Source organism: Elaeis guineensis, chromosome 4, assembly GCF_000442705.2.
Source record: "Elaeis guineensis isolate ETL-2024a chromosome 4, EG11, whole genome shotgun sequence".
Lineage (NCBI taxonomy): Eukaryota > Viridiplantae > Streptophyta > Magnoliopsida > Arecales > Arecaceae > Elaeis > Elaeis guineensis.
In genome coordinates this window covers 53,041,038-53,103,537 of record NC_025996.2, presented here as the reverse complement: position 1 = coordinate 53,103,537, position 62,500 = coordinate 53,041,038, and the positions used below count along the sequence as shown (strand labels likewise).

The following is a 62,500-nucleotide window of genomic DNA, read 5'->3' as shown; positions in this document are numbered from 1 at the left end:
ATCCAAATAATCAAGGATCAACCTTCTACTCTCACTCTCCTAATCCCTTTAACTATGGGCACGATCGGTTTGTGCCTGACCCTGAAAGAGATAAGATTCCTAACTATGTCCCACTGTCAGTTTGCACTGGCCTGAGGATCATGCACCAATCGTTGTTGGGTGGCCTTATCCACTCGACAACGAAGATCGGGCAAGGGTTCGAGATCTCCTATTTCGATCTTATTTTTTTTTTCAAATTTTACTAATAAAGTCGGTAGTAGATCTATCGACTTCGAAAAAGAAGGGCCCAAATGGACTGGATTTCACATTCTCCTCTTTTCTAAAAAATTTCATCTTTGAAATTTAAGAAATCTTGATCTTTCAAAATTAAAATTGAACATAAGATCATACTACTCAAATATTTGCAAAATAACTCTATCACTCAGATCAAGAAAACAATGCTCATATACATTTCTATACTACAGCACAGACTCATTTTAAGATTGCTTCACAACTTGAAACCTCTGCACCACTTAAGAATTTTGCCCCTTAAGTGAGATATAATTCAAGATCCTATGTCTCCTCAATGCGATAACTAGATTTGAATCAATTATTATAAGTTTTCTACCATATTTATGATTAAGATATAGGCTAACAAGATTATCACTAACTAAGTAATCGAGAGTCTGAGATCGAAATTATGCACATTCATTAGATTGGGATCAATTAAATGCAAAAACTTGACAGTAAGATAGATTATTAAAATTAATTGTATTTTGAAATAGAGCTTCAAAAAGATTCCACACAAACAATATAATGGAGTTTTGATCCCATAAAAGATAATGATTAATTTTGATTCGGGTCTAATTATTTGATGGCTAAGAAGGTGATCAAAATTCTATTATAAAGTATGCAAATGTTCAATATTAAATCATAAAACAAGTCTAAGAAAATAAGGTACTTGATGGCATGATTTCCATGTTGAAGTTGAGATTGCAAGGAGAGAATGAACAATGCATGATTGATTCGGATACTTAATAAATTAGATTAAATTAAATCAATAATCAAATAATCCTAGCATGAAATGCTCAAAGTCTCCTTAGTGCAGCCCACAATCATTGTACCTATCCATAAGAATAACATAGCCATATCACGATTAGCTTAAAAGTTATTTTTTTATTGAAAAAATGAATCTTCCATCATATATTATTTTCATCCACAATCAATATTTTTTATTAGATTTTTAATGACTCAAGCCACCACACTTCCGCAATGCACTCCGATCAATATTCTCTGAAATTTCTTAATAATCTTAGATCAAAAATTTTTATAAAATCTAAGTAAAGATTTTTTCTTTTTTCCTTTCTTTCCAAATACATTGGACCCTAATTGACCCTAAATGTAATTGCCATAAAAGTTATTATATTTCTGATCCAATCCTAGATTACCTCAATAATTCAATCAGACAATTCAAAATTACTCTATCTTTTCAGGAATACCATTTTTATACTTCAATAAATTACAGGATTTCAAATTAACTTCCTTATAAAGCATACTCTACCCACTAGAATCTTCTATTCTAGGTCAAACCTTTTAACCTTCTCTCCCTCCCTTCTTTTTTTTTTAAAAAAAATTCTACCAACATTTCAAAAATGGTGATGTAAAATCCACAATCAATTTATAAACCTAATTTTTTTATCTTCAAAAATAATTTACACAGAAACCTAGTAATCTAGTTCAAGCGTGCACTAAAAACTCCACCATGATATAGACTCTACAATTTCATAATGAAATCAATTCCAATTTCAAAATTATCTCACTTATGAGCATAATAAATTCTCTAGATTTTTTTTCTAGGTTAAACTCATTTAAGCTTCTCAAGTCTCTATACATATATTTTTAAAAGAATCAACATGAAATTCCACTAGCACTTCAATAATGGTTGTACAAGATCCATGATCATCTTATAAATCCTATTTTCAACTTCAAAATAATTCATCACAAAAATCTAGCAATCTAATTTTAAGATTTTGTAGAAACTCCAAGACATAAGCTCTCATGATTTCACCACAAGATCGATTTCACTAATGAGAAAAGAATACTTCTATTTGTAATATTGCAATCATATGATCTTGAAAATCTGCTAGAGTATCATAATTAGAGAGAATAGTCAACTTTAACTTGCAAGGTCCATTGAACACATCAAGTAAAGAAATTATTCAAGATAATTGTTTATGCTTTTAATTAACTTCATTCCATTTCAACTTTCTCAACAAGAGAAGTGAGTTCTTCCAATTCCCACCAATTTCCAAATCACATCCAAAATCTGCTATTTTCTTTTTAAGGTAATCAAATTCTAACACATTCCACCTTCATAACAATATTAGATTTCCAAAATAAATTAAATACTAACATAAAATAATATTACTTCAAATATATCTCTATATGTTAGTTGTTTAGCCCTTGATTACATTCCTCTTGAACTAGACTTTATGCAGTTAATTAGAATTTTATCAATGTAAACCCTCTATGCCTATCCTAAGCAAAGTCTTATATAAAATATAGACATTATGAGATAATTCATTGGACTTCTAGTATCAGTAATTATTTCAAGATATCAATCAGACGCTTAAGTTCTATCTCACTCTCATTACGAATCTAAAATCTAAGATCTTAAACCTAAGCTTTGATACCATTCTGTCATACTCCAAATCCAATATCCGAATCAGACACATGATGGCTGCACACTCCTTAGAGCAAAGTCCTAAAGAATGTACAAGGTCTACCTTTAAATCAATATATTAATCCAACTCAGGCAGTGGTTTATGCAAATCTACTAATTTTTATTCAAAATAAATTCTTCAAGGCTAATAAAATACAAAGATCCAACGAAGGTCCAAAATAATTTTTATTTAAAAATAGCTAAGCAAAAACACCTAAAATTCTATGCTCCTCATTGATTAGTCCTAAGTCACACAGAATCTTTTAGATCTAAAAAAATGGAAAAGAAAAAAAGGAGTGAGCTTTATAAGCACCTCTAATTCAAATAAGTATTTATCCAGAAAATACTTTTCAAATTTGTATGATCTTTCAATAAAAAGATTTCTATAAATATAGAAGCATGCCATATTAATCAACATGAAATTTAAAAAAATATACAACTATTCGAGGTAGATTACCTAAATAATCAAGGATCGACCTTCCACTCTCACTCTCTTAGTTCCTCTAACTATGGCCATGATCGACCCATGGCTAGTTCTGAAAGAGATTAGATTCCTGACTATAACATACCATCTATCGATCATGTACCAGTGATCACCCCACTGGAAGCTCGAAAGAAAATCTAGCTTTGATATCACATGGATAAATATGCTCTTATCAATAAGTGCCAACGATTCGTCCTGTCTAGCTAGGTCTGAAAAAAAAAACTAACTCTTGACTACAACACATCATCCATCGGTATGCGCCAATGATCGCCCCACTGGAGGTCCAAAAGGCGACTAGATTCTAAATTTGTGTGATCATAGTCAGATTAGAGAGTAGTAAAATCGATATACAATATATTTTAATGCAAATAAATACAATTCACTTTCTATTAAAACATACATATGTGATCAAATATTTCACAGTTCATTTTTATGTAGGACATATAAGATAATTAATTTGTGTGATCATAGTCAGATTAGAGAGTAGTAAAATCGATATACAATATATTTTAATGCAAATAAATACAATTCACTTTCTATTAAAACATACATATGTGATCAAATATTTCACAGTTCATTTTTATGTAGGACATATAAGATAATTAATTTAAACAGAATATCATAGCGATAGATAAATACAGGAATCAAATAAAATATATTAAGAGTAGAGGTAACTTACAGATCTTGTCTTATATCTTTGTGAAACTTCACCAATTTTGAAACCAAAATCTGATTGCAGAGAAATTGGATCATGACCACACTTCCTCAAGATTTGAATCTATGGTTCCATCGGATCAAAAAAAAAAATTAATTCAAATCTAATCATCAATTAAAGAAAATTTGGACTAATTAAAGTGATTAGGCTTGGTTCAGGTGAATCGATAGGGATAGAAAATAAAGAGCGAAAATCACTCAAGGTTAGTGTGGGCGCTTGACCTGTCAGCGATCATGATATTCAGAGAGAGATAAAACATTGAAAAATGGCCTTATTTTAATAATTAAATACTGGAGAAAATGGGAAAATAGAGGGAAAAGAAGGAAAGGGAGATCACTAGTAATCGTCAGGGATGGCGGGTCTTGAACCATGGCAATGGTTTTTCGATGCTTCAAGGGGCACAAAATTGGGTTAAAAATAGAGCAGAGAGAGAGAAGAGGCTTTCGGGTGGCCTTGCTCAAGCTAGGGGGATTCATCAACTGTCAAAGAGGAGAAGGGAGGAAAGAGGGGTTGGGGGCTACTCGATGATGTCAGAATTAAGCAGAGGAGAAGGGGGGTTTAAAAAGAAGAGGTCATGAAAGGATAAGGCCGGCCTAACGCCGATCATTCACCAATTATGTCGGCCCCCAATGGCCGCTGGCATTTCACACCATCCCGAAGATCACATGCCAGCTACTGTTAGGCATCCTTATCCACTTGACGATGGGGATCAAAATCCCTTGTATCGATCCTAATTTTTTTTTTTCAAATTTTACCAATGAAGTCGGCAATAGATCTGCCGACTTCGAAAAAGAAGGGCCACATGGGTTGGGTTTCGCAATAGGAATGCATGGTTAAGGATATTTAAACGTAAAATTCTTTTTGCACCGTAGGCGGTGTAGAAAATCTAACGTGGAGTGCACCATCTCGTCCGATTGATCCACGTAGTCATAATTTTTCAATATGTATTTAATGCCTGTAGGTTGATTTTTTTATTTAAAAATTTTACATGATGAAAATGTTCTTATCCTTTGAAAAAATTATGACATTCTATATCCATATTATGACATCCTACGTCCATAATATGCACAAGATGTCATAATTTTTTTTCTAAAGAATAAAGATATTTCCATCATTTAAGATTTTCAAACAAAAAAATCGATCTGCAGGCATTAAATGTGCATTGAAAAATGGTTGAACAAAAATATCTTTCTTATATTATGATATTCTAGGCCATATTATGACATCTTGGATTATATTATGTCATAAGATATTATATTTTTTTAAAAAAAATAGAGATATTTTTGTCATATAAAATTTTTAAACAAAAAAATTGATCTGCAGATATTAAATATGTATTGCAAAGTGATCACTGTATGGATCAATTGGATGAGACAGCATACTCTATGTCGGATTTTCTGCACCACCCATAGTGTACAAAGAATTTCTCTATTTAAAATTATAGTTTACATACAAAAGAGGCATTAATAGAATGTTTGCGGGAGAGGGGTGTTTTTCTAGAAAGCAGAGAAGATATCACTCATCAAGTGGATGACATGAAAGCTGTAGAGAGTTCTCGAAGTCCATCAAGTTCACATTATAACCGAAAAAAAGAGAGTACTATTGCATGTTTACAACGTGATAGAAGTAGGGGTGTAATTCGGTGCGGTTCAAACCGAACCACACTGAATTATACCAAATCAAAAAAAATTAAATAAAAAAATGACACTAAATCAAATCTGAAATAAATAAAAATCAAGCCACACCAAATTGACTTATTCGATTCGGTTTGGTGCAGTTTATTCGGTTTCACCATTCTCTCTTTTTGGGCCGCTCTCTCTTCTTCGTGCTTTCCGATCTAAGCTGGATTGTTCTCTCCCGACCACCTCTCTCCAAGACCGTCGACATCGAAGCATGTTTAGAGCTCGGGTGCCATCCTCCAATGCCGATCGAAGTTCGGCTGGAGTGTCTGGCGGGGAGAGGTGGCTAGCCACCCGTCTGAGAGGAGCTCGGAGTCGGGCTCCCGTAGGAGTCCGGATGAAGTCTTTTTGCAGCCGGAGTTGGGGATGAGACCCGGCTCCCGTAGGAGTCCGGATGGAGTCTACCTGCAATTGGGGTCGTGGGCGAAGTCCGGCTCCCGTAGGAGTCCGGATGAAGTCTACCTGCAATTGCAGTTGAGGGTGAAATCCGGCTCCCGTAGGAGTCCGGACGAAGTTTACTTGCAATTGGGATCGCGGGTGGAGTCCGGCTCCCGTAGGAGTCCGGACGGAGTCTGCCTGCAGTTGAAGCTGTGGGGATGAGGTCCGACTCCCGTAGGAGCCCGAGTGGAGTCTTCCTGCAATTAAAGTCAGGTGCGAAGTCCGGCTCCCGTAGGAGTCTGGACGGAGTCTACCTGCAATTGGGGTCGTGGGCGAAGTCCGGCTCCCGTAGGAGTCCGGACGGAGTCTTCCCGTAGTCGGAGCTGGGGACGGAGCCCGGCTCCCATGGGAGTCTGGGCGAAGCCTTCCAGCAGTTGAGGTCGAGGACGGAGCCCGGCTCCCATGGGAGTCCGGGTGAAGCCTTCCAGCAGTTAAGATTGGGGATGAAGTCCGGCTCCCGTAGGAGTCTGGACTAAGTCTGCCTGTAGCTGGAGTCGGAGACGAGATCTGGCTCCTATAGGAGTTCGGTCGAAGTCCACCTGCAATCAAGGTCAGGGATGAAGTCTGGCTCCTGTAGGAGCCCGGACGAAGTTTACCTGTAAGTGAAGTCATGGGCGGAGCTCGACTCCCATAGGAGTCCGGGCGAAGCCTTCCCGCAGTCGAGGTCGAGGACGGAGCCCGGCTCCCATGGGAGTTCGGGTGAAGCCTTTCAGCAGTTGAGGTTGGGGACGAAGTCTGGCTCCCGTAGGAGTCCAGACTAAGTCTGCCTATAGCTGGAGTCAGAGACGAGATCTGGTTCCCGTAGGAGTCTGGTCGAAGTCCACCAGCAATCAAGGTCAGGGACGAAGTCCGGCTCCCGTAGGAGTTCAGACGGAGTTTACCTGTAAGTGAAGTTGTGGGCGGAGCTCGACTCCCGTAGGAGTCCGGGCGAAGCCTTCCCACAGTCGAGGTCGAGGACGGAGCCCGACTCCCATGGGAGTCCGGGTGAAGCCTTCCAGCAGTTGAGGTTGGGGACGAAGTCTGGCTCCCGTAGGAGTCCGGACTAAGTCTGCCTGTAGCTGGAGTCGGAGATGAGATCTGGCTCCCGTAGGAGGCCGGTCGAAGTCCATCTGCAATCAAGGTCAGGGACGAAGTCCGGTTCCCGTAGGAGTCCGGACGGAGTTTACCTGTAAGTGAAGTCGTGGGCGGAGCTCGGCTCCCATAGGAGTCCGGGCGAAGCCTTCCTGCAGTCGAGGTCGAGGATGGAGCCCGACTCCCATGGGAGTCCGGGTGAAGCCTTCCAGCAGTTGAGGTTGGGGGCGAAGTCTGGCTCCCGTAGGAGTCTGGACTAAGTCTGCCTATAGCTGGAGTTAGAGACAAAATCTGGCTCCCGTAGGAGTCCGGTCGAAGTCCATTTGCAATCAAGGTCAGGGATGAAGTCTGGCTCCCGTAGGAGTCCGGACGGAGTTTACCTGTAAGTGAAGTCATAGGCGGAACTCGTTTCCCGTAGGAGTCCGGGCGAAGCCTTCCAGCAGTTGAGGTTGGGGAGGAAGTTCGGCTCCCGTAAGAGTCCGGATGAAGCCTTTCAGCAGTTGAGGTTGGGGACGAAGTCCAGCTCTCGTAGGAGTCTGGACTAAGTCCGCCTGTAACTGGAGTCGGAGACAAGATCTGGTTCCCGTAGGAGTCCGATCGATGTCCACCTGCAATCAAGGTCAGGGACGAAGTCCGGCTCCCGTAGGAGTCCGGATGGAGTTTACCTGTAAGTGAAGTTGTGGGCGGAGCTCGGCTCCCGTAGGAGTCCGGGCGAAGCCTTCCCGCAGTCGAGGTCGAGGACGGAGCCCGGCTCCCATGAGAGTCCGGGTGAAGCCTTCCAGCAGTTGAAGTTGGGGATGAAGTCTGGCTCCCGTAGGAGTCCGGACTAAGTCTGCCTGTAGCTGGATTCGGAGACGAGATCTGGCTCCCGTAGGATTCCGGTCGAAGTCCATCTGCAATCAAGGTCAGGGATAAAGTCCGACTCCCGTAGGAGTCCGGACGGAGTTTACCTGTAAGTGAAGTCATGGCCGGAGCTCGGCTCCCATAGGAGTCCGGGCGAAGCCTTCCCGCAGTCGAGGTCGAGGACGGAGCCCGGCTCCCATGGGAGTCTGGGCGAAGCCTTCCAGCAGTTGAGGTTGGGGGCGAAGTCCGGCTCCCATAGGAGTCCGGACTAAGTCTGCCTGTAGCTGGAGTCGGAGACGAAATCTGGCTCCCGTAGGAGTCCGATCGAACTCCATCTGCAATCAAGGTCAGGGACGAAGTCCGGCTCCCGTAGGAGTCCGAACGGAGTTTACCTGTAAGTGAAGTCGTGGGTGGAACTCGGCTCCCGTAGGAGTCCGGGCGAAGCCTTCCAGCAGTTGAGGTTCGGGATGAAGTCCGACTCCCGTAGGAGTCCGGATGAAGCCTTTCAGCAGTTGAGGTTGGAGACGAAGTCCGGCTCCCGTAGGAGTCCGGACTAAGTCTGCCTATAGTTGGAGTTGGAGACGAGATCTGGCTCCCGTAGGAGTCCGGTCGAAGCTTGTCAGCTGGATCCCCGGAGGGTCACCCCCGTGCCGAACTTCGGCTGGGGGGTATTTTATACCCAACACCCATCTTGATGAAATTTTTGGTTACTCAAAATATCATATTCTGAATATGATTTCTTGATCTTTCAAGTTGCGTTGAATTTCAAGTCAAAAGTTTACTTTTCTAAGTGGATCAAAAGTATTTTGATATTGTTATTAAATTAAAAAAATTTTATTTTATCAGAGTATGATATACAGGTTATGATGAAATCTTTAATAATTCATATTACTATCTTTGGATTAGATTTTTTTTTTAATTTTTTTTATGATTATTGAAGATGGTGAAGTATATTAATTATTCAAGTCAAAGTTTGGATTTTTTTTTTTAATTGAACTAAGACATCTTGCTAGTGTTAAATTTTGAATGACTTATACAAGGGACAAGATTTTGTATGGATTTATTGATTAATATTAAGGGTTGTGATGAAGGGAGCTCTATAAGAAATAATCAAGTTGATTCTACTTAAGAATGTTGGCTTGAGTTCTTCTAGTTTGTCAAGTTAGAATTAATTCTTTTAAAAAAGAAGTTGATTTAGAAATTATCTAAATAATTGTAAGGTAAATCTAAGATTAACTCCAATTGATTCTAGATATGTTGGATTCTTGAAGAGTGATGAAACTTATGCAATGATTTCAAACATAGGAAGTGGATCAAGATTTAATTTTTATATGCTATACCCAAAGGTAGTAAAGATAAAGAAACTTAAAATTTTGCCTTAAGTCTTATATGAAATTTGAAGGTTGGATCTATCCTGGATTGATCTAACATATAAGGATATTTTTATCTTTGATAGACTTATATAATTTGATAAATTAAGATCAGAATGCGCAGCAAAAGCATGGTGGATTAAATTGATTAGAAATATTAATCTTTTAAATCAAAAGATATTATGATGAAATACATTAGTTGCAAATAAGGAAGAATTTTATTAATAATGAAAGGATGCTATAAATTTTGATCTAATCTGATCATAGTTGGATAATTTTTGTCAGTAGGTTGCTTCGTTGTAGACAATACCAAGAAATTCTAGATATCTCAAGTTTATTAACAGCTTGATAGTTCTGATATTAGTTCAAACTTAGAATGTCCTGTCATAGATCTCATATTTTTTTAAAAAAATTTAATATTGTTACTTGGACTGATATAAAAGATTGAGGTTTTCTTAAGATGAGAGTCTACATATAAAATTTGTTGGAAGGTCAAGAGGAGAAAGAAATCGATGATTATAAACAGTGCCCGATGTTTGGCCTTTATTTATTTTTCTATCATAGGCAGTCTGAGATAATTATGAATTTCAAGTGGAATGTATTAGATAAATAATGGTGGTATATTAATACAAGTCCAAAATGTTACAGTTCTTCAAAAAGTTGAGAAATCAATAAGAGAAGATAAATTTAAAATTTCAAATAATTTTTGTTATAACAAGATCATGAGAAATTAATAATATATAAGATATTATCGTAAGCTTGAGAATGACATGAAGAATGGATACTTTGAAATATGTATCTCGAACAACATAACTTAATTTCGATGACGAAATTATTTGAAGGGGAGGAGAATGTAACACCCCGGCCCATTTGGGCCCTGGACCAAGCCCAAAAGCTCAAAGCCCATATATATAAAAAAAATGGAATGAAGAAGACTCCTGCTGGGAGTCTTCTTCCACCCAAATCATCGGAGGAGAAGTTGAATCTGAGGGGGATTCGACCTCCCCTCCACTCTATAAGACCTCTCTCTCTCCCTCCTAAACAAACCATGATGATCACCGGTCTCTCTCTCTCCTTTCTCCTTATTTTCTCCAATTGAAGTCAAGACCTCCCGTACTCGTGCTTGCCGAAAATTAGAGCCGACGATGCTGTTAAAGCTTGAGGTAAACTCTTTTCCTCCTTTCTCTCTTCCTTCCCCTCCTTTCCATGGCCTCGTGCACCCTCGTCGGCCTTCGGGATCGTCGGAAAATCCATAAAAAGGGTGAATCCTGTTTTGCTCTGTTTTGGCCGGATCCTTTTCTCTCTTTTTCGGCCACCGACACCGTCGGTTGTGGTGTCTCATTCCTAGGATAGGATCCTCATCCCTTTATCTCTCTTCTCTGAAGGTATTGGCCACCGGTGACCGGCCAATGATCGAAAAACAAAAAAAAAAGTGACAGTTCTCTGTTTTTCCGATCTCTTCTTGATTTCTCACCGGTCGAACCTTGCCGCCGGCCATCCCTTGCTCCACTGCCACCTTCACCTGCTGTCGGACCTCCGACGAAGCCGTCGCCCTCATCGGAGCCAAGCTGGAGCCCCTCGTCCGTCCCCTGTTTCGGCCCAAGGGAGGCCGTGGGAAGAAAAGGAAAAAGAAAGAAGAAGGAAAAGAAAAAGAAAAAGAAAAAGAAGAGAAAAATAAAAAGAGAAAGAGAAAAATAAAAAAAAATAAAAAAAATAAAAGAAGAAGAGAGAGAAATTTTTTCTCTCTCCTCTCCCTCCTTTCTCTCTCTTTCCTCTCCCCTCTCTCTATATTCTCTCTATATTTTCTCTCTCTAGATTCTCTCTCTAGACCTTTCTCTCTCTTTATGGATTTTATCTCTCGTATCTTTCTCTCTCTGATTTCATCACGAATCTTAAGATAAAATTGATATAAAAATATGATGATCTGAGATTGCTTCGAAATTCGTGTAGTAGATTAGATTCCGATCCGATCTTTATTCAAAATTGATAACATCAATCATGGTTAATCCATATTAAGTCACCATGATATGATCTTTGATGATCTCGATCATGATTGCCTCATCTGAAGGATACAAAAATTTTTTCTCTCTATTTTCTCTCTCCACTTTCTCTCTCCACTTTCTCTCTCTAGAATTTTCTCTCTCTTCATGAATTTTTTCTCTCTAGAAGTCTTATGGATCAGTGGAGGATCCAGATACTTAGACAAATCTTAATTTTGGTTAATCCTGAGAGAGGTCCTAGATTTGTGTTATTATGATTGATTATCGGATAATTTTTTTCATATATGATTTTTATATTTAATTAGGGTTATGAAGAGATGATTGTCTGCATATGATATCGAGTGGAATATTTTGTTAAAAAAATTCATAAATCAAAGAAGAACATAGATTTCTGTGCTTGGATCAGTCACCGGTAAAGGTAAGAATTCCTGTACATGATCGCCATTATATATGTTATTTTATCGTTGGTTTTATCTCATTGATTTTGCATCGTTGGATTTGAGATTGATGAATTTGTTATATCTGAGACACTGTTATTTATTTATGTGATTTTGAGCATGAGTATGTTATATCAATACATATGTATCAGCGATTGATGGCATGATTATATGAGTATGACATATTTATTACACTACAAATTTGAATTAATTAATGAAGTCAAATATTATAATTTTATGAAAATGAAAAGAAAAAAAAATATGGTTTGGATTGGTCTTATCATGTGGAATAGCCTGCCAGGAGCTTATGCCTGGGACAGCCCCCACAGGCTTATGTGTGGAAGAATCTGATCCGAGAAAGATCATGAATGATTTGATCTGAGAAAGATCATGGCCACTTTGATCCGAGAAAGATCATGAATATTTCGATCCGAGAAAGATCACAGAAATCGATCCGAATAAAAGATCGTCGTATGATCTTAGTAGTCCAAAGCCAAAGCCAAAAAGAAAAAGATTAAAGACGATGTGATAATAGAAGAAAATAGAAAGATAAGACATGAAACAATCGTTGAATAAAATTGTTTCACTTATTAACATATGATAATGCATCTCTTTTGATAAAATAGATAATCTATAAATGTTTGTAGTATTCTGGACAGTGAACATCAACTTTTATGTGTTATTACTTATCTTTATTTTCAGATTATATTATTATATTAGTGTGATATGGGAATTCTTACTGGACTGTAAAGCTCATACCCCTTTATCTTTCTTTTCTTCTCAGAGTTACAAGATGTCCATGGTTGGCTATGGTATGGATTTGTGAGTGAGCGAATGCATAGATAGAGTACCGTTGATACCTGATCAGAGGATTGAAGGAATGTTAATTATAATTATTCAAGTTTTATGAATTATTATTGAAATTAAATATTATGGTTGATAATGTTGTAATGATTTAACTTGGTCTTGCATATTCTTTAGGACTTGCTCTAAGGAGTGTGCGGCCATCACGTATCCGATCCGGATGTTGGGTTTGGAGCGTAACAAAATGGTATCAGAGCCTAGGTTATGATCATTTGGGAACTATAATACAAGTGATTAGGATATGACAAAGTGGTATCAGAGCTTAGGTTTAAGATCACCAGAGATTATGAAGAAATATTAAAAACTTTATGTAAGATCAATAGGATGTGACAAAGTAGTATCAGAGCTCAGGTTATGATCATTAAGGATAATAATATAAGTGATTTAAATATTACAGAGTAATAACAGAGTTTAGATTATGATCATTGGAGATTATGATATAAGTGATTAGGATTGATAAAATGATATAAGAGCTTAAGTTTAAGTCACTAGGGATTATGAAGTGATATCAAAACTTTATGCATGATCAATAGGATGTGACAGAGTGATATCAGAGAATATGATAGAACAGTACTAGAGCTCAGGTTTAAGGTCAATAGAGATTATCATATAAGTGATATCAAAACTTTGGGATTATAATCAATAGAGTATGATTGATAATATCAGAGTTTAAGATTATGATCATTAAAGGTATGATAGAATGATATTAGAGTTTAGGTTATGATCACTAGAAAATATGATTTAAGTGGTATTTGAGTTTAAGGTTATAGTTATTCAGAATTGTAATTTTAGTGATATCTGAACTTAGGTTATGATCATGAAGAACATGATTAATATAAAAGAGAAGATTCAATATTTAGATTTCGAATCAATAGATATTAAGATGAAATTTATGCATAAGTGGCATATGATATCTATAATAGAATTGATGAGTTATATCTTGGATTTCAATTAGTAGGGTGACCTGAATATAAGAAGAGTTGACCCTGGAAAGAAGCGGGAGGTATTGATATGTTATGTTGAGTATACTTGATGATTTTGGAATGCTAAACTTATATGGAAGAAAATAATGATAACTTTTCTGATTTTGATGTTAATTATCTGAGTATTATAAATTTTAAATTTACCAGAAGGAAGTTAGGATATGGTCTAAGAAGAAATTTCATCATATGAGAGAGAAATATTTTTGAGCATTGAATCTATAAGAGGATCATATATAAAACTCAATCTTAGATGAAAAATATACTTGAATTTTATTGTGAGAATATGAGATACACATCTTGGTGAAATTTTTGGTTACTCAAAATATCATATTCTGAATATGATTTTTTGATCTTTCAAGTTGCATTGAATTTCATGTCAAAAGTTTACTTTTCTAAGTGGATCAAAAGTATTTTGATATTGTTGTTAAATTAAAAAAAAAATTATTTTGTCAGAGTATGATATACAGGTTATGATGAAATCTTTAATAATTTGTATTACTATCTTTGGATTAGATTTTTTTTTTAATTTTTTTTGTGATTGTTGAAGATGGTGAAGTATATTAATTATTCAAGTCAAAGTTTGGATTTTTTTTTTTAATTGAACTAAAACATCTTGCTAGTGTTAAATTTTGAATGACTTATACAAGGGACCGGATTTTGTATGGATTTATTGATTAATATTAAGGGTTGTGATGAAGGGAGCTCTATAAGAAATAATCAAGTTGATTCTACTTAAGGATGTTGGCTTGAGTTCTTCTAGTTTGTCATGTTTTTCAAGAAAAAAAAATGGCATGTGGTTGCTTATCCTTTGTCAATCTTTCTAACTAATATTGGAAATTTGTCACTAATTGATGGAAATACTTCCATTTCCTTGTTAATCTGATAGATCAACTTTCTGTGCAACTTCTTCATTGCTGTCTCCTTGTAAATTAATATGAGGAAGATATGGGCCACGTGATTGAGTTATCTTGTCCTTACTATTTGTGGTCATGATCACTGAAGTAATAGTGGTTACCATTCTTCACATAATCAAGATCTAGTTCATGAGTTATTTTGATCGATTTTCTCTCCGGACTTTCATTTTCTTCATGCTTATTTCATCCAATAATGATCTTCTAACATTATTAATACTTTTCATGTTTTGGTATTGGATTTACATCATCATCATATTAGCACTATTATTATTATCATCATCATAATAATTATCATTATTATTTTTACTGTTATCATTATCATCATTATTATTGTTATGATCATTATCATTATTAGAATCTTAATTATCATCATCATCATCGTTATCATTATCATTGTAATTATCATAATGATGATCATTATCATGATTTTTTTTTTAAGGAAACATGATCATTATATCATCATCATTATCATCATCATGCTTGTTGCTCTTTCCGTTTGTTTGCTGTTGAGCCTGTTGCTGCGAGGCTCCGGAAGATAGATGTTGAGATCACTAATGAACCGAGTTGGAGAGCTGAGGGTTGAGCTAAGCCGATGTAGACTACAAACAAATCTATAAAAGAAGTCCCAAAATCATAAGATACCCTTCGGTTTAGGATCCTCCAATACTTAAGTCAGTCGGGACCTTAAGAACAGATAGTAAAAATGAAAAAGTAGAAAGCAAGAAATATAAATTTGAAAGTGAAATTAAGTTGAGAGAACTCTAATTTTCTTCAGTAAGAAATTTAGCAAAGTTTTGTCTCTATGAGTTCAGACTTACCCTCGGAGAGTACCCTATCCTTCTTATATAGAGGGAGCTCGCTGAAGCCTTAAGAAAAGTTTGTTAGGCTATTAGAGATCTGTTAGGCCGTTAGAAATCTATTAGGTCATTAGGTTGTTATAACAGAATGACCAGCTGTGTAGAGATCGTGGGGCAGTTGCCTACATGACGATGAACTGGAATATAGCTGAAAGACCGTTATTACTGAGCTGGATGACAGCTATCGAATAACATCTGTATCTCTAATGGCACGTCGGTAATAGACCGATGTGGAATAGCTAATATCGGTGACTATCTAAACTAGACATCATACCTTTAGTGTTAATAATCATGTCGGTTGAGTACCGAAGTAAGGTGATGCAGATTGGATACAAATCGAGATGAGCATTCTGCCTACCAGCAGTTTTGGATTAAGTCGACTAACAAATAGTACTGAAGAGGCAAATCGGTCATAAGCCGATGTAACCTTGAGAAAACTATTAACTCAGATAATCTACTACCACGTGTCCAGATAATGATAAGGTTGGATAATATATACCAACAGAGCCTTTTCAAGAGTCCACTTACATATGACCTCAATACAGAGTTCTTTTTGCTCAGTCTCTTATTTATCTATTTTATAAAATAATTTATGGGACCTTGAAAGTATTTCTGCAGTTCATCTGGATAACATGTAACATCTTACTGTTAATAAGCTGATTCCTTGCAATGTGTTGCACTCCCATGTATGGAGTTTTATCTTGATTCTTTTATTTTTGTATACCAATTTATTTCCAATGATTCATATATTATCGACATTTGCTGGAGTGTGCTTGTAACTTTTAGTAAAGAATGCTCTAAATGCTTCCAATTAGATGTGTCTAAAGAAAGGATTTCTGATGCTATAGAGAAAATGAAGTATGAATTCCATTGGTTGTTTAGGTTAGTTTTCTTTATTTCTATATCAAATCCTGGAGCAGAACACCATCTGCTTCTTCATATTTCTCTTGCATTTTAGCAAGAAATTTAAGTCAGCTATTTGATATTGCATTTCATCATTTTTCATTATTCTGCTTTTTTCTACCCGTAACTTACATCTTATGTTATTTAAAAAAAAAAAAAAAAAAAAACGAAAGAAAACTTACAACTTATGTTCAGACCTTTAATTTTACGCCCCCAAGTTATTTTAGCATTTGGTTGTGCATTTCTTGCCACGTTTTGTTAATTTCGTCTTCTTTGTTAGATAATAGCTTGTGCACTCTAATGCAAATGCCTAAATGCTTCTGGTTGAATTGTGAAAAGTTGGGCCATGGAATGCTTGAATTATTTAAGCACCCATTTTTAATTGCTTTCTGGGTATGGGAAAGCTAAAAAATGAGGCAGAAACAATACTAATACTTCACTGTTGTACGTTGAGCACTGGTTATGGTGATAAACCTGGAACTGACCTTCCTGTAACTCTGCCTCAGAAGAAAACGAGTTTTTATCTGCTCATGGAACTTGACTGAAATCTAAGAAGGTTAAACTATTAAAATTGGCTTTTGGTGCGTGTTTGCTAGTGCATTTGATCTAGGGTCGGAGATGAGTCTAAAGATATTTTTAGGTTATTATTTTCTGTGGCAATGTCTCTTTCAATCGTTTTCTGGTGGTGGTTTGTATGGTGTGGTGTATAATTTGTGTTGCGTGTGGCAGGAAAGAAGCATATTGCTTATCTAATAATATTCTTGCCAAGGACAGATAAAACCAAAGGATGTGAAAGTAGCAGAACCAAAATTATGTTAGTTGGATTCCGCAAGCACTAACTATTGTAGATTTGTTGTACAAATAGCATTATTAAATTCTGGCATAGATTCGTTGACAAAATGGTATTATTAATATTTGCTTCTTTTTTCCAGTGATCATTGCGCTTCTCTCCTCTTCAAGCATGACATCAGACGGGATGGAGCCATATTCAAATGAGATCGCTTTTTCATATAGTTCTATTATCTTATCTTGGTGGAATAAAATTATTCTGCAGCTTAGGGAGAACTGATCTCTCCTAATTACAATTTTGTCCCTATCCACTCTTTAAATTCATCAAAAAGTCGAACGGCAACTTCATTTTTGTATTAAAATTCGAATAATCACAAAAATCAATGAACTTACTTATTCTTCCGCTTATTTCTCCAACCAAAAAATAATTTATTTTACGGAATAAATTATCCTTTTATGGCAGAGGGATAGCTCTCCAAAAGTCACATCCCTCTACCAAATGCAACCTAAGATAGCTTTATCCAAGTGCTTGGCCTAGCCAGATGGTGTATGATATGAACTGGTCAATGTTAGGTGGCTTTTTTTTAGGCGAAATCCAACAGGTGTACAAATTACCACCCAAAGGCCAAAACCCATCCTGTCCGATGTCATGTGAAGTATGGAGCAGGAAAGGTAACCCCCACTCACTCCAAAAGGAAGAGATAAAGGGTGGAAAGCAATAATAAGGAAAAAAAAAACAACGGCCTTTCTAATCCCACGTGTCCAACGGTCAAATTTATTACCCGCCCCCTCTTATTCCAATTCTTGCTGCCGAATCTGGAGGATGCTGATCGCACCTGCTCCGAATGTAGCCGTTAGAAGATTCAAATACCCAAATTTTGAACACAAACTTAGATGATAAATTAATAATTTGACCAGGGCCCCACAGGAAGGTGGCCCTCAGATCAAAAGTAAGGAATTCTTTTTACGCCAGACATTCAACGGCTATCGTACGGTCCAAGGGGGGGGAGTTTGTGGTCCAAACGATCCCCTTCCCTTCGTTCTCGGACCACTACCAACTCTCTCTCCTCCGTAGCAGCAGTGGTGGATATATACTAAACGCTGGGAATCCATAGACATCCTTTCAGTCTTTCATCTTCTCTTCCTCCTCTCTCCCATCTCTCTTTCTCTCTCTTCCTCAGCAAATGGGTCTTTGTTTCAGCAGGAAGGAAAGCCCTTCCCCTCCTTCCGATCCCATTCCAAAATGTGTTCCAAATGAGAAGAATGTGAAGGAGGAGAAGGAGAAGCAAAGAGTAGCAGCAGCTCAGCCAGAAGCAGAAGTAGCCACTGAGAAGAAGCAGGTCTTCGTCATCACCCAAGCTGCAAAGAAAACTGCCGCTGTCACTGCCGAGGAGAAGGATAGGAAGAAAGCGGAGACGCCCACAAAGAAGAGCTACAAAAAAGAAGAGAGCAGTGGGAGCGGTGGCGACCGGAGTCCTCTAGACCCAGTGAGGACTTCGAGCTGCACAAAGGAGGAGGTGGATGCTATACTTATCCAGTGCGGCCGCCTCAGCCGCAGCTCATCAGGGAAGGCTGGGCATAGGAGGAGGTACTCGGGCTCGAAGCGGAGCTACGATTTTGATAATGAGAAGAAGAGGGATGAGGAGGAGGAGGAGGAGTGGGAGAAGCCAATCTCTAGGCCTTCTCCTCACCGGAGGACACCCGGCAGGGAGCGGTCTGGAAGCAGGGAAAGGAGCAGTGGCGGGGGAAGAAGGGCGAGCCGATCACCAGGGAGGAGATCGCCGGGGAGGAGATCGGAAGCTCCAACTTCATCCAGCTCTGCCGGTGAGAAATCGAAGCAACCTGCGAAGATGGTGTCGGTTCCAGCGAGGGAGAAGGGTGGTGGGTTGGTCACCGAGGCTGGAGGGGCGGGTACGACGAGGGTCTCCTCTGCTGCGGCTAGCAAGAGAGGCGGTGAGGTCAGGGGACTGAGGAGCGCATCCCCTCGGTCCCGGTCGCCGGCGAATACCACGAGGACAGCAAATGAGAATGCCGTTCATCACAATGCTCAGCCTCAGTCCCTCAGCCGGAGCTCGTCCAGGAAGGCGGAGCAATCGCCTTACAGAAGGAATCCGATGGCGGAGATCGATGAAAACTCCCTCAGGGGAAACCAGAATGGCAGCAGTAATTATAAGGCACAGAAGACCAAAGAAGGGGAGGAAGGGTTGAGGAAGCCAAGTCAATCACAGACTCAGGTGACAATCACTTGGCTCTTATTTTCGACTTTATGAAAGATCTTTGTTCTTCTATGGGTTGATTTTTATTTTTTTAGATTGATGTAATTTGATTTGTTTTATCACAGAAAGCGAGTGAAAACATTGCTAATTTGCGAAAATCCGAGAAGAGAAATGGAGGAGCAGTGGAGGTTTCGAATGGGGTTAAAAGCACCAATGTAATCACCAGCTCCCTTCGTGAGCAGCTAGTGAACTGCCAAGCCAAGGAGCAGCAAATGGAGCATGAGATAAGGGAGGGAGCTCTGCAGGTCAAAGGGGCTTCAAAGGATGGTGAGGCTCATTTGACAAGCAATGGAGTAGAAAGCCTCCATCCAATAACCATAACAAGAACTAGATCCTCGAGGAGATCTTCCAGAGATTTCGAGAATGCTCTGGATCTCAATCCAGATAATCACCTCAATCCGGCTTCCTATACCTCTTTGCTGCTCGAAGATATCCACAATTACCACCAGAAAAACACTGCCTTTTCTCTCCCTGCTTGTGTCTCCAAGGCCTGCTCCATCCTTGAGGCAGTGGCTGACCTCAACTCCTCCTGTTCTGAAAACAAGAGCTCTGAAGCAGACCGTTCTAACAACGATAATGACTCACTCAATGGGCGATTTGGAAGAAGGGGTTTGGTTCCAAAGGGGCCATTTGTTGAGTCTGAGATCGTTGTGAAGGATGATCTGATGGAGCCCAGCCTCCACAAATATATCTCGGTGAGAGACTTGGGAGGGGAGGTGGAGCCGCAAGAGTCAGCAGGGAGCAATAGCTTCATAGGACAGCCCTGGTCTTCTTCTTGGGAGCCCAATTCAGTCGATTCCACCGACCGATATTGGACTTCGCAGTCGATCAATGGCGACGAAGCTGAACAGCAGCAGCAACAGTCGATGCCAGATGTCGCCCGCAACTCTGAAGATCGGGGCAGGAGATTGAGGAGTGGATCTTGTACCAACAGCCTCCCAACTACAATGCCATCAGGCAGCAAGAAGATAGAGGTTGATCATCATCGCCCGCTTCACCGTGGTGGTAGCAGTCTTGGTGGTGGGAGTGGGAAAGCTGGTGGCAGTAGGTCCTTGTCACTTCCTGTTGCTGCTGCTGCTGCTGCTGCTAGCTCTTAGCATCAATATCATGTGGCTTTAGTGTTGCAAACTTACTCATGTCTAGGTTGATGTCATAGCAAGAAAGTTTGCTCTTCAAAGATGTGATATTTTTCTCTCCTATACATTGTTCAGATGTAGTCATCGCAATGACAGAAGCAATGTATGCCCTTTTCATTGTTCTTCTTGTGTTTAATGTTCGGTAGAGACCTCAAATCATTTTGTTCCAGTGGAAATGTTAGGTATGTGAATTTGATTTGCACTTTGGCTGCTGCACTTTGGCTGGATGCTATTTATGATTGGTATCATGAAGTTTGCATGACCTGTTCAGATAACATATTTGTCATGCCTGCAGTTTAAGAGCAGGCATTGGACCCCAGAAATTCAATGCTGTGATGTGGTCTCAGGAAGGCATCTTGAGATAGAACAGCTATGGTAAGATCTGATGATGAGACATTAGGACAATTAGCCTCCTCTCACCAAGTATGGGTGAAGCCTGTGCTAGATAAAGCCAATGTTCATAGTATTAGTTGGATTTCTGAGTGAAAAAAAATATATCATCTGCAACATGTACACAGCGAAGGATCATATCATTAACAGTCCACAATGACTGGAACTGTCGTAAAAGCTACTTTTTAGGTTGACTAAAAGTGAAGGTGCACATTAATTTGGTCTCCACACAATGAACTTGAAGTTGTTCAAATTAAAATTTCAATTTTGAGCTCATATCCTTAGTCCAGTGATTGCTGATGTGTGTGAGCAACAGTACATGAAAACATTAAACTGGTTTTTGAGGTTCATAAAAGTAGTGAACTTACAACCACCATCTCAAGATACCAAAAAAATTACATTAATTTGGTCTCCACACAATGAACTTGAAGTTGTTCAAATTAAAATTCAATTTTGAGCTCATATCCTTAGTCCAGTGATAGCTGATGTGAGCAACAGTACATGAAAACATTAAACTGGTTTTTGAGGATCATAAAAGTAGTGAACTTACAACCACCACCTCAATATACCGAAAAAATTACATTATTGTAAATAAATAAACAAGAACTCCTCTGTTGTTGTTCGAACTTTCATCAGAAGACAAACCCAGATTCCTTATCAAGGATCAGACAAGCAGTTAACTGGAAATCAGATTATAATTTTGTCAAGGAGCATGACATTATGTCAAACATAATCAAATAATAAGAAGATCATGTAGCTTGCCCATGCATACTTGAAGTCCTTTATAATTCATCATCTTTTTAATGAATAGAATATAGTCTAATAATAGCACATGATTAGAATATATTGACAGTATCGTATGATATGTACTATTATACTTCATGGATTGCTTTCATGCTTCTTAATATTGTATTAGAAAGTCATTTTATTCCTTACTTTTCTCCCCACTGATAAGGACTAACTGTACGCAAGACCATTGATCATATTGCTATTTAATAGACAATCTTTAGATAACATGATAACCAACACAGAGTTGGTCTCTAAATATGTTTCGAATAGTTTAAATATATTGAGTGCAAAAAAAATAGTTTTATCTTTACTTTTACTTCTTTAACTTAGTAGTGTTAGAAAAATATGCATATAAACCTTACAATTTTTATATAATTTTATATAAAAATTAGGATAAATTACAGCGACACCTCTTCAATTTTTCATGATTTGTATTTATATACCAAAAGTTATAACTTTTTCAATTAGAACCCAAAACTTAAGATTTGGTTGCAATGTACCCTTGCCATCTTTCTCCGTTCAAGTCCGTGAACATATGATTGTCATGTGATATAACTTTAGACACTAAATTCCATAAATATCCATCCTTTCTTAATTAGATAGGGGTTAGTTTTTTTGGTGGGAAGGGAGGAGATCACATGGCCATCATATGCCTCCCATTTCTTTTTCTCTCTGTTGGATGGGAGTTGTCCAATAGGAGGTGAGGGATCTAATGCTCTATTTGTTGATTCTTTTTTTTCTTAATCGTAAATCCTCATTGTCCTCTATTTTTTATTCCTGAATTTTTTTATTTGATGATAAAGTGGGTTAGCAAATTTGAAGGTTTTATTGATATATTATTAGAGTTTCTCTTGCCCTCTTTTCCCTCTTGCCCTCTCGCCCTCTTATCTACTGTTTTTGTGTTGAAACCCTCAGTACTTGCTATTGGAGCCGAGTTCCCTATGGGAAACATAGAGGAGGATGATAGGAGAACCCCTAGACCTATAAAACTTTTGTTCTCTTTCTTTAAATGAAAGAGAAACCAAACACTACCTATTTATTAAATCATAATAAAATCAGGATTTGTACAAAGCAAGGAACTATGAAACCAGAGAAGAAAAAATAAGAAAACAAACAAATAAAATCTCTGTTACGGAGGTCAAAAGAACAAAGTCAAAAAGTTGAAGAAATGTTAAAGATCACACTTCTAGCATATGAGTCTCAAAAAAGTAGTCTCAATTGCTAGAGAAAAGCTTCAGGTAGAATCACGCCCTCAACCATGTGAGTTTTTATATATTACAACATAAAAGAATTAGCCCCCTTATATTCCTAGTATTCTTTTGTATTTTTAATCCCTCAATCAATGTAACAATCTTTATCATTTTATTTTTTATATTAAATCAGTAGTCTAACATCTTACACCTTATTTATCTTTTGTTGATCATGTATTCATGATGTTTATAATCTTGTAATTAATGTATATATCTGTTATCTAGTATTTATTGGATGGTTTATTTTAGGAAAAAATATGAAATGAAGGCAATGAAATAGCAAAAACAGAAGGAGGCATTGGCAATGAAGTTGAGGACACAACAAGTGGTGTGATTTGATAACCATAGGCTAGGTGCATGAATCTTAATGGATCTTTTTGTAGCTTTTGCAGAAATATATGGATTTAGAATGTACATTGATGAGAGGAAGAAGAGGGGCATTCCACCATCTGATTAAAAAGTTGGGGAGTGGGAGAGAAAAGGCAATAGTGAAAAGCAAGGGGACAATAGAGAATCTAATGGCCGAATGGAGCTTGTGGATTTTTTGGACTTCGATGTTCCGATCATCGATAGTGGAGGAGGCATAAAAGAGGAATTGGGGCTATGCCTCTTCTTCTCGAACTCCATTTTTGAAGGATGTGCATCATTTAACTCTATCTTTTTAATGAATAGAATATAGTCTAATAATTGCACATGATTAGAATATATTGACAGTGTCATGTGATATGCACTATTAGTTGTACTTCATACAATAGATTACTTTCATGCTTCTTAAGATTGTCTTAGAAAGTCTTTTTGTTTCTTACTTTTCACCCCACTAGTGAGGACTAATTGTATGCAAGACCATTGATCATATTGCTCTTTAATGGGCAATTTTCAAATAACATAATTACCAACACAGAGTTGGTTTCTAAATATGTTTCGAATAGTTTAAATATATTTTGAGTGCAAAAAAATTGTTAATCTCTACTTCTTTAACTTGGTAGTTGTTAGAAAATGTGCATATAAGCCTTACATTTTTATATAATTATGTATAGAAATTAAAACTACGTCTGTAAAACAAAAATAAGTTAAATTGCATAGGCAAGGTAGAGGTAAACTTATCTTTATGGAACCATAATAAGTTTAATCATAGCTGATAGTCAAATTTTGGTTAACTTAGAGTTTGAGCAAATAGAATGGGTTTTATTTGAATTGTTAGAGATATTTTATGCAATATCATTTTGTAAATATGAGTAAGGCAGGGTGGTTCCCATGAATATGTAATGATAATGGGTGTTCTATTCAAAAATCATAATGATAATTGTTCAATCAAACAAAAATTCTATAGGTAAAGTTTTGCTTCTATATACTCCAAGAATGTTAATATGACTTTTCGATTAACATTCTTGAGTTACTCCAAAGCTTTATTCATTTTGAAAGGATTTTTTTCCAGTAATGATCACAACATAAAAATAGAAATAAGATAAATTGGGTACATTGATTAGTCTCATTGTAGATGCATTTTAGTGAAGAGGACTCCAAAATTATTGTATTGTTGGCAAGTCAAATTACAAATGTAATAATTGTTCAAATCATGATGAATGATTTGATAATCACTAGGTGCAAGATTCTTGAAACAATTGTTTGATCTACCAAGTTTAGTCTGATAACAATCCATTACACAATTACTTGCCATTGAGATCAGCCATCGTCAAACCACATGATTCTCGCTGCTATCAACTCCAAAATATGAGCCTTCTTCTCCCTCCCTACTAACAATCTCAAGCATGATGATTGATCACTATGGTGCTAGCAAGCTCACCACATATCTCGCAAGAGCATTCTCATCGTTATCCTCATCTAAACTATTGATATTGATATCAATTGCATAGAGTTCTTGAATATCATTTACACGACTAGCAAATCAATAATATTTCAAATGTTCCACATTAAGAAGGTTGCATCAGTGCACGCTCTAAATTTTTAAATCAATCATGCCATGTAGCACTGATAGTGTACCTCCTACAATATAGGCATCAGTCCTATCAAAGAAGAAGGTAGTTGACTCCATGGTAAAAGTTCCAATGGTGGCCGACACCCCAATGAATTTTTGAGAGGGAAGGGTTTCCACCCCCACTGATTAGTCTTCATTACCCAAACCTAAACCCAACCCAACTTCAATGTCTCGGATATGGAACAAAATGTATACCCAAAACCCAATGGTTGATAGGCCCCCGTAATTGCACTAATCATAGCCAACTCGACTTATTTATTAATTAGGTTACATTGGTTAAGTTGGAGTATCCATTCAACTAGTAGGTGAGGTTTGGATTGTATTCGTAAACCTATTTATTAGATAATGCGGAGCCTGACATCAAATGTTAGAAGAATAAAGTAATAATTTATTAATAAATTTTTAAATAAAATATTTATAATAAAATAAAAATATATAGTCAAAATATTAAAAAATATCAATAAATATTTAATTTTATATATAAATAAAATAAGTAAAAAATATTATCTTATGCCATCTGCAAAATAATTTTGATTGTGTAAAAATCTCAATAATCTCTTCGACATTAAAGATTGAAGAATAAATAAAAGATTAAAGAATAAATAAATAACTATTCTTTCTTTTTAAAAAATTATTATTTTTAATAAAAAATTAATATATAAATTAATTATATGGTCTTTTCTCAAATTGATGGACTTGTAATTTGTGTAAAATTAAAATATTGGTGAGGCATCATATATACAAATATATAGATAATAAGTATTTTAAAATTTTTTTGAGGGACGGTGGCCCCCTCTGGTCCCTCTTACACTCTACCACTATCCGACTCCACCTGAGTGGGCCTATTTCCACCTTTCCCCTATGCCATTTAGGGCTTGTTTGGTTCACGAGAAGATTTTTTTTTTTTCAGTAAGTAACTTCTCAGAAAGTTATTTTCTGTAAAGTTATTTTATGATAATAGAATTTTTACATGTTTGGTTGATGGTGGAAAATTAATTTATTATAGAGTAACTTATGTTTGGTTAAGTATCCATATTCTTAGGAAAACTACGTAGAATACCTATTATATCCTTAATAGATATAAGACCATACATTTTTGCTCATAAATTTTATATAAATAATAATATTATATTTATATTTATATATTACAACATAATATTAGATCATAATAATTTATTATATTAATATAATATTAATATATATTAATATTATATTAATATAATACTAATATTTTAATATAATAAATTTATTAATATAGATATAAATATAATATTAAATATACTATTATATTAATATAAATATTAATATATTAATATAAATACTATATTAATATAATAAAAAAATATTATATTAATAAAAATATAAAAATATTATTAAAATATAATAAATATAATAATATTATTATATTAATATTCAGTATTTCATCCCAATTATTCATTGATATTTGTAAAATTTAATCGTTAATCTTAAAAAGATATTTTTAAAAATAAAAAAATTATTAATTTTAATTTCATAAATAACTTTTTATTTTTTATAATTTTTTTAATTTAAAACTTCAATCAAATAACAGATACTTCTCTATTTTTCAGGAAGTGCCCGTTCCCCCCCTCCACCGAACCAAACAAGCCCGTAGCTTGTTAGCTGTTTGAAATCGGAAACGCGGGAGCGAGCAATAAAACTATAAAGGCGGGAGAGAGACCGGAGACAACCATCCTCTTCCTTCCCCAGCAACAAAACAACCGCTGAAAAGTTGAAGCCAACGGGAGATGAAGTTCAAAGCATTCCTCACCCAGGATGGCGTCAACCTCCTCGACAAGCGTATTTTCCCGCTATCCCTTTCCGTTCTCAACACTCCTCTTAGTCATTTCCTCAAACACCTAATCTCTACTATATCCCTTTCTCATTCCCAGGCTTCCTCCCGGCCCTCGACAAGCTTGGTCGCATCTGCCATGTCTACCTGACGCCCGACCACGCCATGTTCCTCCACAACCTTCTTGGCGGCGATGGCGTCCAGTCCGTCGCCCAGTTCAAGAAGGACGTCCTCTTCCGGGACTACGGTATCTCCAGCCAGAACGCTGACCGTATCGCCTTCGCCATCGACGCTGCCCTCCTCCACCGCGCCCTCCGCAGTGCTGTCACCATCCAGACCCAGGCCGGGGATGACACGACCGCTATCCAGATTAAGCTGGTCAAGAAGCTCCCTGCCGGGTCTCGCAATCCCACGCCGTTCCTCACCTTTGAGACAAAAGGGTTGCGCTCGGCTGTTGTGCAAGATGTCCCCATCTCGAAGCCTCTCTCTCGGGCCGATGTTCTCCAGCTTCAGTCTGCCCTTGATGCTGCCCAGGACCTCCCCCGGGTCTCCAACCTTACCTCAGTTTTTTTTTCCTATAAAAGAAAAATTGGGACTTTTTAGCATTGGTAGTGGTTCTTCTCAGTTAGGTTTTTTGAAAAAATTTCTGTTTGTTTAATTAGGGATTTCCTGCATTTGGCTTAACTTCTGTCCTTTTCTGGTATCAAAATCCTTTTTTGCCCTATTTTGTCTGTGTATTGTTTGAGTCCCATCCAGTTGGTGTTGCTCTACTCTTTTTCCTTCTTTCCAGATAATCTGGGATGGATTACTAAATTCCTTTTCCTCTTGTGGATTAAAATTTCATTCTTTTGGCTTGTCTGCAACCTCTTTTTAGCTGTAATATAATGCTGACAATCCTCTCCTTTTCCATCTTGGATTTTTGAACTTGAGGCAATTGGTGGAGCTCCTGTCTATTTTGGCACATAATTTGATGCTGATATCCCTTTTTTCTTTTGGACATTGAAGATTTCATTCAGTTCTGTAAACCCTCAACTTTTGTTGGCAGACTCTGGTTCAGGTACCGGATCTGGCCCAGCTGCAAAACCTGGTCGACCGGCTCAAGAATGTCGGGGAGCTGCTCACGGTCGCCATTACACAGTACGGTGACCTCCATCTGCAAGTCTCAACCTCTCTCATCACTGTTGGTTCAGAGTTCAGGAGGCTCCGGGTCCTTGGGGTGCATGGTATGGCTTGAATCCTGTCTGTTGGTAATTGTATGCTTGAAAAAAGGGATAGCTTTATGGAAGGATGACATGTTTGGTTATCAATTTCAGCCAATGCTCCAGTGGGGGACCAGAACTTGAGTGCTCCAACACGCACTGAAATGGCAATTCAAAGGGGGAAGCACTTTCAGTGGTTTGTGATCTATTTGGTTTCTTCGTTCTCACCTTCCATTTTCATATATTGATAGACCTGCTTAGGTGGGTTGTTTGTGTGCTTATGCAGCAAGTGAGCATGAAGCACCTTGCCAAGAGTCTGCAATGCCATTTGGCAAAGCCAGATTGTTCCTTTTATGGTTGGTGTCTTAGAAGTGATTATGTTATCTTTTCATGGATTGGATTGGTTTGCTTATTTATTTTGAGTTCTTCGCAGGTATAGCTCCACAAGGTGCTTGCTTGATGGTGATATCCAGTTCTTCATCCCAGGAACAAGATTGACGGATAAATCCATCAGCTTCCACTGCAGACTTCCAATCCTTGACCCAGGCTCTAGCTGAGAAAAGGCAGTTCAAGATTACTTGACCTCAAGTAGATGGTTCCAAAATGACCAGACAGCATCTCCCATATACTTTATTCCTGGAAGGTTTGTAATCTGATCAGTTAGTTGAACCTCTAGAAGATTCCTCTGTACTCTTCTTACATTATCTGTCAATAATTTTGTAGTGTTAGGATTTGTGTGCCTAGAGTTAGATATGACTGATGAGAGTTGGTAATAGACAATGTACATTTGAAAAGAAAACAAGAATAAACTTTAATGATTTCAGGTTGTGCAATGTGATTGTTCTCCTGTTTGTCAGTGGCTTGCTGTTTCCCTTTATAGAATTCTGTGAGTAAGCATCATAGGTTGTCATGATGATGTCATGTACTTAGAAAAGGGCAAGGGAAAGGGCCTCTCCTTGGGCCTTCAACCCACTCCTGAATTTGTTGTGTTAAATATGTTTTTCATAAGAATCTGTAGGATTTAGATGGTATCATCTTGTATTCAGGGTGACTTTTGAGTGGCTGCGAGGCTAGATTTTTTTTATGACTCTGTATTGGTTTTCTCCATTATATCTATACTCTCCACCATATAGTGAAACTTTCTCCATCATCTCCACCTATGGTCATAGGCTGCGGTGCCGAACCCTGAATTTATTTTATTTTTAATACTTGTTGCCTGTTCTGGCTATTTGTTGCAACACAGATTCTATCAATATGGACTATGATCTCCAACGTGCTGCTTCTTCTCCATTGCTTGAACAAAGCTATCTAGACAAATGCATAAAAGTTTTTATGAAAAATGTAAGATACTTGGATTTGTTGCAAGTTTGGACATTTATACATTCCCCTTCTGCTCATGTATGGGTCAATTTGAGGTGTTGGTGTTTACCATACACAAGTAGACAGTATGGTTTCATGGCTGCAGATACTGAGACCACATGAAGTTGCTATTCTTCAGCACTAAACAATATTCTCTGGAAGCCATAGTTGTAAGCTGGTAAGTGGTTTGGATAGGAATAACTGCAGTGGAAACTTGCTCATTCATCTGCATTATCATAATTAACAGTATATTTTGTGATTTCAGACATAATATGGTTGATAAATATATTTTGTAATGCATTTTATGTTGATCTAGAGGTTTACGTCACATAAAGGTTGAAGGGTATACGTCTGAAAGTTCTATTTATGGATCAATCTTACTATATATCTGGTACTCATAAGCTACTGTATCTGTGTCTTTGTCATATTGATTGCAAGGATAAAAGATACCAGCATATAATTCAAGATTCCTACAACTGAACTCTGGAAGAATCAGTATATTGTCAATAATGGACAACCATGAAAAGTTGATTTCCTTATAAATTCAATATCAGCATCCAGGAAGAGTGGAAACTGTTATGAATAAGTCTTATATTTTTGATTGGATCAATAGATTATTGTACACAAAGTTGGCAGTAAGAATATGCATGTAGATGATAGTCATACTGACTCTAGTCAAATACTTGAACCCTAAAAATGAGCAAACCTAGTTTGTGATACTTCACACAAGATTTCAAGTACTGCTGGAACATGACAGTACTTCTAGCTGGTTTCCAGCACCAGTATATACTGTAACGGAACAAGATTTGTCACGCTCCAAATCTGAGACATAACACAGCCATGTTACCGAAGGGTGGGGTCCAGATAACATGAAACCAATCAATCATAATCAACTAAAATCCATCAAAAAGAAGTTATAACAAAAAATTTAATTCCATTATTTATCAAGTAAATAAACCAGTATTGGGTCAGAACGACTAAATCCAAAAGATAATACTAAACCTATATATCAAAATTCATCAGTAGTTGATTACAATCCTATAATAATTCTATAAATTCAATTTCAATTGCAAATCTCCATGCTTACTGATGTAGACCTTCCAGCTTAGATCATCCTTATTTTCTAACTTTATTTGTCTGGACAGAAAAAGAAAAAGAAAAAGATATGAGCTACACCAGCTCAGTAAGTAAATCTTACACTATTTTACCCAAATCAAGCATAAGTTTATACATGCATCAATAAATCATTTAGAGAAGATGATTATCATTGAAATATAAAATTTTCATAATAACAATATCTCATAAATCAATAATGCTCTTGCATATGCATAAATCATGCAATTTACATAAACATAGTTTTCAATGCATAGCATAAACAAATTCATAAATTATGTCAACTTCGTATATGAAGTTATAAATCATTTGTCATTCTTTTCATATCATGATTTTTAATAATTCTCTTAGACTAAATGCTAAGGTCACTATTATACCCATGACAGGTCATAATCATGTACCAACTACTATTATCCGTTGGCAGGGTCGTATACCAACTAATATTACTCGTTGGCAGGGTCGTATGCCAATTACTATTACTCACTGGTAGGGACGTATGTCAGTTACTATTACCCATTGGCAAGGTCATATATAGCTATCTGAGAGTTTTTTTTCATGTTTCTTAAGATAGGCATTCTTAAATTATATTTCATCAAATCACATTTTCTTAAATCATGCATAAATAATATACTAGATAATTTTATAAAGTTCATAATCCATAAATAATCTTTAACAGTAAAACAATCATGAAATCATTCCTTTCATAACTAGACATACATTTCATAAATATGGAGTTCATATTTTATAAAAAAAATTATTCATATTAAAATATTCATAAATCACTATTTTACTATGAATCATGAATTTCATAATGCATATACTTGATCCTTATTTTATGAAAATATAGAATAATTCTTTTCTTGATAAAATAGTCAATAATTTCAAAAGTAAGAAGTGTCGGGGTTGCTTACTTTTGTTGTCCTAGCTCTTCAAACTTTGATAGATAAATTTATCAAACCTATTTAACATATTAAAAATATCATTAATTTTTATTTATTAATTCAATAATAAAAAAAACTATAGATCGGGTGGCTAGTTCGACTGACAGTCTGGATGTTGGGATAATTCAAGATCTTCCTAATCAAGGGTCAGATGTAGGTAACTCGATCAAAGAATCATGAAACATGAAGTGGAATTAAGGCCAAGATCAATCAAAAGGTTCATCAATAGTAGATTTCAAGGATATTTGACATGATCAGGATGAGGTCCGACATCTTGCTTGGATATTAAAGCAGTTTCGGACTGCTTTGGGTACATCATCTTAAGTTCATATGAGGGTCCATGAATCAGATGGAGAGAGAATAGAGGGAGAAAAATTTTAGAGAGAGAAAGAGAGGAAAAATAAGAGAGGAGAGAGAAAATTCTTTTTTTCTCTCTTTTTCTTTTTTTTTCTTTTCTTCTTCTTTTTCTTTTCTTTTCTTTTCTTCTCATGGCCGAATAGGGAGGAATGCGAGTGGGGGTGGTTCTTGGTCGGAGGACCAGCAGCAATCGGCCATAGTGGGTGGCCGACGGCAATGGGCAGGGGACGGCCGGCGGCAAGGATTGCTGACGGGAGAAATATGGGAAAGATCTAAAAACAGGGGACCTGATCCCTTTACTTTATTTTCACGATCATCGGCTGATCACTGGTGGCCATAACCTTTGGAGAAGGAAGGTAGGGACGTGGGGGTCATACTACAGGGGTGTGGCACCACGGGCGACAGTGCGTGTGGTCGAAAATGAGGAAGAGAGGGCTCGATCGAACAGAGAAAAAATAGGACATTTCTTTTTATGGATTTTTTGGCAAACCCGACGGCCGGTGGGGGTGCACGATGTCATGGAAAGGAGGGGAAGGAAGAGAAGGAGGGTCGGGGCTTACTTCCATCACCAGTAAGATCTCCGATGAGGATTTGAGACAAACACGGTGAGAGCGTCCGCGGTTTTAATGGAAGAATTCGAGAAGGAGAAGGAAAAATCGGTGCTTGTCATGGCCGACCATGGAGGAGGGAAGAGGGGTTTTATATAAGGCAGAGGGGAGGCTGAATCCTTCTCAGATTCGACTTCCTCTCCGATTTGCTCTCGTGGAGTCTTCAATATATTTTTTTTTGTTTTCTTTTTCATGCCCTAAGATTTGTGCAAGGGGGTGGGATTTTAGAGCTGGATATCACATTCTATCCTCCTTAAAAATAGTTTCGTCCTCGAAACTTGACATACTTTTATTTTCAAATAAATGAGGATACTTTATCTTCATATTATCTTTATCGTATTTTAGATCAGTTTCCGTCAACTCTAGTTTTCTTATGACGCAATTCTTAAATAAAGCATCGGTGAGAATAACTTTTCTTAAGTGAAGAGATCACTTATAGTAATTTATTCAATTCTTTAAATATGTAGTTAAGCTTGGAAGACAAAAGAATAACAAAATTATAATCAAACAACACATGGGCATCTACAGGTTGACTAAAATCATACCTGCAATGACTTGATCATCAGTATTGACATCCTATTCAGTCAAAGTAAATACTCATGCATTCTTTTTTTGGTTCTGATTAGTGAGTTTGGTGGACTTAGAGTCATTCTTTTTATTAAGACAATCTCGTGCCAAATGTCTCTTCTTCCGCACTCAAAGCACATTCCAAGTTTCTTATAATAAGGCCCACTATGATTTCTACCACAGTACTCACAAGTCTCGATTCTTTCTTCTTATTAAAGTGGTTCTCTAAGTTGTCATGTTGGTCATTCTGAGTCCTAGTTGGTCTAGACCTCTTCCTATTTTTTTTTCTTGCTCCAATCTTTTAATATCTGATTCAACTTTCAAAATTTGTTCTAGTACATCCTTATAGCCATTAAAAAGATGAGAGGACAAATGAGAGCGAATTTTATATCCTAGACCATACTCAAATCTATTTGCTTTGCTTTTTTCAGACTTTATAAGTTGAGGGCAAAATCAACCTAACTCATTGAATTTCTTTGCATACTCCAGTACTGTCATATCATCTTTTTGCTTCAAATCCAAAAACTCATTTTCTTTCACTAATCTCACTGACTCAGAAAAATACTGATCATAAAATCTCTTTTTGAACTCCTCACATATCAATTAATTATCATTATTTGCATGTGCAGTTTTTATTGCGGTCCACCAAACCTCGGTATTTTCTTTTAGCGTAGGAATGGCTAACCTAACCTTCGCATTCTTATGATACTATAGTGCATCAAACATCTTTTTCATTTCTCGAATCCATGTCTCTACAATCAGAGGGTCAGGTCCACCCTCAAACAGTGTGGATTAAGCCTTCTAAATCTCTCGTAATATGACTCTAAAGATGATGCAGGTTGAGAAGCTACTTGTGTCTATTGTTGTTGAATAAGCTAGGTCACTACTTGGCATACCTTAGCAATGTCTGCCTGAGTGGTCGGTGCATTAGGGGCCTACTCAACCGATTGGCTGGCATTTTTTCTTGTAGTCCTTCTTACTCCTCTCTTTCTATTGGCAGGATTTGTCGAGACTTCATTTTCTCTGTTGCTTATTATCACCTAGATAAAAAAAAATACTAGTATTAATTAACTTTCTTAAATGAGTAATGGAAACTCTAAGAAAACTTATCTATTCTTATTTAGTTAAACATGATCTAGCTAAATGAGACCTATCTACCCATTGCTAGATTTTAAGTTTACCCATGATCAAATCTATGACTCTGATACCATTAAATATCACACTCCAAATCTAAGACATAACACGATCATGCTACCGAGGGATGGAGCCCAGATAACGTGAAGCCAATCAATCATAATCAGCTAAAATTCATCAAAGATAAGTTATAACCAAAAATTCAATTCCATTATTCATCAAGTAAATAAACTAATATTGGGTCAAAGCGACTAAATCCAAAAGATAATATTAAATCCATATATCAAAATTCATCAGTAGTTAATTACAAGCCCATAATAATCCTATAAATTCAATTTCAACTGCAAATCTCCATGCTTATTGATGTAGACCCTCCAGCCTAGATCATCTTTATTTTCTAACCTTATTTGTTTGGACAGAAAAAAAAAAGAGAAAAGATATGCGTTACACCAGCTTAGTAAATAAATCTTACACTATCTTACCCAAATGAAGCATAAGTTTGTACATGCATCAATAAATCATTTAGAGAAAATGATTATCATTGAAACATAAAATTTTCATAATAATAATATATCGTAAATCAATAATGCTCTTGCATATGCATAAATCATGCAATTTACATAAACATAGTTTTCAATACATAGCATAAACAAATTCATAAATTATGTCAACTTTGTATATGAAGTCATAAATCATTTGTCACTCTTTTCATATCATGATTCTTAATAATTCTCTCAGGCTAAATGCTAAGTTCACTATTATACCCATGACAGAGCTATAATTATGTACCAACTACTATTATCCATTGGCAGGGTCGTATACCAACTACTATTATTCATTGGTAAGATTGTATATCAATTACTATTATCCACTGGCAGGATCATATGTCAATTATTATTATCCATTGGTAGGGTCATATATAGCTATCTGAAAGTCTTTTTCCATATTTCTTAAGATAAACATTCTTAAATCATATTTCATCAAATTATATTTTCTTAAATCATGCATAAATAAGATACTAGCTAATTTTATAAAATTCATAATTTATAAATAATCTTTAACAGTAAAACAATCATGAAATCATTCCTTTTATAACTAGACAAACATTTCATAAATATGGAGTTCATATTTCATAAAAAAATTTATTCATATTAAAATATTCATAAATCACTATTTTACTATTAATCATGAATTTCATAATGTATATATTTGATTCTTATTTTATGAAAATATATCATAATTTTTGATAAAATAGTCAATAATTTCAAAAGTAAGTAAGAAGTGTCGAGGTTAATTACATTTTTCATCCTAGCCCTTCAAACTTTGAGATAAATTTATCAAACCTATTTAACATATTAAAAATATCATTAATTTTTATTTATTAATTTAATAATAAAGAAATAAGACTGTAGATCAAATGGTCAGTTCAACTGGCAGTCCGGATGTTGAGATAATTCAGAATCTTCCTAACCAAGGGTCAGATATAGGTGACTCGATCAAAGAATCATGAAGTATGAAGTGGAATCAAGATCAAGATCAATCAATAGGTTCATCAATAGTAGATTTTAAGGATATTTGACATGATCGGGATGAGATCCGACACCTTGCACGGATATTAAAGTAGTTTCGGATTGCTTTGGGTACATCATCTTAAGTTCATACGAGGGTCCATGAATCAGATGGAGAGAGAATAGAGGGAGGAAAATCCTAGAGAGAGAAGGGGAGAGGGAAAACAAGAGAGGAGAGAGAGAAATTTTTTTTTTTCTCTCTTTCTTTTTCTTTGTTTTTTTTCTTTTCTTCTTTTTTTTCTTTTCTTTTCTTCTCTTGGCCGAACAGGGAGGAATGCGGGTGGGAGCTGGTGGTTCTTGGTCGGAGGACCAACAGGGGCCGGCTGCAGTGGACGGCCGATGGCAATGGGCAGGGGATGGCCGACGGCAAGGATTGCTGACGAGATAAATATGGGAAAGATTCAAAAATAGGGGATCCGATCCCTTTATTTTATTTTCACGATCATCGGCCGATCATTGGCGGCTATAACCTTTGTAGAAGGTAGGGAGGTGGGGGTCAGACTACAGGGGTGTGGCACCACAGGCGGCGACGTCTGTGGCTGGAAACGAGGAAGAGAGGACTCGATCGAACAGAGAAAAAACTGGGCATTTCTTTTTATGGGTTTTCCGGCAAACCTGACGGTCGGTGGGGGGTGCATGATGCCGTGAAAAGGAGGAGGGCCGGAGCTTACCTCCATCACCGGTGAGGTCTCCGGCGAGAATTTGAGACAAACACGATGAAAGCGTCTGCGGCTTTAATGGAAAAATCCGAGAAGAAGGAGAAGAAAAAATCGATACTCGCCGTGGCCGACCATGGAGAAGGAAAGAGGGATTTTATATAGGGCGGAGAGGAGGCCGAATCTTTTTCGGATTCGACTTCCTCTCCGATTTGCTCTCATGAAAGAAAACTCGCAGCGGGAGTCTTCAATATTTTTTTTTTATTTTATTTTTTTATTTTTTTCACGCCTTAAGATTTGTGCAAAGGGGTGGGATTTTAGGGCCATATATCATAAGATTAGTCCAATACCATGTGTCTACCCAGTACCATACCATTCAGGCCAAAAACTGGTACGAGTTCACAGTATTACAAAGATGGGAACTGCAGGAGGTGCATCGACATCCTCTGAATGGTTAATAGGAACCTAAATTTTTGTCTCCTCTTGTTTGCCGTTGCATATCCCCTAATGCCAAATACTTAATTTATAAAACAGTAACCTCAGCTATTCATTCAGTGAATTAAATATCCTAGAGAATATTAGTTAAATATGATTGTTGATACTTATGTTTTCTATAATAATTTTTCATCCCATTATTGCATGCCAGCTTAAAGTTCTGGATTATTTCACAATAGCCATCTTTTGTATTTTTGCACATTTTAGCTCATCCATCTCAAATATCCCAACCAACATGATATAAATTTGTTATTGAACATTTTTGTTTCTGCTCGTTTCGAGCCTGTTAACCTTAACCACCTTAACAATTGCAGGAAATTGGACTTACATAGTTTCAAAATGTATTGCTTATCAGCTCAGTTTAGTGACTGTTTCCTTCAGATGCCCATAAATTTCCATAAGAACTGACTTCAAACCTGTAAATATGTCCAATGTAAATATTAGACCAAGCGTGGATGCTAGCTGCTGTTGATGCGGTGGTGGGAGAAGAAATAAATCCAAGATTTATCCTACTCATAAATAGTGATGAAGCATTGAAACAGAAAGGGCTTTGCAATCTCCTCTGAACGGACTCGACTTAAAGTTGTCGAGAAATTCTTTGTGCACCGTGGACTGTGTAGAAAATCCGATGTGGAGCGCACCACTTCATGTGATTGGTTCATGTAGCCATGGCTTTCCAACACGCATTTAATGCTTGCAATTCCACTTCTTCATTTAAAAATTTTATATGATGAAAATATCTCTGCTCTTTGAAAAAATTATGATATCCTATGGCATATTATGACTTTCTACATACAGGATATTATAATATGGCCCAGGATATCATAATATAGAAGAGATATTTTTATCCAACTGCTTTTCAATGCACATTTAATATCTGCAGTTTCGCTTTTTCATTTAAAATTTTGAAAGACAAAAATATCCCTATTTTTTGAAAAAAATTATGACATCCTTGGTATATTATGACATCCTGCGTCAAAATTATAATTTTCTGTATGCACGATGTCATAATATAGATATAAGATATCATAATTTTTTTCAAAGAACAAAAGTATTTTCATCGTTCAAAATTTTTAAATCAAAAAGTGGAACTGCGACATTAAATACGTATTGAAAAATGATGACTATGTGGATTAATTACATAAAGTAATATGCTCTACGTCGGATTTTATACGCTACCCGCGGTGCGCAAAGAATTTTGCTAAGTTGGTTATAATGATTATGGATTAGTCAACCAAGCCAATTTGTAATTGCTAGAGCCAGTTCCGTGAAAATAATATGGTGCAACACAAGAAGCATTCTGCAAGTTTCAAGGTGATGTTTTTGAACTCATACGTGGCATCTGGCAGGAGTATAAGAAAAGGGGAATAACAAAAGTAATAACTGGTAGTATAGTTATGCTAGGTGTTTCTTATGTATTAGTTCAGATATTTAATTTAATGGGAGCTTCTGCTGAGTAATTATGAAAGTTGATTAGTTGATATACAACAAAAATTTAACCCTCGAAGTTTTCTATTTATTTAATTTGCTACGTTATTATATAGCATTTCAAAAGCAGTTGGAAAAATGAGACAATGTTATATCTTGCACATTGCATGGAGTCGGAATGGGTGATATCGGCAATAATGATGACAGTTTTTCTAGGAAGACTCTATTGGTGTCTTTATTAATAATGTTGTTATTAATAATGGAAGGTATTTTTAGCCCTAATTAAAGTTAATTTCTTGATATGCAATGCAAGTTTGGCCGTTCAATTTTTTTATTTATTACAGTTTGTTATATTTTTTATATTATTTTTCAAATATAGTTAAAAAAATTATATCACTTTGTGTAGGTTACTCACTGAGCTACTACTGTAATACTTCCTCCTTCAACTGAAATGAATTAAAAAAAGGTGGAAAAGGAAGTAAGCGAGGAGAGGTTTGAGAAATGATTTAGAGGACAGGTTATGAGGGGTTCTTTTGATGGAGATGCACCTACTCATGGGCGGACCCGACTCAGACTTACCACCAGCTTTCTTATCTCGTTCTCTCGTTGTATCAACCCATTACTTGTATATTGCAGCACGACATGATATGATTCTTGGAGGATGGCAATCAACATCAAAAACGCTACAGAGATTTTTCTTTTTCTTCTCTTTTTTTTTTTTTCAAAGAAGAAAAGAAAAGGTTAGAGCTTTCCATGGCAATCAAGTTAGGAAAAGCGGTGTCCATATCGCTCCACTGATGTGAGAGGGAGAATAAGCATCCAAACATACCAGCAGCAGCAATCCAACTGCTCCTCCATCATCAGCTGAGGAGTCTTATTCAGGGAAATAGTAGGAATTGTGCTTATGCTGTTTGACAAGTTTTGTCTCATCGTGTGCCCAAACAAAAAATGTTTGGTTGAGGAAGGTGGGACTCTAGAACGAGAATAAATGATTCTTATTCTAGCCGTTTGATTAGAGAAAATTTCATTCTCATTCAGATTTCAGATAGAAATAGGAATGCCCTAGTTTTCAAAAACTAATTCCTAATCTCCTCTAGTATTCAAATTTCATTTCGATTCTAATTCCCAAACATGTTGGAAGATCAGACATTCTGATTCCAATTCCAATCCGTTCCTATTCTGATTTCAGTTGCAGGTTAAATGCAGGCACTTAGGGCTTTGCTTGCAACAATGATTTAGGCTGTAACTATTTGTGATGCAAGCTGCCATTTGCACAACAAATTGCATTCCTAAAATCTAGAACCTATAAAGAATTACCATCTTGTCCGTGAGTGGCATACGAGTTGTTATAATTCATAGAGATTTCTAGGTGGTTACAAACAAGATATGTGGCCCATGTTACAATTAATTTATAGCTGCAGCTGCTCCATGCACACAGAAATCACCAAGCACAACGTTGGTTTGAGCAATGATAAATCAACATATACTAAACTAATGCGAATGTAGATAAAATTCCCGAAAAATTGGGACTAAGGCTTGTTCTTTCAGAGGATAAACGGTCAAATGAATGATGGGTACATGATAAGTAAAAGGTTTATTTCCATTCTAACTTTGATTTTTGAGGGTAATTTTTCTTGATGATGCTAGCTTATCATTGTTCACATCACCTATACAAATGGCCCTATATTGCTAAATAAATTAATCTTGATTTTTTAAGATTGTTTTTCATGTTATTTTTTGTATTTTACTTTTTTTTGTCTCTCCCATAGAGAGCCTCGAGGAGAATTCCAACTAGTTTATTTATTAAATTCATTGAGAACTAGCTCACCTAAGATCCCGGTTTCAATTCTATTTTGATAGCAGTTCATGATCTCAGTAAATATTGATGTATTTTTGTCGTATTATATTAAAAAATTAAAAAAGAGAAAGTTTTGACATGTCTATTAAAAAAATAATTTGGTGCACCATTAAATGTTAGTAAAAGATTTTTGGGTTCATTAATAATCATTTAAAAACTCAATATTAAAGCATCCCGTGCTTACAAATAAATTATTGGAATACCAGTTCTCTTATGCTATATAGTATTATGGGATTATACCATCTCGGCCTTTATCCTCGGTCTTAATCTTCAGATGTACTTACCGACCAGTAGCTGAAGTGTCGAAGTAAATCTCGGTGATGGGCATCATCTGTATGTCCTGCTCCTTCTATGAGAGAGCTTTCGTTGCTATGGCCTCAACTCAGATCTCATGGGATCGGGTGGGAGCGGACGACGCCATCACATTTCACCTCTGAATGTTGTCCTCGATCAACTACCGATGACCTCATCATACTATGGCCAATGTCTTGCTCGGATTCAAGCCGACAACTTTCAAAGATTTAGGGACAACCATTACAAGGAGAATGTGAGGCAGCCCCATGTCTCTTAAATATCGGACTGTTATGATGAACTTCCAACAGTTATAGTAAAACATCGCACTCAACTTAATCGCCCATTACCCATGATGACATCGTGGATCATGATTCTCCCTAACAGTTATCAATAATTAAGGTAACGTATATTTTTTCCCATTATAAAAGGAGACCATAGAGGATCATTGGGTAAGCTTTTTTGGGCTAGAACAAATACTCTCTTGCTAAATTCTCTCTCATTGTTCCCAAAGCTCTACTAATTTAAGCATCGAAGAGTCTTTTATTGAAGAATCTTTGATGATCGGATTTTTCTTGTAGGTCTCAGGAGTACCCAATCATCCTCAAATCACCACTGACCACCGAGCTTCACGTTGGAACACCACCGACCAGCTACTCTCCTCGGTTCGGAGCCTTGCAGTAATAGATTGATGCTAGAGAAAGGGCCAAGCCCATCAAAATAGGAAGAACTATAGTAAGGTATTTGCAAAAGCTCAAGAAAATATCAATAGCTTTTCAAACTCTGGAGGTCCAGTAGATATCTAGATCAAAAAATGCCTGAGCTGACCTCTATCTTACCTTGCCACCTCGGACCTGACCGACCACCATAAACGAGTCTTTGTTGAGCATCTATAGATCTAGAGTATGGAAGAGACCATGGTACTATAGGATGGGTATGAGCCGAGTTGGATGGATCCAATCATTGACTATGTGGTTAAGGGAGAGTTGACTACTGACTCCATCCAGGCATGTAAAGTTAAGTGTCAAGCACCATGGTATGTTTACGTGGAGGGGAGATTTTATAAAAAGTCTTTCTCTCTATCTCTCCTGCATTGCTTGCGCCCATTCAAGGTAGATTATACCCTTCGAGGGGTGCACAAAAGAATCTGTGGTAATTGCTTGAGAGGTAGATCATTGACTTGCAAAATTATCAAACAAGGATATTATTGGCCGACCCTACAGGAAGATACGGCCAAGCCTATCAAATGATGCAAGCAATGCCAAAGGTATGCCAACATTCAGTGAAGATCGGTACTCGAGCTCACGACAGTTGTGCTCCTTGCCCCTTCGTTGTGTGAGGAATTGATATCTTTGGGCCATTCCCTTTGGCTATTGGTTAAAAAAAAATTTTGATCATAGCAATTGACTACTTCATCAAGTAGGTGGAAGCCGAGCTCTTGGCATAGATCACCAAGATAAAAGTTTGAGACTTCATGCGGAAGTCAGTCATCTGCCGATTTGGACTACTGCGAGCTATCATTATTAACAATAAAAATTTGATAATCAAAGATTCAAAGACTTATGTTCGAAACTCCACATCAACCACATGCTCACCTCGGTAGGACATCCACAATCCAATAAAGAGGCTGAGATGACTAACCTTATGATTCTACAAGGGCTAAAGACCAGACTCGGTCAGACAAGGGGACTATGGGTAGAAGAGCTTTACCATATCCTATAGGCATATTAGAGACACCTTGAATGACGATCGGGGAAATGCCTTTCAACCTCACCTTTGGAGTTGAAGCTATTATTCCCATTAAAATTGGGATACCGTCAACTAGACTGGAGCATTACGAAGAGCAAGAAAAGTTTGATCGGCTTCAAACAAATCTAGATCGATTTGATAAAATAAGAGAGCAAGTTCGAATCAGGATGGCTTCATACCAATAATGAGTGGCTTGCTACTACAACATTTGGAACAAAATAAAGACTTTTCAACCTACATACCTTATCCTGAGGTGAGCTGAAGTGTCCAAACCAACATAACAAGGCAAATTGATCCCAAAATATGAAGGATGATACTAGATCACCGAGGCTATCCGACTTGGAGCATATAGGTTGGAGATCCTCGATGGCACCTAGATTCCTCGGACATGGAACTCCAAAAACCTTCAAATGTACTCTTCTTAATGAAATTAAGGCTTGTAATCATTCAATTTCATTAATAAAATTACTCTTCTTCAAGTTCACACAGATTTTACACCCAAGTCAAAAAGGTTAGACAATGATTGTCGATGAGTATATGTCATCGGCCATATGCCGAGTATAATATCAATCAAGGGATATTCAGACATCCAGTCTACACTCCGATGACTAGATTAGAATGGATCGATCTCTTGAAGATATCTTGATTTTGGTTGAGACTTTCAAAGTTATGTTCGGCTAAGCATCGATGTTGAGAAGATATCCTGATCTAAGTTAGGACCTCCACAAACTGATATCTCGAATATCATCTGAAGACACATTTCTAGGTTGGTTAGTGTACAACATGATTAACTTGAAAAAATTCTATCAAATTTTCTACTCGTAATCGACCTGAAAAATCTACATCAGCCAAAATATGACTTTGGCTTTAGACTCCAAACATAAGCATCAAACTCAGACAGATCGATCTCTAAAACATACCAACTATATAAAATAAGATTGGACATTGGACGATGCTCACGATTTGCGAAATTTACAACTTCGGATCGACTTTGAAAAATCAACTTCGGTAGACAAACGACTTGGACATTGGATTCAATCCGAGAGCTTTCATTTCAACAATAATTCAGAAAATTATCAAGTAAGCATTCACATCGAAATTTGGAAGAGAAAGATTCATTTCATTACTTTAGAAGTTTATATATAACATGTCAAAGACAAACAAAACAAATATACAAGGGTTTTCAATTGTCTTTGGCTGGGGCTTTGATGTTAGCTTCAGTGGTCGGCTTGGCACTGAAAGGCTCGATGGTCGACTCGGGGGCAGGCTCGATCAGAGCCTCAGTGTCCAAGTCAGGTTGAGCATGCTGATCCTCTTCCTTGGCCTCGACCCCAAAAGCATTGGGGTCTAATCAGCTAACATCAACCTTATGAAACAGTCAAGTAACTTGAGCTTTACTAATGTCAAAGCCATATCCATACGCGACTGAAGACCCCTCTATGATCTCGGCCTTGAAGTCTGATGAGCATCTAAACTCATTTTGGCCTTCATCTTGGCTTTGACTATCACCTTCATCTTCTCAGCCTCGGCTCGAGTCTCAACCAATTTCACCTTCCCCTCGGCAACCTTGGTCGCTGCCTCTCTGAGCTTTAAGTTCTACCTCGATGATCTTCTATTGCCTTATCTTGGCAATATCATGCTCCACCATCAAGGAGCCTTCAATTGTCCGAGCCTTTCCCATGCTGCCAAGAGATCGGACCTTGCCCAAGACACCTCTTCCTCAGCTTTCCCCTTGGCCTCCTCTGCAACCTTCTTCAGGGCCTCGGCATCATGCATATCTCCTTTGAGCCTTCACTTGACTAGTTTGAAGCCAACAAGTCCTTCACCAAGGTGGGCGATGTCATGAATCACCTAGAAAAAGAGACCAAAGTTAGAAACCTCAAAAGCATGAGAAATAAAAATCAAGTTAAGAACTTATCTTGAAGAGATTTCTAAATGAAGTAGACAAGGGCTTGTCTAGAGGTCGGAACTTCATTTTAGACTAGTCCGATGATAGCTATAGCATCCTCATCAACTACTACATGAGCTGATGGTTTTGGAAGGCCGAGTCATCTCTTCATACCTTTTTTGCTAGGATAATAAAATCTTCCTCGATCACAGATTAGAAGGGACCTGCTCCATGCCGAATAAATGGAGTCGACACAATTGGGAAGAGAGGAAGTGACCCTAATCTTGTTGGAGATAGGGTTCGGCAAACAGGAGATGGAGTTGGAACTTAGACTGACTGGCTCTCCCCTCAATGGTAGCGCCATGATGACTTCGGGGACATCATCGATCTTGATGAGGTCAACACTCGCATTCCCTGTCGATCGAGTGGAAACCGGTAGAGTTGGAAGAATCGATGAGGCCAGAGGGGTTGAAGTTGATGGCCGGGACTTCTTTCCCACTGAAGACTCTTCCACGGACACACCCAAACTCTTCTTCTGCAGAACTGCTCTAGTAGATTCAAGTATGGGCCTCATCGCTGCAAGATCGAAGATAAAAGATTAATACCAAAATCAAATAGATGATATAATCTACAAAATAAATGAACTAATCATACCACAAGGAAGCATCGGACTCAGATTGACGTCATAGTGTCTGCTCGATCATGAGTTCCTTCAACTGGGGTACTTCGACATTAAGCAGCTTATGATAGGCCTCTTCGTCCTCGGGAAGGACTGACTTCTCTTTATTCAAAAAAAGCCAAGGATCACCCTGAATCTAGTTGAAGCTTCAGGGTTGATCCGAGGAAACAAAAAAAAGGCTCTTCCAGCCATGGACAAAAGTAGGAAGCCCGGTGATGAATTTGCATCTATACCAAGAAGAGAAATACCATCATACTTTTTCATGGGATTACTTTTTCAAAGTGAACAATGCTCTAAAGAGCGAAGCCCTCAGTTGGATGCTGAGCTAATCACACAGGATAATAAAAATAACAATCACCTAAATGGATTTCAGAGTGATTGAGTAGGAAAAACTTGGAAGAAATCAAGAACATTACTAGCGAAGGGGTGAAAAGGTAGCAAAGATCTACTTGGAAAGTCTTCCCGTATAAGATGACTCGACCCTCCAGAGCATTGAAAACATGATCTTCCCAACTTAGAATTTCTAGTCGGAAAGATGATGAGATAGAATATGAAGACCGAAGCCTTCCGAGATCGGCCTTGGAGATGGTCGATTCCTTATTGTCAAGGTCCTAAAAGTCTCCAAACCTCCACACGAGACTGCCTGAGCCGTGAGGTTCAGATCTTCGATGCCTAGATGAGGAACCAGCCTCGATAGTGGTCCAAGGAGTGTCCTCGGGCTTGGATCAAAGAAGAGGCAGTTGAGAGCTTTGACCACCCCAATGGTTCTCACCTTGAGCCTTACTACCGGAAGACATTTCAAGTGAAAATAAAGAATCAGAGAGAGAAAAAACCAAGAAAAATCAGAAGGAAGGGGACCAACTGAAAGACAAACTCAAAGAAGGAAAATGCTAGGACTGAAGAAAACAACGAGATGCCGGAGTCAAAGAAGATGATGGCACGAGCAGCAGCAAGGAATCCTTCCGGTGGATTGGGCACAAGAGTAGTGGAAGCAACTAGCCAAAAAAATAGAACTAAGCAAAGATTGGCCTGTTTATACTATGTATCAACGACCTAGATTGGAGCCTCGAGTCGCTAGATTTTTGCCACTTGGCACAGATCAAGGCCGTCTGATCAAGCGACTCTTTGTCGCACTCCCCTTTCGATTCAACCATATAGACCGATCCGCAAGAAATGTCATTGGTCTAGTCAACACTTAACATGTGGCGACTCACAGTTGGCCAGTCCATAACCATCAAATCTCATCTTTCCAAGTCAAAAAAATATTCTATCTTGAGCCACCCATCCCTCATAAATGTGATGAGACTTGCAAAGCATTGTATCTCCCTAATAATTAGGGCACAATTCATGGAGTGACTCATCAAATTGATGTCGAAATTTGTGAAACAACATGTCAATTCAGTTTCAAAAACTATACGAGGTGATGGGATGATTGGCTTGAAATTCATGCAACTCGAATGATTCACCAAAATGGATAAAAGCTGAGGACTCTTTCGAGGACTACTACTTCCTTCACTCGAGGCAACACCTCGAGTTTGGAAGTAGGAAAAAGGGTTATGGGGCTATATCACCTTGGCCTTTGTCTTCAGTCTTAGTCTTTGGATGCACTCACCGACCAGCAATCGGGGTGTCGAAGTGAACCTCAACGGTGAGCATCATCTGTATGTCTTGCTTCTTCTATGAGAGAGCCCTCATCGCTATGGCCCCAACTTGGATCCAGTGAGTCCGAGAGGGGGCGGATGACTCCATCACATTTTACCTCCGAACGTTATCCTTGACCAACTATCGATGACCTCATCATACTATGGCCGATCTCTTATGCGGATTCAAGCCTACAATTTCTGAAGGCCTAGAGAGACAGTCGTTACAAGGAGAATGTGGGGCAGTGCCATGTCCCTTAAAAGTTGGATGGTTATAACGAAACTCCTAATGGTTATAGCAAAACATAGCACACAACTTAATCGCCCATTACTCATGACGATATCATGTACCATGATTCTCCTTGGCAATTATTGGTAATTGAGGTAATGTATACTTCTCCTCACTACAAAAGGGGACCATAGAGGATTCTTGGATAAGCTTTTTAGGCTAAAAAAGCACTCTCTTGCTAAATTCTTCCTCACTGTTCCCAAAGCTTCAACTAGATTAAGCATCGAAAGGTCCTTCACTAGAGAATTTCTAATGATTGAATCTTTTCTGTAGGTCCTAGGAGTGTCTAATCATCCTTGGATCACCGCCAACCACCAAGCTCCACCTCGGAACACCGCCGACCTAGCTACTCCTCAACCCTGAGCCTTATGGCAACCACATAGTCCAAAGAACTCTGCTTGTAGCATTAGTGTTTAATAAATAGTTTGCTCTCACATGTTGAAAGAGCAACTTCAAAGCATGAATCAAAGCCTCTTCAAATCTTTATACTAACCCATAGCATACCTAACCAACTTCGGCATAATGTTTATGTGAGGATCCATACGGATGTGTGCTTAGTCTCACATTGGTTATGTATTGAAAAGATCTTAGATACTTATCCATAGTCAAAAAATTCAAATAATATCTTTCAGCTAGCCTTTTTAAATGAAGTCTTGAATTATTATAGTTATCCTTTGAATAATCATTCTTTACATTACTATCATGGCACAGGGATGGACAAGGTTGTTTAAGCCTTAACTATACAAATCCATCGTTAGTGTGCTACATGCATCCTCCTTATGGTTTGACGCAGCCTATAGCATGGTGATTGTTGGGAAAGAAGGATGGAAGATGCATGAAACAATAAAAAAAAAAGAAAAAAAGAAAAAAAAAACTCTCTTCTCATAAGTTTCAATTCGATAATCTCTAAAAAAATTGATTACAATGATGGTCATGGGTCCTATTTATAGTGTAAAAGTCCTAAGTCAACTAAAAGAAAAAATTTAAGAAAAATAAAATCTTAAATAAATCAAAAACAGACTCCATGACAGACTAGGACTCTTGCATGTTTTCCTAGAACTATCAAACGATTGAATTAGACTTCGAAATTCATAATAATGATGAAGCAGCCAGCCTCGTAGAGCTTAAAAAGAGCTTTTCAGAATGGGGTCAACTTAAGGATTCTGATGTCGGATGATAAAGTTATGGCTGTTTTACTTTAAAGTATCAGAACTCTATAGGAATCGATGGTACTTTAGATATCTCAGTAGATATACCTCGGATATCTCAGCAGATATCTCGGATATCTCAGTAAATACATCGGATACCTCAGTGGATATCTCGACGGCATCATGGATACCTTGGATCGGTCAGTATCCTGGCATATGTAATATATGTCAAGTCAAATTCACACCCTTTCAGATCCGATCCCTCAATTTCATGTATCTATGAGTTATGATGTCTGCATCATTCTCCCTTGGCTGAAAAGAACTCATCCTTGAGTTGATAACTTCTTCATCTGATGAATCATCTGTATAAGAAATTAAATTTTTCACATTGAACACATCAGAGATTCGAAGATGACTTGGTAATTGCAACTGATAGGCATTGTCATTGATCTTCTTGACTATCTCGAAAGGATCCATCTTGCGTTGGCTTAGTTTGTGGTATTCTTCTATTGAATATCAATCTTTGGTTAGAACAGCCCACACATAGTCACCGACCTCAAAAGTTACCTTCTTTCTATGCTTGTTCGCAGCCTTTTTATACTTGGCATTGCTAGCTTCAATGTGTTTTGTTACTGATTGATGAATAGCTTGAATATCTACTAACAAAACTTCAGTCTTTGCACTGGATCATCCTTTGAAATTGATGGGAATTAAGTTCAAAACACTGCTCGGATTCAATTCATAGATAATCTGAAATGGGCTGTAGCATGTAGTCCTATTCACTGAATGGTTGAACATGAACTCAGCCTGTGCTAAGGCCAAATTCCACTACTTCGAACACTTGCTAGCAAGATTTCTTAATAAATTTTCTAAGCTTTTATTAATAGACTCGGTCTGACCATCTGTTTGAGGATGATAGGCTGAACTGAACTGCAAAGTAGTTCCCAAACTCCTCCACAGGCTTCTCCAAAAGTGGCTCATAAACTTTGTATCTCGATCAGATGTAATGGACTTGGGTAATCCATGGAGACGCACTACTTCTTTGAAGAACAGTTGAGCAACATTCAAAGCATCCATGGTCTTCCGACAGACGATGAAGTGAGCCATCTTTAAGAACCTATCTACCGTGACCATCACTGAATCGCACTGTCTCTGAGTTACAAGTAGACCCAAAATGAAAACCATGCTGATTTCTTCCCATGGACGATCTGGAATAGGCAAAGGGGTGTATAATCCTACATTTGTCACCATTCCCTTCGATACTTGGCAGACTCGACAACGATCCACAAATCTGATCACACATGCTTCAATTTTGGCTAATAGAATTTATTTTGAATTAGTGTGAGAGTCTTGTCTCTGCCAAAGTGTCCTTCATTATGAAGCTCTTATACAATCTTCTCTTGCAAAGAGCAATGGGGAACACAAAGCTGCACACCTCAAAACAAAAATCCATCATGCAACTGATAATCAATTCGGGTATGAGAATGTATCTCCTGTAGAATTTAGCCAAAGTCAGGGTCACTGGCATAGTGATCCTTCAGGGTATCGAATCCAATCACCTCCTAGTAGCTTGGCTGCCCGGCTTAATACATCTGCCATCCGATTCTAAGTGTTAGATTTGTGCTTCAGAATAAAGTGAAACTCTAGCAAGTAGTTCTCCCATTTGATATACCTGTGGCATAGCTTTTCTTATCCATTTATGTACTTCAGGGCTTCATGATTAGTGTACAAGATAAACTCCTTATGGATCAGGTAATGACGCCACTACCAAGGCACATTGATTACGCATAAAACTCTACATCATATGTCGAATAATTCAGCTTGGATTTGGATAATTTTTTATTATAGAAACAAATTGGCCACCCCTCTTGACTGAGTACTCAACCGACTCTAGTAGAGGATGCATCACACTCCACCTCAAAGATCTTAATGAAATCAGAAAGGGCAAGGACATCAGCAGAGGTGACTCTTAGTTTAATTTTTTCAAAATCTGTCTGTGCCTTGAAAGTCCACTGAAATCGTCTTTCTCTCATGCAATCAGTCATCAGAGACATTACCAAAGAAAAACCACAAATGAATCTACAGTAGAAGGATGCCAGGCCATTAAAACTTCAGACTTCAGAGATGTTGTGCAGCACTGGCCAGTTTTTAATAGCTTAAATTTTGGATGGATCAGCCTGCAATCCTTCAGAGGAGATGATATAGCCCAAAAAGATCAGACTATCCATCACAAAGCTGCACTTCTTGGGGTTGGCAAATAACTTCTCTCTCCTTAGTGTGCTAAGAACCTCTACGAGATGTTGCAAGTGATCTTCTAAAGTAGGGCTGTAAATAAGTATATCATCAAAATAAACCACAATAAATTTACTGATATGATTGTAGCACATGGTTCATCAGCCTCATAAAGGTACTCGATGCATTGAAAAGTCTGAACGGCATTACCAGCCACTCATAGAGACCCTCCCTTGTCTTGAAGGCTGTCTTCCACTCATCTCCAGATCTGTTGTGCAACTGATGGTGGCCACTTTTTAAGTCGATTTTGGTGAACACCTTGGCCCTAGCAAGTTGATCAAGCATGTCATCCAGCCTCGAAATCGAAAATCGATATTTGATGGTGATCCGGTTGATAGCTCAGTTGTCTATGTACATGCATCACGAACCATCTTTTTTTGGAACCATTAGAGCAGAAACCACACACGAACTCATGCTCAGATGGATGTATCCCTTGTCTAATAGCTCCTAGACCTGTCGCTGCAACTCCTAATGTTTAGCTGGACTCATGCAGTATGTCGGTTTGTTTGGTAGACTCAACCCAGGAACAAGATCGATGTGGTGTTGTATGTCTCATTTTGATGGTAATCCTTCAAGCAAGTCTTCGAAGAATACATCAGCAAATTTTTGAAGTATGGGACGTACCAGGGTGGGATGTCTCGCTCAGCCAACTCGCCCTTTTCCACCACCGCTAGCAAGTAGTCGGCCTCCATCACCTCCTTCAGATAGGTATGCTTCCTCAGAAGGTTGATGCTGGTCTCTACTTTAGGTTTGTGTAAGTCTTCTTCCTTCATTAGCGCTAGGGTGATCTTCTGATTATCCTTTTAGAAGGTATAAGTGTTCCAATGGCCATCATGTATAACACCACGATCATACTGCCACGACCTTTCTAGAAGTAGATGACAGGCATCCATTACAACAACATCACACCACACCACACCTTGTCATAGTACTTCTATCCAATAAAGAACGAAACAAGACAGCAACCGTCAACAATCACCACACTCCCCTTTTGAAATCAAGACAGCTTGTACAATCATGGGTGCTTCTCGGTAGCTAGATTCAGTTTTGTAACAGCCTCCTAGGAGATGATATTTTCATAGCTTTTTTCATCTATGATGACTTTGCAGACCTTCTTTTCAATAGTGCAGCAAGTATAAAAAAATATTGATCCACCTTCAGTCCTTTTTTTCTTCTCTTTTAGGAGCAAGTAGGCTCTTTTGAATAACTAGAGCCTCTCCGCTATCGTCAAATAGCAAGGAGTTATCCTCTTCGTTATCTATTTTATCGTAAACAGACTCTTGTTCTTCCTCAGATGGTTCTCCTTCTTCAATCAGTAGTTGCTTTCTGGATCATCTAACGAATTTTTTTACAATTGTTCTACGTGCGTCCAATTTCACCATAATTATAATACCACAGATTCGATGATCCAGCTGAGGTTGGATTTGAGGATCTTGTTTCTGCAATACGAATAGAAGGGTTAGTAGTATTGTGCTGCATATCCCCTTGATTTTTCGTCGCTAGATTACTTTATTGGGGTGGGTTTGATTTGGGTATCGGATTGCTTCGCAGTTGCTCCTCAACAACAACAATATGATGGTATGCCTCTTTGATAGTCTATAAGGTATAGAGCCTCAAAACATCCTAAATCTGCAGTCGTAGTCCCCCCAGGTACCTCACCACCATCTATTTTTCATTCTCCGTAAGATCGTTCCTAGCCACAAGTTGGTAAAACTCTTCTGTGTAGTCATCCACGGATCTAGGACCTTGTCATAGGTTCTGTAGGTGCTGGTACAAGGATTGTGTATAGTCGAAGGGTAAAAACTACTCCCTCAATGCTTTCTTTATCTTCTTCTAATTCTGAATTTTTAGTTTGCTTCTGCACTCTCTGATTTTCTTCAACTGTTGCCACCATGCAGAAGCTCGACCTATCAATTTTAAGGCAACAAGTTTTACTTTTTTTATCATCAGGTACCTTCTCTTATACTTGAAGTTTAATCTAATCCAGCCAATGAAGGAACACCTTCATCTGTAGATCACCTGAATATGCAGGTAGATCTACTCTTATAGAATCAAACTAGTAGGTTGATCGTTCGAATAAGTCATCACGATCTTCTCACCAGTATGTGGGAAGATCCCCATGAAAAGGATTTTTGAAATCTAAAAACTTTCTGTCAAATCTGCGATCATCAGGTTCTTTCTCGGATCTCGCATCCCGAGTTTCTAACTACGTAAGATGCACAGTCTAATCTGCCACTTGTCTCTTTAAATCTTCACATTTCAACATCAGATCTCATTCTCGTTGTGTGATTTCTTCATAGACTGCTGCTTGATTCACAGGTTGGTTCTTCTTACGATCACTATGCATCATCTGACTGTAGAAAAGAATCAGCACTTACGGATCTGAAGGACTCTGATACTAATTGATGCAGCCTATAGCACAGCGATCGTTAGAGAAGAAGGATGGAAGACATATGAAACAATGAAAAATGGAGAAAAAAGAAGAAAAAACTCTCTTCTCATGAGTTTTAATTCAATAATGTCTAAAAAAACTGATTATAATGATAGCCAGAGATGCTATTTATAGTGTAAAAGTTTTAAGTCAACTAAAAGAAAGAATTTGAAAAAAAATAAAATACTAAATAAATCAAAAAATAGATTTTATGACAGACTAGGACTCTTGCGCGCTCTCATAGGACTGTCAAACGATTGAATTAAGCTTCAAAATTTATAGTGATGGTGAAGTAGCTAGCCTCATAGAGCTTAAAAGAGCTTTTTGAAATGAGGTCAACTTAAGGATTCTGATATCGGATAGCAAAGTTATGGTCATTTTACTGTGACAGTGCCAGAACTCTGCAGGAATCGATAGAACTTCGGATACCTCAGTAAATATACCTCGAATACCTTAATAGATATCTCAAATACCTCAGTAGATACCTCAGTGGATATCTCGACGGCACCATGGATACCTTGAATCAGTCAGTATCCTAGTACATGCAATAGCTGTCAAGTCAAATCAAATCGCACCCTTTCGAATTTGATCCCTCAATTCCATGTATCTGTGAGCTATGACGTCTGCATCATGGTTGCATGGCATAGTGCTAGATTTATCATAAGAGACAAATTTGGTCACATCTTGTATGTCAATTCTTGAGTGTTTCAATCATCCTCTATCACATTATTTGAGCTCTGAGTTACTTAGAATGAACTAAAGTTTGCCATCTAACACCTAAATACTTGTTAGGTTTGGCCTAAAAGGGACTCCTTAATTCTTATTGGATTGTCAGTGAGCCTTGTCATAGCTCTTCTTCTAGACATTTGGGAGATGAAAGTATTCTTCAAGCTCTTTCATGTCAGTTTTGTTTACCATCGAGCTAACCGGACTACGAATTGGCTTGTGTGTCTTAGATCCCATCTTGATCTCCAATTAGGATTTTTTTCTTTTGATTGAGTGGCTACATTATACATCCATTAGAGTACAATAGATCACAAATTTGAGAGATGGAGTTCCAAAGAACCGAGTCATATGATTTGCTACATATGAGGCTACCAACTTGCAACATAATTAGCTTCTAGAGGGTGGCTTCAAAGATTGTAAGGGAGTGCTCTTGAATCTTCTAGTAAGAGAAAGTGCGATGAGTGAGCAAGGAAAAATAAAGGTTTGGTTTCCTTGGAAACCCTCCTTGGGAGGGAAAGAGGGAGCTATAGGAGCTGAGATGGAGGTTGAGAGGTAGTATTCTGTAGGGGGTTCTTCTTCATGAGCTTCCCTGAGGCCAGATCTGGAGGGTGAGAATGGGTCTCGAGCTCCTCCAGGTGGTTTGACAAGCAAAGGAGGACCAATGTCAGAAGTTGGTAGGTCATGGACTCAAGTCATCCAGGGCTCTCACCAATTCTGATGGGAGTCATTGAGGGCGATAGTGGATGACATTATGTAATTTAGGAATGGTTCACTCATGTCATTGTCTTCTCTAAGGAGGACATAAGCTAGGCTTGCTTACAATTATAGTCAGCACACTTGGATAAGTTTTTGGGGAAAGGTTTTTCCTTTAATTTTGTTCAAAAAGAGCTCAAGCTCCATTGGAATATGAGTAAGCTTCAGATTTCACATATGTCTGAAGATATTTTATACTCATATTACGTACAAAGGTGGAGAAGGACAAAATACTTGCATGGGAACCTTAGTCCTTAGTTGGCCAACTCTTGGCTCTTGAGAATTGGATACCAAATTTCAAACTTGGTTGGGATGGTATTCCACAAGCTAGGGTTTGGGTTAGATTGCCCGATTTATCTTTGGAGCTCTAGGAGAAAGATAAGATCTTGAGGATGTGGTTGCAGTTGATAAACCATTGTTCTTGGCTGAGTGTATAGAGTTCTTCATGAGGATGAGTTTCGCTAGAGCCTGCATGCTTATTGATGCTTCTCAAATCATCTACCCAGGTGTCAACATGATGGTCAATGATGAAATAATATAGCAAGAGTTCATATATGAGGATTTATCTAATATATGCTATATATGTGAACAACTTGTCTATGAAACTAAGACCTGTGGGTGTTCAAATCTACCAAAGGCACTAGTAGGCTAAGCCGGTGTATGGTTTGTAGATTTGAGCTTTCAGGATGCTGGTGGCAAGTTAGACACTAAGAGGTTTTAGGAGGTCTCCAACTCTACCACAATCAAAGGGGTAGACTTCTAGATCTTGGATGCAATAAAAGAGGCAATCCAAGCGATCATAACTGGCTCAACCCAAATCTCCTTAACAAGTCCTTGGATAAGAAATGGGTTCTTGTTTTGCACCACTGATGCATAATGAAGAGGAATCCATTGTGCAACTAATGAATTTGGGTTCTTCATCATCAGTGAAGGTAGAGTCATCAACGGCATGAACTATGTAGGAAAAGTGCAATGAGATCTCCAACTAAGGTCCTGTCAAAAGCAAGCTCGCCAAGATCAGAGTCTCCCCCATAAACCAACAAGGTTCTGGTGAGATAGGAGAGCTCGATCATCAATGAACCAGGGAGGCAATTGGTCCTCTACTGATCAATGCAATCTCATAACAAGAATTTACATCTTGTTAGGAAAGTATGGAGACTAGTAATTGAAAAATTTATCAGTTCAAGAGTGGTACAACCAGAGGCATAACAACAAGTAGGTGGTCAAATAAGGACCGCTTTAGTTCGGGATCAATATTATACTAATGGTTAACTAGGTACTCATGGTGCTTATGTTTCTAAATTAAAATTTGCCCTAGAAAATTCTGGGAGCAAAGAACATTGTTCACAACTACATCATAAGGGTGGTGATCAATCCTCTGTATTCATGGTTATTCTTCCTAACACCCACTTGTTCATGGGTCTAATGCCTCGAGGATGGCTATTCAATCATTTAATTTTGAACACAAATATTGGCTTGAAATTGTAGGAGAGCCGCTAAGCGCCCCTTTGTCAATTACTCCAAAAATACGATGAGATAGTATAACCTGGACATTTGTTATTTTCTTGAGACTTGCTTGTCTAATGAGGTATTAGGCCAAATCCAAATGATGATGGATCCTCGATGGGGTGTATATATGATTCCTTTTAGGAGACTATCTGGAGGGATTGTGATTGCTTGGAAGCTTGGGTTGGAGCAAGTTAATTTTCTCCATGTCAACCGACGAATTGCTTTTCGTATTATTACTCCGACCTCTAGGCCACAATGGATGTTAGCAGTAGTATATTCAGTATTTTAAAGTGGAGCGTAGGCAGTTGGTAGGATCATATTTTATCAATCAGGACCTTAGGTTTGCCCTTGATTATTATTGGTGATTTTAACTGCATATTAAATGTTGAAAACAAAAAAGATGGCAAGCCTTTTCATGTGGATAGAGAGATTAAGGAGTTTTGCTCCTTCTTCTAATAACCAGATCTTATGGATATCAGCTATCAGGGACCAGCATTTACTTGGTGCAATAATTGTCTAAGAGCAACTAGAGGCTGGGAAAGGTTAGACTGAGCCTTTGCTTCAGACAATTGGATAAACTTATTTTTAAAGTTTAAAATTCAACACTTGACCAAATTTGCTTCAGATTGTTATCCCTTGTTGCTTACAATATCAGCTAACTGGTGAAGGAAACAAGTCGCATTCTATTTTGCAAAAAATTGGCTTTATTGTGATGCTATACAGATAAGATCCATCGAGCTTGAAAATGTCAAGGACACCATTCTCTTAGAATTAGATATTTAAGCTCGTTCAATAGACTAATGAAGCTCTTTGAAGGTGGAAGCAATTCTTTGGCAACATTTGTAATAGAAGTAGGATGAATTAATTTGAAGCTTTAAGAATGGAGGAACAACGAAGGACCTTACCCATAGGAGCACATGTACTTGTAGCACTGGTAAGGCAATATCATAAGAATTTATACATTCAAGAAGTTTTTGGAGATAAAAATTAAGGCTTTCTTAGCTCAAAGATGGCGATACAAATATCATGTTCTTTCACTACTCAATAATCTAAAAAGAAGGCACAATCGAATTATACAAATCACTGATTCTTAAGGGACATAGCTCATGGGGGAGGAAAGCACGAGGAGACCATTTTTTACTCAGTTCCAGCAACTTTGGCAAGCCCAAGCTGATGTAGATGAAATCAAATTTTCATCTACTTTAGATATTGTAATGGTGGAGTAGAATGAAGCTTTAATTAAAGCCATCACAGAGGATGAGATTAAAGAAGTTATTAGGAAAATACATTCAGATAAAGCATTAGGGCCTGATGATTTTCAAGCCTTTTTCTTTCAGCATTTTTATCATATTGTTTGTCTTGATGTGATAAATACTATCAAGTATGTCTTCTAATATGCTTGCATGCCACAATCCTAGAAGAGGACCTTCATTGCATTGAATCCCAAGAAAAATAATCTGATAGGAGTTAATAATTATAGGCCAATCAACCTATGTAGTATAATTTAAAAGCTGATAGCCAAGATATTGTTCAATAGAATGAAGCTTATACTCTCATCACTAGTGTCTATTAAGCAGGGGGTATTTGTGCTAGATTAGAGCATTATCAAAATTATTTTAATAGGCCAGGAAGTTATGCACTCCTTGATGCAAGCCTTGACGACTCGGAGTCTTATGGCCTTAAAAATTAATATGGAAAAAATCTATGATAGAATGCATTGATCCTTCTTAATTCGGGTGTTGAAGCATTTTGGTTTTCATGATTGACTTATTAGTTGGATCCTCTCTTGCATCACAGAAGTTCTATTTGCTATCCTTGTTAATGATTCTCCTATGAAGTGAATCTACCCAACTAGAGGATTGAGGTAAGGGTGTCCAATATCTTCCTATTTATATATTCTTTGTTTGAATTTCTCCTCCAAACTATTTAAACAAGTAGTGGATTTGCACTTGCTGAGAGCTTATAGCTAGGTAGGGGTGGGCCTTATATGTCACATGCGCTTTATGCCAATGCCAATGATATATTAGTGGTGTCTAGATCCATACTATAAGGATAGTATTTATATTAAAGCAATTCTGGATGCATATTGCTCCATGTCAGGTCAAGCAATGGATGCAACAAAGTCATATCTATCATTTAGTTCCTTTACATTAATAAGGATCGAGTGCAGTATTTGTGAAGCTCTGCACATGCTAGAAAAGAGAGAGAGTTGAGATATTTGGGAGTGCCTTTATTAGGAAATCAACTGGTTGCATTGGATTTCAATTATCTGAGGGAAGCTATAACAAACAAAATAGATACTTGGAAATGGAATGCCCTTTACTTTGCTGGAAAAATGATGTTTCTTCAATCAGTTTTGACATATCAATCTATCTATTGTATGTCTTCAATATATATACCAGTTGTTGCCCTACAGAATATGGAGAAAAATTGTAGAGCATTCCTCTAGGGAGATCCTTTGGAATGTAGAGGCTTTCATCTAGTTTCTTGGCAACAAGCTTGTTCTCTCAAACATAGTGGTGGCCTTGGTCAACATCCTTGCTAAAGAGAAAAGAATTGTTCCTTTGCAAGGTGGCACACAACTAATTCTAAAATCTCAATCTTTATGGCCCAAGTGGTTGCTACTAAGTATAAATTCATAGGATCCTTGTATAATTACAAGAAGTTGGCTCGATGCTATGCATCTAGGCCAAGATCTTGGCTCGGGGATCAAAAGATTAGTTTAATTCCTTTGGTCAATTGGCTCTGGAGACTCCATTAGATTGTTGTAGGATCCTTGACTTACCTCTATTCTTTTACTCATGAGACCAACCTTTATCAACATGGATTTGGACTACGATGAGTGGAGAGTCCATAATCTTATCACTTTGGACAGGCAATGGGATGGAATACTATGGCCTCATTGTTTTCAATTGATATGATGACCTAAATATGTGCCACTCCAATTGCTTGTGACAGTTGGCCAATCAACTTTGCAGGGGCAATATTAGAATACAAAGTATCAGGCTCAAACAATATGCTTTATTTGTCATAAAAATTATAGGCCTACAATGAATTGCTCAAGGGAGTCTAAAAATTAGAGGTACTAATGAGAGTGAGTTTTTTGATGGAGGTTACTGTGGAGAAGACTCTCCTGCAAGAAGCTGTTGTGCTAGTCAAATATTCTCCTTATCATCCAATAATATTGTGATTTATGTCTCTACAATGGAGGATTGTCATCATGCATTGGTAGGCTGCTCATTTACAAAAGATTGCTAGTTGGTTTGTACTGACATGTTAGGGGTGTGCTTTCAACCTCAAATTTTTTGCCAAAATTGGAGCAATGGATATTCAGTTCCTAGGTATAGAATAGGTTGAGGTACCTTATGGCTTATACTACTTGGTCAATTTGGATGCATGCAATGGGAGGATATTTCAGCATAAATATATTACTTCTCCACAACTGATTAGGAGAGCAATGTATACAACACCTTCTAGTACTTGGTCTAACACTTCACTATAGCTTAAGAATTGCCCATTGAAATAGGGAGCATTGAGTTCTAATCAATTAAAATCTAGAGAACTCAAGTTGGTTTGTTGGCTTCCCTTTCCAATGGGAGTTCTTAAAGTAAATTTTGATGCTTCGGTGACATCCAGTGAAGTTGCTGTTGCTTTCATCATTAGGGATCATCAGGGAATCTTATTCAGAGCTAGAGGCAAGGCTTTACCATCCTCTTTAGTCCTTTTGTTAAATTGGTAGCCACTTGGATGGGGATTAGAGTGGCTATCTATGAGTTGCATGTAATAAAACTTTGGATGGAGGGTGATTCTCTTATGGTAATTCAATGGCTCTTAAAATAATTAGAGAATATTAGGTCATCCTAGCCTCTGTTGTGGGACTTGCACTCATAGAAGCATATATTCCAGACCTTTCAAATCCCTCATGTCTTTCATACGAGTAATCGAGCTGATGATTAAATCTAGCTAATAAAGCAAAAGAAGCTAATTTCGATATTGGGCAAAATAACTCGCTGATCCTCACTTGGCCGATATCTTTTAGATAAGCTCTAGGGGGATTTACTTAGAACAATGATGATGCTAATACAAAGTAGATCTTGTCCCTTAATACTTCTTCTAGTACAAATGTGATTCTTTCTCCAGATCAAAATTTATAGTTTAGTCATAGGCTAAAATGTTGGGAGATTGGTTAATTGCACTATGTCCGTATTTTTTACCAATTCTTTTTATTATTTTTGTAGTGGTAGCTATTTGGCTTTTACTCTGCCAGCTAATAGTCGGTATGCTAATATACCTCCAAAATTGTTACCCGATAATGGAGATTAGGCAACTAGGCTATAGCTGAAGATCCTTTTGGCACAATTAACATTTTTCTTGATCGATAATGGACAAGATGTTGTAGAAAGGGGATGAGTTTTGGGGTAACTTCCCTAACAAGATGTTGTTTCTTTTTGGTTTCATGGCCAATGAGTTATTAGGTATCTTGGATTTGGGTGTCTTTTCAATATTTGTTTATATCACAATCGAAGATTAAATCAAATGGGACTATGATCAATTGGTTCACCCTTAAGGAAGATTTAGTTGTTTCTGTCATGGGTTCACTCTTGGAAGGAAGTTTCAAGCGGCTGCTAAGTTAAGCATAGTCAGGGGGGTCTATTTTTCACTTGGGTTCTTATCTCATATTGTAAATAGCCATCTGGAGGGTGCTCCTTTATTATTTTGTCTATCTCCTTAGGCGGTTGTATTCTTTAGATATTGTATCTTTTTTATGTTTCTACTTTTAAGGAAGTTGTTGTTCCATTTTTTATCCCACCAAAAAAAAAAGATTGCATGCGATAAAGAAATCCTCTAGTAGTCCAAAAGAAGTGGATGAGTGTAATCACTGTAGGTTGCCAAATTGGATACCAATTGATCATAGTTTTTGAGCCCCTTTTTAATACCACATTGGTTGCCTTAATAATAGTGCTTTCATAGATTAACCCTTCCATGCTTCTCTTAATTCTATGATTAGAACAACAATATTATAGAGATGACATCCACTCACTGCCATTGAAATTGATTCTAAGATGTATGGGCTCCCAAGTTATGTGAATCACATGAGAATGCACGAGGATTACAAGGATGGAGTCCCAATTTTCTTCGGCTATCAAGGACCATTAGAAAGCATTTGGGTGGATGAATTTTGATGCTAGCAATGGGCTCTTATCAGTCACTAGAAGGGTTTTGAATAATATTCTTGAATATATGACTATTTCTAGCCAACCAAATTTAGTAAGCAATATAGCTAATCACAATCATATTGTGAACCCACTTACCTTTCTTTTTTTATTCTTTTAAGTGGTCGAGAAATATTTGCAATGAAAGAAGGATGAAATTGATTTAGGTGGTCCTATCTTATAACTGCAACATATGATGAATGATGAGACAAAGATATGAATTAAAGTTCTAGAACTCTTTTCCCTTCACAACTATTTTGTGTTTGGTATTTATTCCTCTTTAAATTAGATTTTACTGGAGTTTTATTTATTGTGGAGGTTGAATTTTCTTTTCGTCCTAACTTCCACACTCACTTTGCTATACAATCGGATATATGTCAGTTGATTACTAGATTATGAATTATGATATCCATCAAAGCCACTTAGCTCTTCACATCATATTTTTTTTAAATTTTTTTTATTTTTTATGTGACTTTCCATCGAACAAAAATCATATGGGGCGGGCAGATAGTGGAACATGTGGATGGGGCTCTTTTTATGCCACATTTCCTCTTTCTCCCATTTTAAAGAGGAAACTTAAAGTCAAATAGGGATAAAACCCTTACTAATAGAGTCTATCAATCTGTAAGTTAAAAAAAAAAAATTCATGCTCAAGAAAGAATGTCTATAAACATAAACTATCCATATCTTTTCTTCTTCCTTAAGTCTTTCTCATCCGTTGTCCCTTTCTCCTCCTATGAATATGAAAGCATCCATCTCTTTTCTAATAATAAATTGATCAATTCATACTTATAAACTTATATATATCAAAGAAGCTTATAGTATATATCAATAAGCCATTTACTATGCATTATTTGGCCATGTACCATTATTGGTGACTGTTATATTTTACAACTGTGTATAAATTTATCTAGAGATGTGTAGTAGGACGTGGATGAATATTTTACTAAGTATATATAACTAGTCATATATTGTATATTAGTTAACACCATATTTGAAAAATTATATACTGATCGTTATATAGATATGTATTGTATCATTACTGAGTATATATTGAAAACTTATAGTATATATCAGTAAGGATCAAATGTGTATTATTTTGCTATATACTGTGTACTAGTGAACGTCATGTTCTAAAACTTGTATATTGATTTATCTAAAGGTATGTATTGAGATGTCAGATGGATATTTTGCTAGACGTATATCAACTAGTCATATATTGTATACTAGTGAACATCATATTTGAAAAACTATATATCAACTTATTTATAGGTATGTATTGGTGTGTATAAAAAAACTTATAGTATGTATCAGTAAGCTATCAAGTATGTATCATTTGGTTTATATATTATATACTAATGAGTACTATATTCTAAAAATTATATATCGATTTATCTAGAGATATGTATTGAGATGTTAGATAAATATTTTTTTATGTATATTCAACTAGTCATATACTATGTACGGATAACATCATATTCAAGAAACAATATATCGATTTATCTATAGGTATGTATTGGATTATTGTTGAGTGTGCTTTTAAAAAGCTTATAGTATATAACAATAAGCCATCAAATGTGCATCATTTGGTCATATATTATATACTGATACTATATATTGGAAATAGTGTATCGATTTATCTACAAATATGTATTGAGACATTATATAAATATTTTGCTAGATGTATATTAACTGACTATATATGTATATTGAAGAACATCATATTCGAAAAACTATATATTGCCTTTAGATATTTATTGGATCCGATTATTAGAAAATGGATCGATGGTTTTACATTCGTAGAAGGAGAAATGGATCAGGGACAAGAAAGACTCCAAGAAGAAAAAATGAACTGATCTCTCTCCAAAATGTTATTTTTTAGTGCATAAAGTTTTTTCTTTTTTCTTTTATAAT

At 37.2% G+C, this 62,500-nt stretch overlaps 2 protein-coding genes across 2 annotated transcripts; both read left to right on the top strand.

The window, feature by feature from the left end:
- The first annotated feature begins 18,074 nt into the window (after nucleotides 1–18,074).
- Nucleotides 18,075–20,655, top strand: LOC105042826 (uncharacterized). Its single transcript, XM_010920163.4, has 2 exons — nucleotides 18,075–19,282; nucleotides 19,390–20,655. The coding sequence occupies exons 1-2, from the start codon at nucleotides 18,233–18,235 to the stop codon at nucleotides 20,419–20,421; spliced, it is 2,082 nt and encodes a 693-aa protein (XP_010918465.2). The 5' UTR covers nucleotides 18,075–18,232; the 3' UTR covers nucleotides 20,422–20,655.
- A 5,834-nt stretch (nucleotides 20,656–26,489) lies between these two features.
- Nucleotides 26,490–28,451, top strand: LOC140857344 (uncharacterized). The gene is given in 8 exon segments (XM_073256134.1): nucleotides 26,490–26,703; nucleotides 26,796–27,241; nucleotides 27,741–27,918; nucleotides 28,009–28,071; nucleotides 28,074–28,090; nucleotides 28,181–28,250; nucleotides 28,328–28,360; nucleotides 28,363–28,451. Coding segments are annotated over 8 exon segments (948 nt in total). The 5' UTR covers nucleotides 26,490–26,651.
- The last annotated feature ends 34,049 nt before the right edge of the window (nucleotides 28,452–62,500 follow it).

Bases quoted from the DNA above. Each gene is read 5' to 3' on its own strand.
- LOC105042826 (XM_010920163.4), top strand. From the start codon at position 18,233: ATGGGTCTTTGTTTCAGCAGGAAGGAAAGCCCTTCCCCTCCTTCCGAT. The intron at 19,283-19,389 runs GTGACAATCACT...GTTTTATCACAG, and splicing joins CAAGTCAATCACAGACTCAG to AAAGCGAGTGAAAACATTGC.